At 44.3% G+C, this 61,667-nt stretch overlaps 1 protein-coding gene and 1 pseudogene across 1 annotated transcript; one reads left to right on the forward strand and one right to left on the reverse strand.

Moving 5' to 3' along the window:
- Positions 1 to 11,402: 11,402 nt before the first annotated feature.
- LOC111974831 (fibulin-7) lies at positions 11,403 to 24,828 on the reverse strand. The gene is made up of 8 exons (XM_024002860.2): positions 24,537 to 24,828; positions 20,565 to 20,724; positions 19,867 to 20,037; positions 18,952 to 19,077; positions 12,674 to 12,856; positions 12,421 to 12,558; positions 11,894 to 12,029; positions 11,403 to 11,791 (listed from the first exon to the last, which is right to left on the reverse strand). Exons 1-8 carry the CDS (start codon positions 24,600 to 24,602, stop codon positions 11,428 to 11,430), a joined length of 1,344 nt encoding a protein of 447 aa, XP_023858628.1. The 5' UTR covers positions 24,603 to 24,828; the 3' UTR covers positions 11,403 to 11,427.
- Positions 24,829 to 28,663: 3,835 nt separating this feature from the next.
- LOC111973721 (C-type lectin domain family 18 member A-like) lies at positions 28,664 to 60,147 on the forward strand (annotated as a pseudogene).
- The last annotated feature ends 1,520 nt before the right edge of the window (positions 60,148 to 61,667 follow it).

Here is a 61,667-nt window from a genome sequence, read left to right on the forward strand (position 1 = left end):
ATGCCCATGGAGTTGACCTGGTTTTAATGAGTATGCCCATGATTTACCTGTTCTCTATATGAGTTGCCCATGGATTTACCTGGTTATATGAGTATGCCCATGGATTTACCTGGTTTTATATGAGTATGCCCATGATTTGCCTGGTTTATATGAGTATGCCCATGGATTACCTGGTTTATATGAGTATGCCCATGGATGACCTGTTTATATGAGTATGCCCATGGATTTGCCTGGTTTATATGAGTATGCCCATGGATTACCTGGTTTATATGAGTATGCCCATGGATTTAGCCTGGTTTAATGGAGTATGCCCATGGATTTACCTGTTCTATATGAGTATGCCCATGGATTTACCTGGTTTATATGAGTATGCCCATGGATTTACCTGGTTATATGGAGTTATATGCCCATGGATTGACCTGGTTTATATGAGTATGCCCATGGATTTGCCTGGTTTATATGAGTATGCCCATGGATTGACCTGGTTTATATAAGTAATGGGGTGTAGGGATACACAAGGCTAGTAGGTTACTGTTGGAGACTTGGGTAATACAGGCCAAAGGAAAGTGGGTAACAGGGAGTATGTGTATTGGCAAAGGAACTGGGTCTTTGAGTAACAAATAGGGCATTTAGGGCTAGGAAATGGGTGTATCTGTACTTGATTGTATCACAATTAGGGTATTGACATGTGGGTGTTAAGGTTAGGACATGGGCTGGGGTGTGTGGATAATTAGGTTTAGGTGTGTGGGTAAGTGGGCTGAGGAATATAGATATTGGGGATGAGGAATATGGGTAAATGTCTGTTCATCTTATTATAGGCAGAGCACTGTATGTTCCCATTGGTCAAGATTGTGATCGAGAATGAAACATAARWTTTTTTATATATATATACATACACTACCGTTCAAAAGTTTGGGGTCACTTGTTTTTGAAAGAAAAGCWATTTTTTTGTCCATTAAAATAACATAAAATTMATCAGAAATACAGGGTAGACATTGTTAATGTTGTAAATGACTATTGTAACTGGAAACGTCAGATTTTTTTATGGAATATCTACATAGACGTACAGAGGCCCATTATCAGCAACCATCACTCCTGTGTTCCAATGGCACGTTGTGTTAACTAATCCAAGTTTATCATTTTAAAAGGCTAATTGATCATTAGAAAAACATTTTGTAATTATGTTAGCACAGCTGAAAACTGTTGTACTGATTAAAGAAGCAACAAAACTGGCCTTCTTTAGACTAGTTGAGTATCTGGAACTTCAGCATTTGTGGGTTCGATTACAGGCTCAAAATGGCCAGAAACAAAGACCTTTCTTCTGAAACTCGTCAGTCTATTCTTGTTCTGAGAAATGAAGGCTATTCCATGCGAGAAATTGCCAAGAAACTGAAGATCTCATACAACGCTGTGTACTACTCCCTTCATAGAACAGAGCAAACTGGCTCTAACCAGAATATAAAGAGGAGTGGGAGGCCCCGGGGCACAACTGAGCAAGAGGACAAGTACATTAGAGTGTCTAGTTTGAGAACCAGACGCCTCACAAGTCCTAAACTGGCAGCTTCATTAAATAGTACCCGCAAAACATCAGTCTCAACGTCAACATTGAAGAGGCGACTCCGGAATGCTGGCCTTCTAGGCAGAGTTGCAAAGAAAAAGCCATATCTCAGACTGGCCAATAAAAAGAAAAGATTAAGATGGGCAAAAGAACACAGACACTGGACAGAGGAACTCCACCTAGAAGGCCAGCATCCCGGAGTCACCTCTTCACTGTTGACATTGAGACTGGTGTTTTTAATCAGCACAACAGTTTTCAGCTGTGCTAACATAATTGCAAAAGGGTTTTCTAATGATCAATTAGCCTTTTAAAATTATAAACTTGGATTAGCTAACACAACGTGCCATTGGAACACAGGAGTGATGGTTGCTGATAATGGGCTTCTGTACGCCTATGTAGATATTCCATAAAAAATCTGCCGTTTCCAGCTACATTAGTCATTTACAACATTAACAATGTCTACACTGTATTTCTGATCAATTTTATGTTATTTTTACGGACGAAAAATTGGCTTTTCTTTAAAAAACAAGGACATTTCTAAGTAACCCCAAACTTTTGAATGGTAGTGTATATACTTTTTAATATGTATAAAAAAGTCAATATGGCTTACATGTTAGGCTTACTAATTGCAAAATATTTGCATAGTGTCATGTCTGTGAAAAATGTGGGAACAAATGGGTTAAGTTATTTAAAGCCACCATACCTGCAGGTACAGTTACCCTGAGCATGATGTTCAGGAAGAAACAGGTGGCCTAACTCTGGAGCTGTAATTGGGAAAGCTTGTGTTATTTCTGTCACTGAGCCACAGTAATCACACAGACATGCTCTCTCCCACACAGTAAAGGTAGAAAGATATGAACAACCACCTGTTTGTGAGCTTGACTGTCTAATAAGTGATGGAGGTAGTACGAGAGGGATGAGGAAGAATAACAAACTAGAAGATGAAACATACTGCAAGCTCTATTTGCTGATGAACAACAGCTAATAGATGGAAACAACCTGAGTCTCTAATGCTGCAGTCACAGGAAACAACATCAACCTCTCTGAAACCATTGATTAACCTGATATCAACATTTAGGATCAATAACAGGAGAGAATTTTGTGTTACGAGTACTTTATTGATTCATTTGATGAGATGATTGTGAGATGTGAGTCCTTTTAAAAGTGATATTGAATTGACAGCAAGGGAAACAGGAGCTGTGGAGAAGTAGTGGCAGCTCAGTTCACCTTTTACCATAATAGTGAATCAATGTTAGCTGGTGCTGCCACCTTGTGGTATAACACCATTATTGACCAATCTGACACACCCTGTAATTAATAATTTGACATCAATTAAACAAAGTGGGGGGGAGGATCTATAGGGGAGGCATGTTTGGTGAGCAGTATCGTGCTGTTCCATTAAGATGATGCCTCCACATAAACCCATGCCTCCCCTCAGGCTGGTAAAGTGCCTTGTTATTGACACTAGGGAGCAGTGCAGCRCCATGTGACGGACTGGTAAACCGATCTTCAAATCAAATCAAATCAAATTGTATTTGTCACATGCACCGAATACAACCAGTGTAGACCATGCAGTGAAATGCTTACTTACAAGCCCTTAACCAACAATAAAGTTTTAAGAAAATATTGAAAAACATAAGAAATAAAAGTAACAAATAGTTAAAGAACAGCAGTAAAATAACAATAGCGATGCAAATAGTCTGGGTAGCCATTTGACTAGATGTTCAGGAGTCTTATGGCTTGGGGGTAGAAGCTGTTTAGAAGCCTCTTGGACCTAGACTTGAGGCTCCGGTACCGCTTGCTGTGCGGTAACAGAGAGAACAGTCRATGACTAGGTTGGCTGGAGTCTTTGACAATTGTTAGGGGCTTCCTCTGACACCGCCTGGTACAGAGGTCCTGGATGGCAGGAAGTTTGGCCCCAGTGATGTACTAGGCCGTACACACTACCCTCTGTAGTTGTTGTTACACACAACTGCAGTGTTCCCCAAATGCCCCATAATAACCACACACATACTTTGGAATCTATGCTACTAATCAGAGCGAGGAATGAATTTCCATCAAAGACTAAAGTGGTACTGTAGCCTGAAAGAGAGCGACTCTCCGTTTGGGCTGATCTGTAACCTGGTAGCACCTCCACTGCTGAATGAGGCAGCCTCAGAGTTACACACAAGGGAACTTTAATGCTGTACACATATACAACAGACAGGGAATAGTTGTGGGAAGGATGTGGTTTTCTGCACTCCAATCCACAAGTCCACTCAGACAAGTGAGGAGATAGTGGCCTGCACAGTCTGAAGTGCTGCCGGGTGTCCTGGCCCCTAACAACGTGCCCCTTAGCAACCATCAATCAGGGCCAGGTCACACAGTTCAGGGAGAGTTTGAGAGGATGGTCTAAGGTGCCCCTACACCCTCAGGCTCCGGTCGTGGGGGATTGGGAGTGGAGTGAGCAGCTTGGAAGGGCTGTGAGGTGCTGATAACAGTCACCAGCAGGGAATTCATAACACCTCCATAACACCTTCAATAGAGAAAAGAGGAAGGGGGAGAGAGAGGGTGGGACAGCGAGGAATAGAGGAATAGAGAATGACACAGTATCAGAACAGAGTCCCGGGGAAAGGAATAACGGACAGTTAGAGGTCAGATCAGACAACTTCCGGAACAGTTCCTCCCCTTCCCCTTCCCCCACTCCACACCCACCTTCCTTACACCCCCACATCATGTTTGCCATACCTGGCTGCATATGTTACCTGCTCCTGGCTCTAGGACTGGGGGACTGACGTGGGCACAGTCAGGGCTTTGTTGGCCCTGGCCGTACTTCTCACAGACCTCCCATTGTAACAGCTGGGCACTGCTYCCATGCATACCAACCCCCCTCACCTGCCCAGTGCGCCCACCCAGGTRGGGCCTCTGCCAGCCAAACTCTGGCTCTAGATCTAGGCCATGTCTCAGTTTGCCTGGGCCCAGTCAACAGACAAGGGTCTGGGCCCCAACTCTCCTTCCTTCCCTTAAACCRACGACAGGGACGGAGTGTCCCCTTTCACATACAATCCTGATGTCTGACTGAGAGGGGCTTCAAAGAGYACTAGGTAAAGGCTTATAGGAGTATAAGCTCTTATTGTGTGGGGAGGCCGGACTGGAATGAGGATATTGATTTCAGAGAGTTGGCACCGCTGGCACTCAGAGGTTTATCTGCTCAGAGGGTGACTCATCCACCACATCAGACAGAGAGAGAGAGAGAGAGATAACGATGGAAGATCTAGGGAAAGAGAGAGGAGAGAGAGAGATAGGCAAAGAGAGATGGGGGGAAGGAGAGACACTCTAGACCTGACACATGGGCACCCACAGACAGGCCGTGATAGATGAAATCATCAGAGCACCCTATTGGCTGTACTGTGTGTGTGTGTGTGTGTGTGTGTGTGTGTGTGTGTGTGTGTGTGTGTGTGTGTGTGTGTGTGTGTGTGTGTGTGTGTGTGTGTGTGTGTGTGTGTGTGTGTGTGTGTGTGTGTGGGGGGGATACAGAGGAAGAGAGCTTGGATCTCTTTGATGTTGTTGGAATGGAATGGTGGTCTAAGGTTACAAATAGATAAAGAGTACTGGAACGCTCGCTACTGTTTCCAACTCTGTTTTCACCCAGGGTGTGTTTGTGTGTGTGTGTGTGCATGCGCCTGGGTGCTCATGAATGTGTGTCCATGCTTGTGTTTTAATCAGTGCAGCTGATGAAACTAACACTGTAAAAATGTGAAAACATTTATCAGTATTATCTCTCTTGGGGCGGCAAGTAGCCTAGTGGTTAGAGTGTTGGACTAGTAACCGAAAGGTTGCTGGATCGAATCCCTGAGCTGACAAGGTAAAAATCTGTTGTTCGGCCCCTGAACAAGGCAGTTAATTAACCCACTGTTCCCTGGTAGGCTGTCATTTGTTCTTAACTGACTTGCCTAGTTACATTTTTTWAAATGTTGCTGGATTAAAATACAGTCTTCCACACAGGTTTGTATGGGCYGGAGTTTTGGCTTTCCATGGTGACATCACCATGCGGTAAATTGGTTAATAGACYAATTAAATTCTAGCTTGAGAAATAGTTTAGAATTTTTGCCCATTTGAATGGAAATCTCTTCACCACATCAGCTTTGTTCCTCCCCCGGGGACAGACAGCATTGGGACAGGATGCCATTCAACTATACATCTCCTTTCTTCCTTTCTCTTTCTGTCCCTTCCTTTCATCAAGACAGAAAGGGAGAGAGATACAGACAGAGTGAAGAACAACGAGGGGTCTCTTTCAGAGCAGAAAGAGAGACACTGGTCTCTTAATTCACAACAGCCTTCAGCCGATGACTGACTATCTGCTWTGATTTGCTTGCTATTCAGACCACTCTATTCAGCCATCACTCTCTCCCTCTGTCTCTCTTTATCATTCCCCCCCGTCCCTCAGTGTGCAATCTTATTTTGGGATCCTCACCCCCCCTGTGGTCCCCTAGTGGGTCTCAGCCAGGCCAGGGGAGCCCCCTCCTCGTCTCTCTCTCAGCCCAACAGGGTGACTCCGAGGTGGGGCTGGGTTCAGCGTGTTAGTGCCTGTTTGTCTCCACTGATGCACACTGCCTGGCTCTGTGTGGCTGCACTGGGCTGGTTAACCCCTCACACTCTACACCTACATCAGTGCCTATATATGCGACTGTGTGATCACGCTCTCCGTAGCTGACGTGAGTAAGACCTTTAAACAGGTCAACATACCCAAGGCTGCGGGGCCAGACGGATTACCAGGACGTGTGCTTCGGGCATGTGCTTTCCAACTGGCAGGTGTCTTCACTGACATTTTTGACATGTCCTTGATTTAAGTCTGTAATACCAACATGTTTCAAGCAGACCACCACAGTCCCGGTGCCCAAGAACACAAAGGCAACCTGCCTAAATGACTACAGACCCGTAGCACCCACATCTGTAGCCATGAAGTGCTTTGAAAGGTTGGTGGCTCACATCAACACCATTATCCCAGAAACTCTAGACCCACTCCAATTTGCATACCGCCCAAACAGATCCACAGATGATGCAATCTCTATTGCACTCCACACTGCCCTTTCCCACCTGGACAAAAGGAACACTTACGTGAGAATGCTATTCATTGACTACAGCTCAGCGTTCAACACCATAGTACCCTCAAAGCTCATCACTAAGCTAAGGATCCTGGGACTGAACACCTCCCTCTGCAACTGGATCCTGGACTTCCTGACGGGCCGCCCCCAGGTGGTGAGGGTAGGTAGCAACACATCTGCCACGCTGATCCTCAACACTAGAGCTCCCCAGGGGTGCGTGCTCAGTCCCCTCCTGTACTCCCTGTTCACCCAAGACTGCATGGRCAGGCACYACTCCAACACCATCATTAAGTTTGCAGACGACACAACAGTGGTAGGCCTGATCACCGACAACGACGAGACAGCCTATTGGGAGGAAGTCAGAGACCTGGCCGGGTGGTGCCAGAATAACAACCTATCCCTCAACGTAATCAAGACTGAGGAGATTATTGTGGACTACAGGAAAAGGAGGACCGAGCACTCCCCCATTCTCATTGACGGGGCTGTAGTGGAGCAGGTTGAGAGCTTCAAGTTCCTTGGTGTCCACACAACAACAAACTAGAATGGTCCAAACACACCAAGACAGTCGTGAAGAGAGCACGACAAAGCCTATTCCCCCTCAGGAAACTAAAAGATTTGGCATGGTCCTGAGATCCTCAAAAGGTTCTACAGCTACACATCGAGAGCATCCTGACTGGTTGCATCACTGCCTGGTACGGCAATTGCTCGGCCTCTGACCGCAAGGCACTACAGAGGGTAGTGCGTACGGCCAGTACATCACTGGGGCTAAGCTGCCTGCCATCCAGGACCACTACACCAGGCGGTGTCAGAGGAAGGGCCTAAAAATTGTCAAAGACCCCAGCCACCCCAGTCATAGACTGTTCTCTCTACTACTGCATGCCAAGCGTACCGGAGTGCCAAGTCTAGGACAAAAAGGCTTCTCAACAGTTTTACCCCAAGCCATACGACTCCTGAACAGGTAATCAAATGGCTACCCGGACTATTTGCATTGTGTCCCCCCCCCCAACCCCTCTTTTTACGCTGCTGCTACACTCTGTTTATCATATATGCATAGTCACTTAAACTATTACATCATGACAATACTACCTCAATTGGGCCGACCAACCAGTGCTCCCGCACAGTGGCTAACCGGGCTATCTGCATTGTGTCCCACCCACCACATGTACATACTACCTCAATCAGCCTGACTAAACGGTGTCTGTATGTAGCCTTGCTACTTTTATAGCCTCGCTACTGTTTATAGCCTGTCTTTTTACTGTTTTATTTCTTTACCTACCTATTGTTCACTTAATACATTTTTTGCACTATTGGTTAGAGCCTGTAAGTAAGCATTTCACTGTAAGGCCTACACCTGTTGTATTCAGCGCATGTGACAAATAAACTTTGATTTGATATAGAGTACACTCACTGTGCTGAGGTCGTTGCAGGGTCCTCCATGTTGAGGGAGCTGTGATGTGGGATATCTTATACACTACTGGTCATTTATTGTGTAAGAGTTTGTGTGTATGCGTTCTCACACCACTGCTCACTTGGGTCTTGTTCGTGTGTGTCCGTGGCATTGGCCCTATGTGTGGCGTGGTGTTAACCAGGGGTTTCACGTACGTCCAGATGATAGAGTGCAGAGTGGGGAAGGTTTGTGGGCAGCCTGGCACAGGGGTGAAACATTTCATCAGCCTCCTCTACAACCCAAACCACAACAACACCAGCCGAATCTACAGTACATCTCACAATCACAATCACACACACACAAACACACAGGCATGTACTCCTAAGCCCCCAAACACCCAGTGCTAAAAAYGTGGAAAAGAGCATTTCAATTTGTCATATCTCATTAAGAAACAATATACACAGTGTGTGTGGTTTAGCTCATTCATATACTGTAAGGATCTAGTAGCTCTTTGAGCAGAGTGTCTTTGGCTGTCTGTCTGCTGGACAGTGTAGCTCTGTACTGCCATGCCTGATGTCTTCCCCAGACCTGCACTACTCATACTGTACATCATACTCCTGTTTAATCCTTTATGACGGACAGATCATCTACAGGTCACAGTTCAAGGCAAGCCCCTTATTCAGTCCTGTGCAGAGATATACATATATAGGAAAAGTAAATAATTAAACCCTAGAAATCATACAGTAGTGTTTTGATTAACTGTTTAATAGTGCTTTCTCAGATGAATAAAAAGCAGATCACAAAGGGTTTACAACACCTTCAAAATAAATACAGTTGAAGTCGGAAGTTAACATACACCTCAGCCAAATACATTTAAACTCAGTTTTTCACAATTCCTGACATTTAATCCCAGTAAAAATTCCCTGTCTTAGGTCAGTTAGGATCACCACCTTATTTTAAGAATGTGAAATGTCAGAATAAGAAAGAATGATTTATTTCAGCTTTTCATTTTTTCATCACATTCCAGTGGGTCAGAAGTTACAAATTAGTATTTGGTAGCATTGCATTTAAATGGTTTAACTTGGGTCAAACGTTTTAGGTAGCCTTCCACAAGCTTCCCACAATAAGTTGGGTGATTTTGGCCATTCTTCCTGACAGAGATGGTGTAACTGAGTCAGGTTTGTAGGTCCTTGCTCACACACGTTTTTTCAGGTCTCCCACAAATTTCTATAGGATTGAGGTCAGGGCTTTGATGGCTTCTCCAATACCTTTACTTTGTTGTCCTTAAGCCATTCTGCACAACTTTGGAAGTATGCTTGGTGTCATTGTCCATTTGGAAGACCCATTTGTGACCAAGCTTTAACTTCCTGACTGGTCTTGAGATGTTGCTTCAATATATCACAATACTTTTCCTGCCTCATGATGCCAACTATTTTGTGAAGTGCACCAGTCCCTCCTGCAGCAAAGACCCCCAAAACATGATGCTGCCACCCCCGTCCTTCATGGTTGGGATGGTGTTCTTCGGATTGCAAGCTTCCCCTTTTTCTCAAAATACGATGGTCATTATGGCAAACAGCTCTATTTTTTGTTTCATCAGACCAAAGGATATTTCTCCAAAAAGAATGATCTTTGTCCCATGTGCAGTTGCAAACCGTAGTCTGGCTTTTTTATGGCTGTTTTGGAGCAGTGGCTTTCCTTGCTGAGCGGCCTTTCAGGTTCTGTCAATATAGGACTCGTTTTACTGTGGATATAGATACTTTTGTACCCGTTTCCTCCAGCATCTTCACAAGGTCCTTTGCTGTTGTTCTGGGATTGATTTGCACTTTTCGCACCAAAGTACGTTCCTCTCAGGAGACAGAACGCGTCTCCTTCCTTATTGGTAAAAGGCTGCGTGTCCCATGATGTTTGTACAGATGAAGGTGGTACCTTCAGGCGTTTGGAAATTGTTCCCGAGGATGAACCAGACTTGTGGAGGTCTTGGCTGATTTTATTGATTTTCCCATGATGTCAAGCAGAGGCACTGCGTTTGAAGGTAGGCCTTGAAATACATCCACAGGTACACCTATAATTGACTCAAATTATGTCAATTAGCCTATCAGAAACTTCTAAAGCCATGACATCATTTTCTGGAATTTTCCAAGCTGTTTAATGGCACAGTCAACTTAGTAAACCTTCTGACCCACTGGAATTGTGATACAGTGAATTAATCTGTCTGTAAACAATTGTTGGAAATATTACTTGTGTCATGCACAAAGTAGATGTCCTACCCGACTTGCCAAAACTATAGTTTGTTTACAAGAAATTTGTGGAGTGGTTGAAAAATGGTTAATGACTCCTACCTAAGTGTATGTAAACTTTGACTTCAACTGTGTATCAAAAAAGTTTAACACAAGACCAGGAAATAAAGGATTGTCAATGTGTAGTTCATGTCTTCTCATCTTACAGATATTGATTGTCACTTTGTCATATGTTGGATTTTTATTTTTTTTATTTTTTATTTTCCGTTATTTTCAGGTAAATTGACTGAGAAACATTCTCATTTGCAGCAACGACCTGGGGAATAGTTACAGGGGAGGGGGATGAATGAGCCAATTATAAACTGGGGATTATTAGGTGACCATGATGGTTTGAGGGCCAGATTGGGAATTTAGCCAGGACACCGGGGTTAACACCCTACTCTTACGATAAGTGCCATGGGATCTTTAATGACCTCAGAGAGTCAGGACACCCGTTTAACGTCCCATCCGAAAGACAGCACCCTACACAGGGCAGTGTCCCAATCACTGCCTGGGGCATTGGGATATTTTTTTAGACAGAGGAAAGAGTGCCTCCTACTGGCCTCCAAACACACTTCCAGCAGCATCTGGTCTCCCATCTAGGGACTGACAGGACCGCCTGCTTAGCTTCAGAAGCAAGCCAACAGTGGTATGCAGGGTGGTATGCTGCTGGATGTAAAACAATAAAACCAGTCAAGGACTTCAGCTTGTATTTACATGCCCAGCTTTCTCTCACTCTCTCTGCTACAGTGAGGAAACATTCAATCTCCACCACAAGTGGCCATTTTCTAATTTTCATGTCTTTGACCCCTTTTTCCCATCCTTAATTTCTCACGCCCCTAAACCTTAACCCTTCCCTTTCTGTCACTAGAATTGATACAACTCTACCAAATGCATCCGTTCCTGCATACCTGTATGTCTCGACTCAACTTAGACTCCTCTTCCCCTCCTTTTAGTCCCTCTTTGCTCCTTAGGACTTGTGCCTCACCCCTCTCTACCGCCCTCCTAGCCTAGCCACTGCCCCACTAAAACTTACACAGTACCCTTTCACGCAACCTCTGCAACCCTCATTCTCATCAACTCCAGTGGCTCCTCTACATCCCTCCCTTCCTCTCTCCCTCTCTAGAACTCGTACTGGGAGATGAACATGGTGATCTTGGTGATGTACTGCCCCAGCTGGACCCCTTCCTCCAGCTCGGTCATCTCCACCTCTGCCTCCAGTGTAGCAGGGCCTTGCACCGGGCTCCCGAGCACCAGCTGGCCTGTCTGGCGGTCCGACCGCTGCACCGTGAACTGCCGTCGGGCCTGCCCGCGGCCCAGCAGGGAGAAACGCAGCGTGTCGCCGATGAGGCGGAGGGCCGACACACGGAACATGGTGCGTGGTGCCGACAGGTTGGATACGACAGACAGGTAGTGGTGGGAGATGGAGTTAGGGGCCTGAGAGCACACCTTGTTGTCCACAGAGCAGGGGTTACGCTCACAACYCCTGGGGAACGGGGAAGGATATAGGCATTAAGAGGGATTATTGCAAGAGACTGATAAGAGTTATCAAATCTTTTCTTGATTAACTATAAGAGGAGGTATTCACAGGGGTGAGGTTTTGCTGTAGGTGGCGTTTCGTATGCGGGGGCAGTCCACACGTACACACTGGGACCCTCCGTAGGTGTTTATACACATCTGGTCCCGGGTGCAGTTATTCAGTCTGGTGGCACACTCATCTATGTCTACAGGCCGGGGAGAGAGAGGGAGAATAATGTGTGTAAAAGTGAGGGAGGGACAGATAAAGAGACAGCGAAATAACTGATTTATTGTAATTGTCTACAAAAACAAACATTTATTCAGACCAGATGTATGGTTTGTTTAATTATTCAGCCAGTGGATAACAGAATTGCATGGAATTACAGATACAACAGATAGGAAATAATAGGAAACATTCATTATCCTTCAGCCAAATGATCTTCTTTCTCTTTGTGGTAGACTATTCAAATGTTTAGTATTCATCTGGCATAACTGGCATGTTTTGAGCCAGAGGATTTGATGGTGTGTGTGAGTGTGTGTGTTCAGCGCTGCGGGAGCATTTGAGACTTTGGTACAGTGTGTGTGGTCTCCTTTCACCTTTGCAGTTGCGTCCATCACGGGTGACATTGTATCCAGCGGGACAGGTACAGCGGTAGCCTCCAGGGGTGTTAACACAGGCATGTAAACACAGCCGGCCAGCCTGACCCATGTGGAACAACTCACACTCATCAATGTCTGAAAGACACACAGTTAAAATTGCCATTGATGTCAGTTACAGTATATAACATTATGCGGTCAGACTATGTGTCTTTTGATGTTACCATAGCAATGGTAGCTGTTTGCAGTATACCTTTGCAAGTGGTGCTGTCACGCCCAGAGATGGTGTATCCGGGGTCACAGGTGCAGTGGGTGGTGCCCTGGACKTGCGTACAGTGAGATGAACGGAAAAACYGACCAACAGTCACAYCCGGGGGAGAGATGGCAGCAGCCGCAGAGGAGGTGGCAGACGAGGTGTTCGTCATGGTGACAAAGACTGGAGAAAATAGAAAGAGGGAGAAAAAGAAAGAGAGGAATGAGGAGAAGAGTGATACTAAGGATGATTCTCATTGATATGGAGGTTTCTGACTGCAGTCTGAGGGCATGGCCATCTAAACATCTCCATCTTCAAATCAGTACAGTGCAGCTTCTTTCTTTATAAAACACTATGGATACCKTGMGAACAAAGAGTTACAAATTAACTATTGGTTCACAGGGTAACCAGTGTTTGGACCAGTGTTGTGTTTGAGACCACCTAAAGCGAGACCAATTCATGACCAAGATCGGAGCAAATCTCGTCCGAGTCAAGACCAAGACCGGAGGGGGACAAGGGGTACGAGACCGAGTCCAGAAAAATGTGATTCCAATTCAAGACCCTGATTGTAATTTTGTCAATCGCCACCATAATAACAGTTGAAAATGTCCAGTATTTCTGTGTTCATATTTCAGAACAACATATGGATTCTTTAGACATTCAGAATAGTGAAAAAATGCATGCTGAGGGAAAACAAAGCCACTCTACAAACAATTACTAACCCAAACACAGTGGGGAAGAATGGACCTTATACAGCTTCAGAGAAGGGCTAATGGATTTAAAAAATAACTATTATAACAATAATAATTAAAATTACATTATTATTTTCAATGGCGTTCTGATTTAAATCACTTCAGTTTTGTTGGAAAGGAAAGGGTTAATACTGAAGAGAAAAAAAGATCCAATCAGGATTTTTCTTTGTTGGTCTCTGGGGAGATAAATCTAGCTAGCAAAGTCAGCCATTGGCTCGGCCATCAGAAGCTAGATAGGAAAACTACTATTGTGTAGCTAGCTATCTTTTGTTTTTATCAAGTTTGTAGCGGCTGCAGCAGGTGTTATAGAAGAGGATGTTGTTGCTAATTTGTTAGCTTCTCCCTTTTCAAGAATAACTTCTTGAATAAGTTTAAATTTATCCTCATCTATTGAGTGGAACTGTGTTTATTTTATTTCAGCTCGCTTGCCGTTGTTAGCCATCTCTTTGAAAATAACTTGTGTGTGAAACATTGTTGCATTTAAACTTTAGGTCACCGGTTACTTTGTGTGCTAAACGTGAAATGTTTTTATCAATGGAAAGTAATAGTTAGTACATTTCGATTAGTACATTTGATTAAGAAATGCTTAGCCTAATGGTTGTGTTTTAGTATTCTTATGATTGGAACCCACTGGCTTACTATGTCAGAGTGATTGGATTGCTTATTCTTTAACATCATGCTGTGTGTGACTGCTGTCTTTCCATTGGCCCTATGCAGTGGTGCAGTTGAGACTGGAGAAGTGGGTATACTCACATTTTGCCCAAAAATTCTCAAATGGTCTGCCCAGCAAAGGTAAATCTTATGTTTTTCTGTTTTTTAGATTTGCACTCTAAAATCACACCTTTTTTTTTTTAAGTAGAAAAACAAAAAGGTGACACTCAATCTGATTGGGTGGTTCTGGCTCCCCAGTGGGTAGGCCTGTGTCCACCCAGGCCCACCTATGCCTACGCCACTGATGCAAACAGGGTATGATGACTGAATTCCCTACTGACTTTGGACCAAACCTTTTCAATACCTTGTTTGCATAACCATTGTTGCCTTAGTTAGCATTTACTGGTAGATATCATACATTGAAAAGTATTTCCTACCTACCCTACTGGCTACCAATGTCATTTTTCTGCGAGCTGCTCTATGCCAAAAAAAACAGTTGAGAGCTGTGCACTTTTGCTGCCTGCAGATGACATTCCGCTGAAACTAGGCTGTGTGTGCTGTGCACATGTGAATATACAGCTCTGGAAAAAATTAAGAGACCACTGCAAAATGATCAGTTTCTCTGGTTTTACTATTTATAGGTATGTATTTGGGTAAAAGTAACATTTGTTTTAATTCTATAAATTTACAACATTTCTCCCAAATTCCAAATAAAAATAGTCATTTAAGAGCATTTATTTGCAGAAAATGACAACTGGTCAAAATAACAAAAAAGATGTGGTGTTGTCAGACCTCGAATAATGCAAAGAAAATAAGTTCATATTCATTTTTAAACAACACAATACTAATGTGTTAACTTAGGAAGAGTATATATATATATATATTTGGAATAACCCTGATTTTCAAATCACAGCTTTCATGCGGCTTGGCATGCTCTCCACCAGTCTTTCACATTGATGTTGGGTGACTTTATGCCATTCCTGGCGTAAGTATTCAAGCAGCTCGGCTTTGTTTGATGGCTTGTGACCATCCATCCTTTTGATCACATTTCAGAGGTTTTCAATGGTGTTCAGGTCTGGAGATTGGCCCTGGCCATGACAGGGTCTTGATCTGGTGATCCTCTATCTACACCTTGATTGACCTGGCTGTGTGGCATGAAAGCTGTGAGGTGGGCGGACGGTCTCGAGTACTACAACACTGGTTTAGACTGACTTGCAACTTATGTTAGGTTACATTAAACTTTTTGCTATCTCTGCAATCTACTGCAGAGATAGCCTGCAAAGTTCTGTCATACTTTCCAGGTCTATGCCCAAACAGTTCGAACTTCTAATTTTAAAAATTAATCTCTCCAGAAATAAGTCTCTCACTGTTGCCGCCTGCTACCGACCCCCCTCACTGCCCAGCTGTGCCCTGGACACCATCTGTGAATTGATCGCTCCCCATCTAGCTTCAGAGTTTGTTTCTGTTAGGTGACCTAAACTGGATATGCTTAACACCCCGGCAGTCCTACAATCCAAAGCTTGATGCCCTCAACTCACACAAATCATCAAGGAACCCACCAGGTACAACCCTAAATCCGTAAACATGGGCACCCTAATAGACATTATCCTGACCAACCTGCCCTCCAAATACACCTCTGCTGTCTTCTCAATCAAGATCTCAGCGATCATGCCTCATTGCCTGTATCCGCACGGGTCCGCGGTCAACGACCACCCTCATCACTGTCAAACGCTCCCTAAAACACTTCTGCGAGCAGGCCTTTCTAATCGACCTGGCCCGGGTACCCTGGAAGGATATTGACCTCATCCCGTCAGTTGATGATCCTGGTCATTCTTTAAAAGTTACTTCCTCACCATATTAGACAAGCATGCTTCGTTCAAAAAATGCAGAACCAAGAACAGATATAGCCCTTGGTTCACTCCAGACTGACTGCCCTCGACCAGCACAAAAACATCCTGTGGCGAACTGCAATAGCATCGAAGAGCCCCCGCGATATGCAACTGTTCAGGGAAGTCAGGAACAATACACGCAGTCAGTCAGGAAGCAAAGGCCCAGCTTTTCAAGAGAAATTGCTCCTGTAGCTCTAACTCCAAAAAGTTTCTGGGATACTGTAAAGTCCATGGAAAACAGAGCACCTCCTCCCAGCTGCAACTGCACTGAGGCTAGGTAACACGGTCACCACTGATAAGTCCGTGATAATCGAAAACTTCAACAAACATTTCTCAATGGCTGGCCATGCCTTCTCCTGGCGACTCCAACCTTGGCCAACAGCCCGCCCCCCCCGCTGCTTACTCGCCCAAGCCTCCCCAGCTTCTCCTTTACCCATATCCAGATAGCAGATGTTTCTGAAAGAGCTGGAAAACCTGGACCCTACAAATCAGCTGGGCTTGACAATCTGGACCCCCTATTTCTGAAACTGTCCGCCGCCATTGTCGCACCCCTATTACCGCCTGTTCAACCTCTCCTTCGTATCATCTGAGAATCCCCCAAGGATTGGAAAGCTGCCGCGGTCATCCCCTCTTCAAAGGGGGAGACACCCTGACCAAACTGTTACAGCACCTATATCCATCCTGCCCTGCCTATCTAAGGTCTTCGAAAGCCAAGTCAACAAACAGATCACTGACCATCTCGAATCCACCGTACCTTCTCCGCTGTGCAATCCGGTTTCCGAGCCGGTCACGGGTGCACCTCAGCCACGCTCAAGGTACTAAACGATATCATAACCGCCATCGATAAAAAGACATTACTGTGCAGCCGTCTTCATCGACCTGGCCAAGGCTTTTCGACTCTGTCAATCACCATATTCTTATCGGCAGACTCAGTAGCCTCGGTTTTTCTAATGACTGCCTTGCCTGGTTCACCAACTACTTTGCAGACAGAGTTCAGTGTGTCAAATCGGAGGGCATGTTGTCCGGTCCTCTGGCAGTCTCTATGGGGTACCACAGGGTTCAATTCTCAGGCCGACTCTTTTCTCTGTATACATCAATGATGTTGCTCTTGCTGCGTGCGATTCCCTGATCCACCTCTACGCAGACGACACCATTCTATATACTTCCGGCCTTCCTTGGACACTGTGCTATCTAACCTCCAAACGAGCTTCAATGCCATACAACACTCCTTCCGTGGCCTCCAACTGCTCTTAAACGCTAGTAAAACCAAATGCATGCTTTTCAACCGTTCGCTGCTGCACCCGCACGCCCGACTAGCATCACCACCCTGGACGGTTCCGACCTAGAATATGTGACATCTATAAGTACCTAGTGTCTGGCTAGACTGCAAACTCTCCTTCCAGACTCATATCAAACATCTCCAATCCAAATCAAATCAAGAATCGGCTTTCATTCCGCAACAAAGCCTCCTTACTCACGCTCAGCGCAAACTTACCCTAGTAAAACTGACTATCCTACCGATCCTCGACTTCGGCGATGTCATCTACAAATAGCTTCCAATACTCTACTCAGCAAACTGGATGCAGTTTATCACAGTGCCATTCGTTTTGTTACTAAAGCACCTTATACGACCACCACTGCGACCTGTATGCCCTAGTCGGCTGGCCTCGCTACATGTTCGTCGTCAGACCCACTGGCTCCAGGTCACTCTACAAGGCTATGCTAGGTAAAGTGCCGCCTTATCTCAGTTCCACTGGTCACGATGGCTACACCCACCCGCAGCACGCGCTCCAGCAGGTGTATCTCACTGATCATCCCTAAAGCCAAAACCTCATTTGGACGCCTTTCCTTCCAGTTCTCTGCTGCCTGCGACTGGAACGAATTGCAAAAATCTCTGAAGTGGAGACTTTTATCTCCCTAACAACTTTAAAAATCTGCTATCCGAGCAGCTAACCGATCGCTGCAGCTGTACATAGTCCATCTGTAAACTACCCACCCAATTTACCTACCTCACCCCCATACTGCTTTTATTTATTTACTTTTCTGCTCTTTTGCACACCAGTATCTCTTCTTGCACATGATCATCTGATGATTTTCCACTCCAGTGTTAATCTGCTAATTGTAATTATTCGATTTATTGCTACCTCATGCCTTTTGCACACATTGTATATAGATTCTCTTTTTTTTCTACCATGTTATTGACTTGTTTATTGTTTACTCCATGTGTAACTCTGTGTTGTTGTTCAACACTGCTATGCTTTACCTTGGCCAGGTCGCAGTTGCAAATGAGAACTTGTTCTCAACTAGCCTACCTGGTTAAATAAAGGTGAAATAAAAAATAAAAAAAACATTACACTTTTAAAAAATTAAATCAAACCTTCATGCAACACTGTAGTTTCCCAACATTTCCTGACCTCAGTGTTCACATCCATTGCACCATGCAGCCCTCTATCAGTGGGCTGTGTGTGAGTGGGATGATAGACTTATAGAAGGCTCCCACACAGTGCAAGCAGTGTTAGTCATGGTCAAAGTCCATCCAAATCCCCATTAGTCTGTATGTGGCTCTCACCTACAGCAGTGTACTGTACACATGGGGGAGAAATGAAACAAACAGACAGAAACAAAACCAAACTGGGCCGTATTGAGCCGCTGGCTCTGCCTGGAGCCCTGAGTGTGTATGATAGCCCAGCCACCCAGAACCAGCGAGAGGGAGTGGACCTGGGTCTGCCTCGGTGTCTGGCCCTTGTGTGTTGTTGTTACTAGTTAGCCATAGCATAGAGATATATAGGACTGTAAATTCTGGTTCCAGTTTATAATAGCAATAAGGCACCTCAAGGGTTTTGTTTTATATGGCCAATATACCACTGCTAAGGGCTGAGTCCAGGCACTTCACTTTGCGTTGTGCATAAGAACAGCCCTTAACCATGGTATACTGGCCAATATACCACACCCCTTTGGGCTTTATTGCTTAAGCATCTCTACCTACATGTTGGCACAGGGCTCTGGCAGGTGGCTCCGGCCCAGCCTTTGGTACACGTGCAGGAGAACTGGTTCACCTCGTTCACACACGTCCCCCCGTTCAGACAGGGAGACGAGGCACACTCATTTATGTCTGAGGAAAGACAGGAGGAGTAAGGGATTAGTCAAGAGAGGAGAATTAAGTAATATTAGCCCTGATGTAAATGTTGGCTAGGTAACTCACTGACAAGCACAGGTGGAACCTTATAGCTCTGATGCACGAACCAAAAGAGAAAAGCTCCTTCTCTCTCTATGTGTGTGTGTGCATGAGCATGAATGTGCGTGTGCATCCATGTGTGTGAGTACTCAACCTAACTGGAGCGAAAGGGATGGCCTGACTTTTAGTCTCACAGAACATCTTTGAAGTGTTATCTAAATGTTAGCGAGCTGTCAAGACAGAGGGCTGCTATCACTATGTGTCACAGTCACTGGATTCAATAACCCATTTTGGATGGCCATGAAAATACATAAAAAGGAAATTTGATAATGAAACGCATATGGATGCAAGCCATCTTATCTAGATAAATGTTAGTAATATGCATGAAGTTTAAAATGGGGGAAAGAGAGATACAGAAAAGAGTGGGGCACAAAGAGGATGGTGACAAGGACATGAGAGAGATGCTAGAGCAGATAAAGAGATGGGCACAAAGAGGATGGTGACAAGGACATGAGAGAGATGGTAGAGCAGATAAAGAGATGAGTGACGGGACAGAGAAGAGGAAAGGAGAAGATAAAGGGGGGGAGACACCTGACAGGAGCCAGAAAAGAGAAGTAGATGGTAGTTGACAAAAGATAGTGATTTCACGTCAGATGTGTGTCTCCCTAATGGTTAAGGTTTGGATTAGGGGTAGGGTGATCTGTAGCAGATGGTAGGGTCACTCACTGCGGCAGGTGGGCTGCTGGCCGCTCCAGGTGAGGCTCTCCTGACACATCCTGCTCTCTGCTCCCACCAACTCATAACCCYCATCACACAGGAAGTGAACCTCGTGACCTGGGGTCTGCGCCTTTCCCAACTTCCTGCTGTTGGCAGGCGTGTCCAGCTTTAGACAGGTATCTGTAAAGTGGTGGGGGGTGGTTGGTAGGGGGACATAAGCCAAGACTTAACTCTCCAGCCGTAGCTCCATAGGAGCTCAATGTAACATTTCTACCTACCGCTAACCACCAAATGTTAAATGACATACCAGTAGTAGCAAAGGAATAATAATCCACCACAGTAAACATTTTTAGAACGCAGCGTGACACTGCTATTAGCATTTTTACAGCTAATTAGCATTTTTACCAGGACTAGTCGGTCCGGCTGGGGCTGTGTGTAGGCCTACACAACTTACTGAATCACGATTGGTTTTCGTTCATGAGGTTGACAACAATAGCAAAAACATTAGTAATACAAAACTTCTTCACATTCTTGCAACTGGTGTTTTTTGGATTCTAAAATAAAAAGCAGCAGGCCTACTGAAAGCCATTTTAGGCATTTCAGTGTACTTTTAAAAAAACGTGAAGAAATCGAATTTAAGCCTATGGCTAAAATGATAGGCTACATGTTGCTTCTTCAACCGATGTTTGGGCTGTGTGCAGACTTACCATTGTTTGCTTTGCCAGTCTGTTTGGTGGCTGTGTTTTGTAGCAAGTTGAGTTTCTTCCTCAGGGTGCGGAGGCTCTGAAGATATGCAGCCTCGTGGGTCGACAGCAGCTTCTGGACCTGCTTTAGGGAGCTCTGCATGTCCTGCCTGCTGGGACAGTCCTACAGGGACAGGGCATGGTAAGCAGGTGAACACTTTTTTGTCCAACAAAAACGGGAAGCCAGTGGCAGTCGAACAGTTAAAAAGTGCTATACAGGGATAACTTGACAAGAGAGTCATCCCAAAAGGCAATTCTTTTGCAGAGTTACTGTATTTTAAAAAGCCATAATACAGGAAGATCTTAACTGCATTTTAGCAAAGGAGCAGGTTACAAACATGGGTTTGTAAGATCCATTAAAACATTGAGGAGCATGCAAGCTTATTTTTCCTATACTGACATAGGCAATGAATGTGCTCTGTGTAGCCTAATGAAATGCAGTTCCAGTTGATAGACGACTGCCTAATTTAAACTCGTCAGGGACCGTGAGACACAGGTGACTTGGTCAGAYGATGGAGGCAGAACTAACTCTTACATTAGCTTCCTAGAATTTGACATCACTCAGTTATACAGACCACATTCTGCAACGTCTGCTTCCAACTCCTACTCTCAAACACGTAGATCCCCTGAACGCAGCTCACTTTCCAGCTCACACTCTCAAACACATAGATCCCCTGAATGCAGCTCATGCTCCAGATGCCAATCACCTAAATTCTGATCACCTGTTCACACACCTGTATGTCATTATCACACACTATTTAGTTCTTTGCACCCCATCATTGTGAGGTATTGTTTGTTTTGTGACACACTTCTATTCGGAGCTCTGGTTTTCCCGAAATGTAATCCTCCCGTGTATGATCGTTTTTGCCTGCCTCACTAAGGATGCCTATTCCCCGCCTGTACTTTAGCCTATCAGATTTCCTGTTATCTACTTTTGCCTGATCTCCCGGACAACGTTACTAGCCTTTTCCCTGCCTGTACTGTTGCCTTTTGGATCCCCTATGTATGACCACCTGCCTGCCCCTGGACCCAGCTACCTGCCTCCTCCTGTGGTCCTTTACAATTAAACACCTGCTGCGCCCTGCGCTTGAAACCAGCTCTTTGTCTTCCATCGTGTTCATTACACATACACTGCCAAGGAAAATGTCCTCGCAACTTAATCACTGGACAGAACAGAGAAATTACCTCACCAACAAGTTAATGTTGGAATAACAGGACAGAAGTACAGCAGCTACTGTACATTGGCTTGAGTTATGAATGATAAAACTAGCACTGGTGACCACATGAAGTGATTTGTTACTGCATTTAGAAAGATTTGAGGGTTTCCTAAGATAGCACTGAAAGGTAAAGAATGTAGTGTACAGTACATAAAGTTTCTAAAAAGGCATATGGTCACTGGTCTGGGTTTCTAGGGAGACCAGAGGAGAGACATCAGAGTAGATTACCTGCCTCAATACTAACACAGCACTCAGAGGGTCATGTTTTTAATCTCACTGTCCACAGTAGGCAGCCTAGTCAATGTATGGTGAATGAATTAATTGAGCGGCGACATCATCCCCCTGGTTGTCTGCCCTACACGTGAACCAAGAGTTCTGGGCACGCATGGGCATCTCAACAACCCCTACACCACGGGAACTTGAAGTCAGAGGTGGCTGTAGTGTTGGTAGGCTGTTGCCTTTGTGCAAAGTGAGTTGTTCTCTAGTGTAGTAGTTTTATGTTTTGAGTTGTGTGCTTATGCCCCTGGTGGGGTTACTTGATGGTGCCAGAGAGAAGTCCTAGGCCTCCTGTATGGTCTAAGGGGTTGCTGTGAAACACTGAAGACACTCCATGAGAAAAAGAGTGGCTCCAATCCATATCTGACTCATTCTCACAACAGATTCCCATCACACTAAAGCCCTCCCAGTCTGTCTTCTCTCATATCCCAGCCTATCTCTGTGCTTTCTATCTTTTCAGCCCAGAAGTGTGTGAAGTTCTGACAGTCAGTGGAATGATCTCCTTGGAGGCAGAAAAATATTGTTGCTTGCTCATAGCGTTCATTGTTTGATTGCAGGTGGGTGTTACTGTAGGTTGGAGGAGGCTGTTTTGGGTCAGATGTGTGCATAAACACCCAGAGGGTAAACATCACCTGTGTATGAGGCACAGCTCTCCTCCCATTGGCTGAGAAAATCAGGGAGTGTTAGTAGTATATTTTCCTGAACTTCAACCTCTCTCCCTCCTCCTCTCTGTCCGCTCATGAATGTTTTCAGAAAGCCAATTAGTGTTTCATCTGGCAGAAGTTATGTAAGAAAAGTAAATATTTGGTCATCCTGTGAAAACACCTGGCTGATTGAAACTGGAGCAGGAGCTATGCTGCTGGAGCGACATCAGTCAGGACGGGAGGGAGGGAGGGAGGGAGGGAGGGAGGGAGGGAGGGAGGAGGGAGGAAGGCTGCTGTTTGTGTGCCCCACGATAATGTCCTTTTCTGCCTCCGCTGCAAAACATTTCATGCATTTGCATTCATGTGTCTGTGACATTATCTTGTGTGCCTAGGTAACATACCTATAGTCTCCTTCAGTAATTCTGAGCTGCTCTTTGAATCGAAGGTGTGCAGTGCAATGATGAAGGCCAAAGTAGCATGTGATCTAATCCAAGGATTCTAGATTGTTCTAAGTGAATTCTGTGATGCAGAAAGTTTTGCATAAAAGGAAAAGTGTCCTGTAGCTAATAATACTCTGGCTGACATTGTTCAATTATGTAATCCCTGCATGGCTTCATTCTGCAGTGTGAGTTGTGCCATGACAAGAACAAGCCAAAGATCACTAATGAGACCTACAGACTCCTCATACACACAGCTCTTACCACACAGTACGTTATTATCTTAACCAAACGTGGACAAAAACTAAATGGAGTCCCACATTAATTTCTAAACACAACAAGAAAGCGTACAGCATAGCATACACACCACACACACACACACACACACACACACACACACAACACACACACACCACACACACACACCACACACACACACACACACACCACACACACCACACACACACCACACACACACACACACACACACACACACCACACCACACACACACACACACACCACACACACACCACACCCACCAGCCTGCTGTAATATAGACCCTTGCCCTTTGACAAAGTAGAAGGTTCTCAGTTTGTTTGAAACACGTCAGAGGTGTTGGGTCTATTCATAGTGATGGGCCTCTCGGTGTCTGGACATGCATGCAAGGGGCCTTAGTAATTGTTTGTGCAGCTTGCCTGGGAATTGAGGTCGACCAAACACCAGTTCTATCAATGGGTATCTGTCCATGTCATGATGCATGGATAATGATCTTATAGCTGGACTTGCAGGTTCCTGACTTTGACAAGAGATTGACACTTCAGCTTGATGCGTTTTGACCTTCAACAACACCCAGACATCAATGCTGCATCCATCAGTGTTAGATGTTGAACTAAAGCCTGTCCACGAAAAGGGCATTCAGACAACCTTTCTCTCAGGTCTATTTTCTCAGTTGTAAATCTTGTGTGATATTTACCCACTGTCTTTTCAGGTCATTACAGATAATGGCAAGAATTTTAACTATGYCCTGAGGCTATATGTGATAGTTAATTGGTCTGGAAATGTTTTCTGAGTTTATTAAGTTAATGGACTACCTAAACACGTCAGAAACCACAATAGCCTACATTAAATCGTAACACACTCATAGAGATTATAATGGTAACCCATGATCATATCAAATACAGTAATTTACTTCGATTTTACGTATTACTCTGTGATATGTAGTGTGATACGTGCTTTTAAATCAGTTACATTTTTGATTGGACCAAGCAGCTGTGCAAAATAAATCCAAGAAACACCATATGTTGTCTCTTAATAGTGCCCAGGGTACCCTCATGACACTGACAAGCTCAGGAAACACTCACCTGCCCAAARGCAGCGTGGATTGGACAAAGACACAGGAACACAATGACAGCGTGCATGCAAATCATTTTCAGTTAATCCTGTACTGCGAATACACTCAGTCCCGAAGCGTGCTAGGTTGGGTATCTTCCGGGTACAGTGAATTTCCAGTGTGTAAAATGCGCTTATAAGCACCTCAGTGGTATTTGTGAGAAATGCTATTAATTCCTTCACATGTCAGACAATATGCCAAAGCAAAACTTTATGGAATATAGGGTTTACTCTTCGAGAACCAATCAGGTTATGGGACTAGAAGACCTGTTGACCACATTTMACAAAATAACCATTGCGTAGGCATGTATTTTTTTTTCAAACTCTTTTCCTTTTTTTGGAAGGCACATGGCAAATTTCCTCCCTCATGAAAGCCTCTCAGATGTGGAATTTGTAAACTGGAGAGAAAAATAAATTTAGCAGGAAGTTTGGATGTATTGATGCAAGCTCCACTGGGCAGTGGGCACTGTGGGAAGGTGACAAGCAGGGTAATGTGAGACACAACTCATACAGYTTGCATCTTCTCATGATTTATGAGGAAATGTAGACCCATCTTTCATTAGGGAAATAACTATGTAACACAGGGATACATATAACCTACTTGAGCAGAACACACATTTTGTTGAATTAACTCAGCCTTGTGCTTATTACCAGGTAATTACAGTAGCCTAATGGACAATGAGTCTGTGTTCCAATGTGTTTTTCTGTTATCTTGAATGGCAGATATCCTGAGAGTAAAAGCGTACTGTTGAATGAGCATAGAAAGTGGGGAAGGTGTGCCCTCTGCAGGGACTAAGTGTCCATCACCTTGCCATCAGCTAATTCAATGGTTATGTTCTCATCTCCCCAGCAGAACACACCTAACACCATCACTACCATGGAAGTATAGCTAAGGTTAGTTGTTCTGTCATACCCCCAGCCTGGTGAACATTCTCATACCATAAAAACATTCTCATGCCATAATCAGCTCCAGATAGTAAATCACCAACTGCTGAAGCATCAGGAGTCCTGTTTCATCACAGACCTGTCAGTGAGTTAGATCTGATTCCACCTGTAGCTGATTCAACCACCCACCCACGTAGTATAGACCCACTGTGACTGCACTGAACTGTACTGCATTTACTGGCCTCTACTTTACTGCTCCTTGCTTCTCTGCTTGCTCAGCTATAGTTCTCTCCCACTGTCCATTATGATACACATTTATCCCTTCTGCATTCCATTCTATTCCAGGGCTTGTGGTTCTGCATCACTCTACACAGGGACCTCCGCACCCGTCCTCTTGGGTTAAGGCTCTGTCTCTTTCACGACTCATTGACATGATGGTCTCAAATCCCCCAGGACAGCACTGAAGACAACAGTCACACAACAGTAACTTCCCCACTACCACCCACCCACCTACTCACCCATGTGCAGTACCCCATCCTACTGAAAGCCCTTCACTAGGCCCAGGATGTGATGTAAGCATCACCCCCATGTCTGAATCTCTATACTACTCACTGAGGTGACTCGGCGCTACTACAGTACCTTCCCTAATCCTAGTAGGTGATGTCACTATGGGAGGATAATGGGAAGAGAGCCGCATGTAGAATCGATAGCCCATGACCAGTGAGTGGTTTGTGACTGATTTGCGCCTCACTGCATGGGGGTCTCTCTCCACAATGTCTGTTCTTTTATATCTTTGAGAATTTAATACAGAAACACGAGATGGCTCTCAATCCTGTGAGATCCTCCTGTAACGAGAAGCAGAACAGTACAGCTAGTTGAGGTTCTGTTGAAACTGGTTACCCAATACCTACCCCCTGTCCTACCCCCTGTCCTTCAGTTTCTGTGGGGAACACACACATACAGTATGAACCCTCAAATTAAATCACAGAGTCTTGAGAAGACACAAGTTTGGAGGGATTTATTGTGAAATGTCATTTTTGATTACATTTACGCATATTATTTGCTACTAATGGTCAAGACATATGATGTTTTGTGTGTCGTGCGGCGGGGGTGTAGTTGGAAAAGTTGGGGTTTTGATGTGATGATGGAGAATGATTGGGTATCAGAACTCTTCTGTTCAGCAGACGTTTCATAGTTTCACTGTGGTGATTATATTGTCTTGCTGACTTTGTGGGGATCTACTGCTGTAGTAGACCACTACGTAACAAAGGATTCCTGAAAAGATAGGTGAGATTTCTCGTCATGGTGTGTGAGCATCCCTGATTATTGAAACTTCTCTCGTTCTATAGTTGTACTGTTTGCAGAGATTAGCCGTATAGAGCTGGCATAGGAAAACCTCTGATTATTTGGTCTCTCTCACAGTGTTGCCCACTATTGCATAAAGGCAGACTGAGCTATTTCTTTCAGCGCTACACCCTGCAATCACTGTAGTTACCTATCCTGAGGAAATAGGACAAGCGGTGCAGATTTCTCCAAAGAATGCCATAGTTAGGACTGTAATGCCAGTCATTTGTAGCCCAGTCTCATCAAATGCACACACACAACACACACACACACAACACACACACACCACACACACACACACACCACACACACACACACACACACACAACACACCACACACACACACACCACACAACACACACACACACACAACACACCACCACACACACACACACACAAAAATATATGTTATTTGGAAAACCTTAATTAAAAGAAATGCCACGTCAGATATTTGTTATGTCTGTGGCCTTCAGTGAAACATAAATATTTTTATTGTGACTCTGAAGAAGTTTGAGATGTTATTCTCATGGATCAGCGACACTGATGTCTGCTTGGTTTGGGCTCCTTGTCTATCTCTCAAGTACGGTATCTGTTGTTTATAAAGAGTTTAGGCTTGTGCTAACACGGATGTAGCCTACTGTTGTATATAGCTTGCCCTACACCACACCTGGGATCACTCAGATAGGCCTACTGACAGTCACCTTTGGTTTTTTAATTGATGTTTTCTTGATTGTTTTACATAGGGTATACATTGGCCTTAGGGATGGTCCAGACTAAAAAAAACTATTGGTCGATCAAAAGTCAAGCCAATCGATCGGTGGYCATTTTTTAAGGTGTATTTTTCCATATAGACACACCCTATGTGTTTTATAGTGTCGACTTGTCATTCAGGGCAGATGGGGCTCTGTTTAGCTAATATACATATATACTGTATATATATAGTACCGGTCAAATGTTTTAGAACACCTACTCATTCAAGGGGTTTTCTTTATTTTTACTATTTTCTACATTGTAGAATAATAGTGAATACATCAAAACTATGAAATAGCACATATGGAATCACGTAATAACCCAAAAAGTTTTTAACAAATCAAAACATATTTTAGATTTTAGATTTTTCAAGTAGCCAACCTTTGCCTTGATGACAGCTTTGTACACTCTTGGCATTCTCTCAACCAGCTTCACCTGAAATGTTTTCCAACAGTCTTGAAGGAGTCCCACAAATGCTGAGCACTTGTTGGCTGCTTTTCCTTCACTCTGCGGTCCAACTCATCCCAAACCATCTCAATTGGGTTGAGATCAGGTGATTGTGGAGGCCAGGTCATCTGATGCAGCACTCCATCACTCTCCTTCTTGGTCAAACATCCCTTACACAGCCGTGAGGTGTGTTGGGTCATTGACCTGTTGAAAAACAAATGATAGTCCCACTAAGCGTGGGATGGCTTATCGCCGCAGAATGCTGTGGTAGCCATGCTGGTTAAGTGTGCATTACTACATGATTCCATATGTGTTATTTCATAGTTTTGATGTCTTCACTATTATTCTACAATGTAGAAAATAGTAAAAATAAAGAAAACCCCTTGAATGAGTAGGTGTGTCCAAACTTTTGACTGGTGCTGTATATATATATTTTTTAGCTAAACAGCCTAAACAGCCCCACCGGGTCACCACTGCATGATACTTAATACTGTGTGGTTGAAAGGTCAGTCAAGCTTTTATAAGTTTGGTTGTCCATGTGGGTTTATCGTAGATCGCGTATCATTCATTCAACTAAAGTTTGAGTAGCGGCCAACTTTGTGCGCGTGAGTGGATAAGAACAGTTGCAAAATGTTGACAACTCGTGGGAAGGGGAGAGAGAGAGTGAGTGGGAGTGAACGAGAGGGAGAGAAGAGCAGGGTAAAAGAGGGAGCCACTTGTTCACAAGGAGTTTAGAGTACTTGGCACTATTTACCTCAGTAGCCATGGGGTCTCTAACTGGACCCTCGTGTCTGCTTCTGTTTTTCATGGTGACCCTCCAGACCCCGTACCTCACCCACGCGAATAGGATAATCACAGAGAAAACAGGCCGCGCTGATTCATCTGAGAGCGGTAAGAGCGAGCGTCGACAGTTCTGTGTACGGCTCAGCACCAGTCAGAGGAAAACAGCAGGGTGGCCGATGCACGCGATACAGTATATGTAAAGAAAAGTGTGGTTGTTTTTATTAACTTCTCTTGCAAAGAATCCTCAAACTATTCTAATTAATGCAGGATGTTATTTAATTTACAGTGGATATAGGCTAACATTTTAGCAGACCCTCTCATCCAGAGCGATTTATCTTAATGAGTGATTACATTTTCATACTGGGCCCCCATGGGAATCGAACCCACAACCCTTGCGCCATGCTCTATCAACTGAGCCATACTGGACTAACCAACTAATTTGAAGCAGATACAACTTGTAAGTTGTCATCTGTTTCCTACATTCCATCTTAACTTTTGTAAATTGCTAAAATGTAATTTGCAAATAGGCTAAACATTGGACATTCATTAGTAAATTATGCTACGTTTAATCCCCCAGTCAAAATGACCTATGGGATTTTTCTTCTTTCCCAATAAAATAAAGAATGCTATAGGATTGTGAAAACAGTAAGATTTTGTTATATTTCTGTCAGAATCCTATTTGGGGAAAATATCCTCAGTAAGGCTACAAGGCCTATATATTGAATAGAGATATTAGTTCTCCAATGATAGGCAATACACATTTCAGTTCTCCAATGACAGGCCATACACATTTTTGTTCTCCAAATGATAGGCCATACACCTTTGTTTAGCCTATCACATGTACAGGCTGTGGATATACACTGTCCCAATGTTGTGGAGTGCTACTGTATCAACAGACCTTTCAGCCAACCCTCTTGCCCCCCTTACAGACACTTGCATTCCATTGCCATGGCGACCAGTCCTAAATATTTGTGTGCTTTTCTTTATTCCAGGGCTTGGGTTGAAGGAGCATTTTCTGATTGTTACACAGCACAATAGGCTGCGCAGCTGGGTCACCCCCATGGCCGCTAACATGCAAAAAATGGTTAGTTGCCTTGCCTGCCTTTCCTTATATTTATGTTGTGTGTGTGTGTGTGTGTGTGTGTCAGTTTGTCTGTCTGTTTGTCTGTCTGCCCCTCTGATTGGGGAGTATAGGCTGGTCCTAGCTCTATGATGGCAACTTCTACCCGGAGCTGTAAGCAAATGTAACTATGCCAACTGCCGTGCTGCCATGCAGGCTGGCCCATTTGAAACACATCACTGAGTTACATGGCTGCTGCTGCCTGCTGGACACCAAGGTCACCTGAAATYGAGCCCTGCCAGAAACCCTCCCCTGTGCTCTTTCCCATYCTCCCAATTACKGTTTGTCACAGAGTCTGTCTCTTGGTTAACCGAGCCCTCGGTAAAGGCCCTCCATTTGATCCATGATTTATAACACAGCTATATATTAWATCCAAAGGTACTGTACAGATKAGTTGAAATCGTATCCTCATAAGTAGTCACAGTTCRTCCCTCTGAGGGTATCCCCATTTCCCCATCTCTAACAACTAAACAAAGGCAGCGACACCAGAGATTTCTCACAGGGTATCTTCTGTTGAAACYTTGATATTCCCAACAGTGAGAGACAGTGAATATCAGTGTGTTAACGAAGACAGTGCATGTTGCAGTCACAGGGGCACTGACACCACAGCTGTTCTGTATGGTGCTGTCTCTGGCAGGGTGTTAATGCTGAAGGCCATAAACACTGTGTGGGGTGGATCTGGGATCTGTCCCTGGGGCTCTGCGATAGATATATCTGTTAGGGACCAGGAGGATTACATACGGTGTCTCTCTGTCTCTACTCAAACTAACAGTTTACATACACTAAGTTGACTGTGCCTTTAAACAGCTTGGAAAATTCCAGAAAATTATGTCATGGCTTTAGAAGCTTCTGATAGGCTAATTGACATAATTTGAGTCAACTGGAGGTGTACCTGTGAATGTATTTCAAGGCCTACCTTCAAACTCAGTGTCTCTTTGCTTGACATCATGGGAAAATCAAAAGAAATCAGAAAAACCACAGAAACCTCCACAACCCTCACGCCCTGGCCATAGAGAGGCTTTTATTCTCTATTTTGGTTAGGCCAGGGTGTGACTAGGGTGGGCATTCTAGTTTCTTTATTTCTATGTTTTCTATTTCTTTGTGTTTGGCCGGGTGTGGTTCTCAATCAGAGGCAGCTGTCTATCGTTGTCTCTGATTGAGAATCATACTTAGGCATCTTTTTCCCACCTGTGTTTTGTGGGTAGTTGTTTTCTGTTTTGTGTTTGCACCAGACAGAACTGTTTCGTTTTGTTCCACTTTGTTATTTTGTTTCAGTGTTCAGTTTGAATAAATAATCATGAACACGTACAACGCTGCGCTTTGGTCCACTCCTTCTTTATCAGACGAGCGTGACAGAACTACCCACCACCAAAGGACCAAGCAGCGTGGTAAGAAGGATGACTGGACATGTGAGGACATTTTAAATGGCAAGGGATCCTGGACGTGGGAGGAGATCCTGGCTGGGAAGGATCGCCTGCCCTGGGAGCAGGTAGAAGCAGAGAGGAAGGCGAAGGCAGCAGCTAAAGCGGAGCGGCAATGTTATAAGGGAACACGGCTGGCAAGGAAGCCCGAGAGGCACGTTGGGGAGCACGGGGAGTGTGGCAGAGTCAGGTTGGAGACCTGAGCCAATTCCCCGTGCTTACCGTGGCGAGCATGTGACTGGTCAGGCCCCGTGCTATGGGGTGATGCGCACTGTGTCTCGGCCGAGCATTCACAGGCCGGTGTGCTCGGTCTCAGCATCCCGCATTTGCCGGGTGGAAGTGGGCATCCAGCCAGAATGGGTGGTGCCAGCTCTGCGGTCGAGACCGCCAGTGTGCCTTCACGGCCCAGTGTATCCGGTGCCTCGGCCAAGGAAGAGGCCTCCTGTATGTCTCCCCAGCCTGGTGAGTCCTGTGCCTGCTCCCAGTCAGGTCTCCTGTGTGTCTCCCCAGCCTGGTGAGTCCTGTGCCTGCGTCGAGCCCGGAGCCTCCAGCGACGGCCTCCAGTCCGGAGCATCCAGCAACGTTCTCCAGTCCGGAGCCTCCAGCGACGAAGGTCTCCAGTCCGGAGCCTCCAGCGACGACGGTCTCCAGTCCGGAGCCACCAGCGACGACGGTCTCCAGTCCGGAGCCTCCAGCGACGACGGTCTCCAGTCCGGAGCCTCCAGCGACGACGGTCTCCAGTCCGGAGCCTCCAGCGACGACGGTCTCCAGTCTGGGGCCCGCAACGAGGGTCCCCAGTCCGGGGCCCGCTACGAGGATCCCCGAACCGGGGTCGGCAGCGAGGGTCCCCGCACCAAAGGTGCCACCAAGTGGGGTGAGCCAGCGGTGGAGCGGGGTCTGCGTCCCGCACCTGAGCCGCCGCAGCGGATAGATGCCGACCCAGACCCTCCTCTATAGGTTTAGGTTTTTTGGCCGGAGTCCGCACCTTTGGGGGGGGGGGTACTGTCACGCCCTGACCTTATAGATCCTTTTTATGTCTCTATTTTGGTTTGGTCAGGGCGTGAGTTGGGGTGGGCATTCTATGTTTTGTGTTTCTATGATTTTCTATTTCTATGTTTTGGCCAGGTATGGTTCTCAATCAGGGACAGCTGTCTATCGTTGTCTCTGATTGGGAACCATACTTAGGTAGCTTTTTCCCCCACCGTTCTTTGTAGGAAGTTGACTTTGTTTTGGGCACATAGCCTTTGAGCTTCACGGTTTGGTTTTGTAGTGTTTATTGTTTTGTTTTAAATCCTTTTGACTTAATAAAGAAAATGTACGCTCACCATGCTGCACCTTGGTCCTCATCCTTCAACAGCCATGACAGGTTCATCCTTGGGAGCAATTTCCAAACGCCTGAAGGTACCACGTTCATCTGTTCTAACAATAGTACGCAAGTATAAACATCATGGGACCACGCAGCCATCATACCAATAAGTAAGGGAATACCCCCCTGAAATGGACAAAAATGAATGGGAACTTATTGGCACCGTACGAAACATATATACAATGTACAATACCACTCAAATGGACGTTGTTTCAATTAAAACTTATTGCAAATGCCATATGGCAAATGCCAAGTGTCACACAGCAAAAATCCAATAGATGGCGAGCGCGCTCCACGGTAAATGTTCATATTGCAAATGCACATCGTCAAGACCCAAGGGTAAAATTTAGAAAATGTGAACTTTTTTTCAAAAACGTATCACCTTCTTAAAAAAGTGCCTTCTGGACTGTTTTTCGAAAATTTTGCGTTTAAATATTTATTTATTTATTTTTTTTTTTTGGTCAATTGTACAAGTATAAGAACTGTATGAACATACTTTTGTCATATTTTATTGTCATATTTTTTAAAAATTGTCCATAAGGCATATGTTTTGTCCATTTGCAATATGATTTCATATGGAGTCAAAAGTCGAAGTCAAAAGTCAGTGAACCATTGCCAAATGCCACAAGAAATGTCCAAATGCAATATGAAAGTATTGAAAGTGCCAAATCAGGATGTTTTGTCCATTTGCAATATGATTTCATATGGAGTCAAAAGTCGAAGTCAAAAGTCAGTGAACCATTGCCAAATGCCATAAGAAATGTCCAAATGCAATATGAAAGTATTGAAAGTGCCAAATCAGGGTGTTATGTTCATTTGCCATGTACGATCATAGGAAGTCGGTTTCCAAACCCAAAAGTAAGTGAACCATGTCCAAATGTCATTTATACTGCCCAAATGATATATAGCACTATGTTAAGCCATGAATCAACCTAGATGGTCTAATTGTCATGTATGATGAGGGAGAAGTGGGACTCTGTTGTTTTTTAACGATTAAAAAAATAAAATAAAAATGACCCTATTGGACGGGTGGGGGGGTGCTCCCTACCCGTAGACCCCTTGCACCCCCTTAAAGGCATTACATCTTCTTTTTTTTTTTTTTTTTTTTTTTTAAATGTGCTCCTGGTAACCCATTCCAATCACCAGGCGCACAGCTGTCCATTTGCAATATGTTTCAATGGGCATTTACCATCACAAATTTGACATGCTCAAAAATCCTGCAGGAATGCGAAATTGACTGGCCCGATGAACTCGGGATGGCCGGGCAGTGATTCTGGTTCCTCTCCATCTCTCGTTGTGTTGATTTCATAATGTCCATTTGGTGATGTTTTTTCACTGTTGAATCTTATTGCAAATGTACTGTTCATTTTCAATATGTTTCAATGGGCATTTACCATCACGAATTTGACATGCTCAAAAATACTGCGGAAATGCAAATTGACTGGCCCGATGAACTCGGGATGGCCGGGCAGTGATAGTGGTTCCTCTCCATCGCTCGATGGTGACATGAGAGAAATGGGACTCTGTTGTTTTTTATAGATTTTTTGAAAAACATCCAAAATGACCAGGGACTATTGGATGGGCACGGGTGGGGGGGTGCTAACTACCCAACCGTGAACCCCTTGCACCCCCCTAAAGGCAAAAAAAAACATTTTAAAAATGTGCTCCTGGTAACCCATTCCAATCACCAGGCGCACGGCTGTCCATTTGCAATATGTTTCAATGAGCATTTACCATCACGAAGTTGACATGCTCAGAAATCCTGCAGGAATGCGAAATTGACTGGCCCGATGAACTCGGGTTTGGCCGGGCAGTGATTCTGGTTCCTCTCCATCGCTCATTGGTGTTGATTTCAGAATGTCAATTTGGTGATGGTCTATCAATGTTTAAACATATTGCAAATGGACAAAAGTCAGCAATAATGTTTCAACCGGACAATTCCTTTGTCTTTAGAAAGGAAAAGGAATGCAGCTACCTCTCACGGGCGCACGCCTGACTGAGCTCATGGCATTCTGCCAGACACCTGATTGAAACAGCTCTTATTCTCTCCCCCTTCACAGTAGAAGCCTGAAACAAGGTTCTAAAGACTGTTGACATCTAGTGGAAGCCTTAGGATGTGCAATCGGACCAAATTTTACACTGTATATTGGATAGACAAAGACTTGAAAACCTACAAACCTTAGATTTCCCACTTCCTGGTTGGATTTTTTCTCAGGTTTTTGCCTGCCATATGAGTTCTGTTATAATCACAGACATCATTCAAACCGTTTTAGAAACTTCAGAGTGTTTTCTATTCTAATCTACTAATAATATGCTTATCTTAGCTTCTGGGCCTGAGTAGCAGGCAGTTTACTCTGGGCACCATATTCATCCAAGCTACTCAATACTGCCCCCAGCCATAAGAAGTTAAACCATAATAAAAACATAAAACATGTAGTTACGTTCTAGTTGCGGGTCCAGTTCTGACATTATGTGTAGGCCTAGCTGAGGCGACCCCGGAACTCAAGTTTTGGCTCGATAGGTCATTTGGAGCCCGAGCAGCGAACTTAATTGGTACCCGTTGCTACGGGGCGGTTTCCAAGCACCTAAACTTGCGATTTTTCAAAATGTCATCATTTTCGTGATGGTCACAATGAATTGAAGTTATTGCAAATGTATGAGGCTGTTTCTCGGTCTGAGACCCTTCTAGAGCCACATAACTCACTGTGCACTATCGACTTGAGCTCTAGAACAGGTTTCTAAAGTTTCAGAGCTCTAGGTCTGACGGTTCTTTGATAGTTCGAACAAAGGTAACTATTGCAGGCTCTGTGTGTCTCTAAGCCCCACACTGTGTCACTCCGTCCTTGCTGTGTGTGTGTGTGAGCTTTTCTTGGAAATCTGATGGGAGAAATGATTGATTTACAGTTCATGAGTGTTTCCTAATCACACGTATGAAGTTTTGGAAAGATCTGACTTTTTTAACCCTTCGAAACAGCCCCTATGACCCCAATTTATGGGGAGAGAAGTCATTGCAAACTGTTTGATGTAAACACCCTGTTTTCACTGTTAAGGGTTAATGTCACACGGCCTTTGTTAGGCTTCCACCGTTCGGGAGGACCTCAGGAACGTTCCATTGGTTGAATTGTCCTTCTAACCCTAACGGTTCCGCTGCTGTCCCCTATAAGCACCCAAAAGTTAGGGCCCGGCTTCATTATGGGCCTACTTTTTTTCATGGTTGCTGCGCTCAGACCGTGCAAGCTACGGTCAAGCGGGGCATCTCGTTGAACTCGGCACAGCCTAGAGATTATGGTAATGCCATTGTAAGCTCTGTGTGTCTTTAAGCCCCGCACTGTGTCACTCCATCCTTGCTGTTTGTGTGTGTGTGTGAGAGAGCTTTTCTTTGACATCTGTTGGGAGAAATGACTGATTTACAGTTCATGAGGGTTGCCTAATCACACATATGAAGTTTTGAAAAGATCTGACCTTTATAATGCTTCGAAACAGCCCCTATGACCCCAATTTAAGACACTTCCGGTTGACACAGGAAGCTGAAAGTGAACACATATCCTCTTTGGGGTAGGCTCTTACAGAATTTTGAGTTTTAAGTCTTTACGTTAACTTCTCTAGGATAGGGGGCAGCATTTTCACTTTTGGATAAATAGCGTGCCCAATTTCAACTGCCTTCTACTCATCCCCAGAATATAAGATATGCATATTATTAGTAGATTTGGATAGAAAACACTCTGAAGTTTGTCTGTGAGTATCACAGAACTTATGTAGCAGGCAAAACCCCGAGGACTAACCATTCAGATTGTTTTCTTTTGAGGTCATCGTCTGTTCAATGAGTTTTCATTGGGATACTAGATTTCTAATCAACCTGTTTGCAGTTCCTACCGCTTCCACTGGATGTCACCAGTCTTTGGAAATAGGTTGAGGTTATTCCTTTGTGCAATGAAGAAGAACGGCCATCTGGAATCAGTGTAACGTTATGTGTACTGTTTGAGAGTTGCGCAAGACTAGAAAAGTATCGTTAGTTTGTTGTCATCCTGTATTGAAAACAGATAGACCCGTCTTCAATTTGATCGATTATTAACGTTTACAAATACCTTAAGTTGTATTACAAAAGTAGTTTGAAATGTTTTGGCAAAGTTTAGAGGAAATTTTTTAGATATTTTGTATTGACGTTGCGCAAATTGGAAGCAGTTTTTTTCTGGATCAAACGCGCCAAATAAATTGACATTTTGGACATATATGGACGGAATTAATCGAACAAAAGGACCATTTGTGATGTTTATGGGACATATTGGAGTGCCAACAAAAGAAATTRGTCAAAGGTAAGGCATGATTTATATTTTATTTCTGCGTTTTGTGTTGCGCCTGCAGGGTTGAAATATGCTACACTCTCTTTGTTTACTGTTGTGCTATCATCAGATAATAGCATCTTATGCTTTCACCGAAAAGCCTTTTTGAAATCTGACATGTTGGCTGGATTCACAACGAGTGTAGCTTTAATTTGGTATCTTATATGTGTGATTTAATGAAAGTTTGATTTTATATAATTTTTTTGAATTTGGCGCTCTACATTTTCCCTGGCTATTGGCCAAGTGGGACGCAAGCGTCCCACATATCCCAGAGAGGTTAACTTCACTAGGGTAGGGGGCAGCATTCGGAATTTTGGATGAAAAGCGTGCCCAAATTAAACTGCCTGCTACTCAAGCCCAGAAGATAGGATATGCATATAATTAGTTGATTTGGATAGAAAACACTCTAAAGTTTCCAAAACTGTTAAAATAATGTCTGTGAGTATCACAGAACTGATATGGCAGGCGAACACCCGAGGAAAATCCAACCAGGAAGTACTATTATTTTGAAAGGCTGTTTTTCCATTGAAAGCCTATCCACCATACAAAGACTTAGGATCCAGTTCACGAGCTCTTTTGCTTCCTCTAGGTGTGGCCAGTCTTTAGTCATTGTTTCAGGCTTTTACTCTGAAAAATGAGGGAGATACAGCACTTTTAATCAGTGGCCAGTGGACATTTCCATTCATCAGCCATGCACCTGATCGGGAACGCACCTTTCTTGTTTCTCCTTTCCTATTGACGAAGCTTTTGTCCGGTTGAAATATTATTGATTATTTATGACAAAAACAACCGGAGGATTGATTTTAAACATCGTTTGGCATGTTTCTACTAACTTTTATTGTACTTTTTGTTTTACTTTTCGTCTGGACTTAAGCATTCGGATTACTGGACAAAACGCGTGAACAAAAATGAGCTTTTTGGTCATAAAGAGGTACATTATCGAACAAAACGAACATTTATTGTCTAACATGAAGACCTGGGAGTGCCACCAGATGAAGATCATCAAAGGTAAGTGATTCATTTTAATGCTATTTCTGACTTTTGTGATACTCTCCTTGGCTGGAAAATGGCTGTATGGGTTTCTGTGGCTAGGTGCTGACCTAACATAATCGCAAAGTGCGCTTTCTCCGTAAAGCCTTTTTGAAATCTGACACAGCGGTTGCATTAAGGAGAAGTTTATCTTTATCGTATGTTCAACACTTGTATCGTTTATCAATGTTTATGATGAGTATTTCTGTAATTTGATGTGGCTCTCTGCACTTTCACCGGATGTTTGTTTGAGACAATGCATTTCTGACCATAACGTGCCAATGTAAACTGAGATTTTTGGATATAAATATGAACTTTATCGAACAAAACATACATGTATTGTGTAACATGAAGTCCTATGAGTGCCATCTGATGAAGATCATCAAAGTTCAGTGATTCATTTTATTTATATTTCTGCTTTTTGTGACTCCTCTGTTTGGCTGGGAAAATGGCTGTATGGTTTTCTGTGACTAGGTGCTGACCTAACATAATTGCATGGTGTGCTTTCGCAGTAAAGCCTTTTTGAAATCGGACACTGTGGTTGGATTTACAAAAAGTTTATCTTTAAAATGGTGGATAATACTTGTATGTTTGAGGGGTTTTAATTATGGAATTTCTGTTGTTTTGAATTTGGCGCCCTGCAATTTCACTGGCTGTTGTCGAGGTGGGACACTAGCGTCCCACTTGTACCAGAGAGGTTAACTCAAAAAGCAGCCCATTAGTCCAAACCTATGCTCACCAAGTTTCGTCTTCAAAGTCTTTTCCGTTTAGGAGAAATGGCCATGTCGTGATTGGTGATGTTTTGTACATTTGCAATAAGATTCCATTCGCCATCTGGTGGAATTTACCAGGACAGCGGAAAAAGAAGAAGCCACTGCTCCAAAACCGCCATAAAGAGCCAGTCTACGGTTTGCAACTGCACATGGGGAGAAGAAGAAGAAATGTCCTCTGGTCTGATGAAACAAAAATAGAACTGTTTGGCCATAATGACCATCGTTATGTTTAAAGGAAATAGGGGTAGTCTTGCAAGCCTAAGAACACCATCCCAACTGTGAAGCACGGGGGTGGCAGCATCATGTTGTGGGGYTGCTTTGCTGCAGGAGGGACTGGTGCACTTCACAAAATAGTTGGCATAATGAGGGATGGAAAATTATGTYGATATATTGAAGCAACATCTCAAGACATCAGTCAGGAAGTTAAAGCTTGGTCGCAAATGGGTCTTCCAAATGGACAATGACCRCAAGCATACTTCCAAAGTTGTGGCAAAATGGCTTAAGGACAACAAAGTCAAGGTATTGGAGTTGCCATCACAAAGCCCTGACCTCAACCCTATAGACAATGTGTGGGCAGAACTGAAAAAGCGTGTGCGAGCAAGGAGGCCTACAATCCTGACTCAGTTACATCAGCTCTATTAGGAGGAATGGGTCAAAATTCACCCAACTTATTGTGGGAAGCTTGTGGAAGGCTACCCGAAACGTTTGACCGAAGTTAAACAATTTAAAGGCAATGCTATCAAATACTAATTGAGTGTATGTAAACTTCTGACCCACTGGGAATGTGATGAAAGAAATAAAAGCTGAAATAAATCATTCTGTCTGTTATTATTCTGATATTTCACATTCTTAAAATAAAGTGGGGATCCTAACTGACCTAAGACAGGGAATTTTTACTAGGATTAAATGTCAGGAATAGTGAAAACTGAGTTTAAATGTATTTAAATGTATTTGGCTAAGGTGTATGTAAACTGCCGACTTCAACTGTATTCATACTCCTTGACTTATTCCACATTTTGTTGTGTTACGGCCTGAATTCAAAATGGATTACATACATTTTTTTCCTCTTACCCATCTACACACAATACCCCATAATGGCAAAGTAAAAACGTGTTTTTAGAAATGTTTGCGAATTTACTGAAAATTAAATACATACATATCTCATTTACATAAGTATTCACACCCCTGATTTAATAGTTTGTAGAAGCACCTTTGGCAGCAATTACAGCAGTGGGTATTTCTGGGTAAGTCTCTAAGAGCTCTCCACACCRGGATTGTGCAACCTTTGCCCATGATTCATTTCAAAATTATTCAATCTCTGTCAAATTGGTTGTTAATTATAGCTCAACAGCCATTTTCAGGCCATAGATTTTCAAGTATATTTAAGTTATACAAATACAAAAAGGCACTCGCACATCTGAGCAATCTTATTTGCAGGTGCATGGCATCAATTGAACAAGATGAAGGAAAAGGAAAAAAGTAGTTTTCAGTTAAAACTGTACAGTTTTAGTTAAAACTGGACACTCAGGAACATTCACGGTTTCCTTCCTCTCCGGCATCTGAGTTAGGAAGGACGCCTGTATCTTTGTAGTGACTGGGTGTATTGATACACCATCCAAAGTGTAATTAATAACTTCACCACGCTCAAAGGGATATTCAATGTCTGCTTTTTTAATTTTTACCCATCTACCAATAGGTGCCGTCCTTTACGAGGCAATGGAAAACCTCTKTGATCTTTGTGGTTGAATCTGCATTTGAAATTCGCTGCTCGATTGAGGGACTAGTCATTCAAAAATCATGTTATACACTATTATTGAACACAGAGTGAATCCATGCAACTTATTATGTGACTTGTTAAGCACATTTTTACTCCAGGAACTTATTTAGGCTTGGCATAACAAAGGGGTTGAATAATTATTGACTCAAGACATTTCAGCTTTTCATTTTTAATTCTTAATATTTTTTTAATTATGGGGTATTGTGTGTAGGCCAGTGACAAAAGAATCTCAATGTAATCCATTTTAAATTCAGGCTGTAACACAACAAAATGTGGAAAACGTCAAGGAGTGTGAATACTTTCTGAAGGCACTGTAAATTAATCTTAACTGAACTTAATTGAAGAAGTTGTAGTTTTCATCACTGAGGTAATGCAAACTAACAGTCTCAGGTATAGTCTAATGATTTTCACTTAAACACTCAGATAAAGTGAGAGAAAACAAGCATGTTACCCAAGGACTGAGTGAATAGTGTGGGTGGGCACTGTGCAGCCTGAAACAACACGAATGTGTGACAAGCCTCCAATGATAATCCACTGGGCATTTTCTCTATATCTGATTCCATCTATTACTGTGCCAGTCTTATCTCCCTTTGCTTACATTGCATGAGGACAGACGAAGACAGAGGACAATCAGTGGATAATGAAACACACAACAGTGGGGTTGAATAGTGTAGGTCCTGGAGGCCTAATGGCCGTTTTGTCCAAAACCGTCACTTATCATAGATTGCGTTCTCAAAGCCCATGTATACAGATAGAGCAGAGTTCCTAGACTGCTGCTAAGCATCGGCAAACTGCACATAGCTGATAACACGTAATGAGAAAAAGAGGATGAGGATATTATCATGCTTCATTCAGGACTGTGGTATTACAGGTAATTTGCTTGCGAAGGCCGATGGAGGAATCCCGGGCGAGCTGAAGAAGCATATTAAGGAGCTTTACTGATAAACGCTTAAAAGGCTCAGGGCTTTAGCTGCGTTTGTGATTCTCTTTGAGGAATTTCCACCCAGGCAGGGCAGCAGGCGTGGGTAAGCGCTGACTGATTGTGTCGGTAAAGAGATTATAGTGTGGCCCTGCAGCAGCCTCCCTCTTCTCCCTCTTCTTCTTCTCTTCAGGAGATAAAAGAGCAGCGCTTCACACAGTTTCACAAATGAGGCTCTTCTCTCTCTGTACTCAGTCCATGCCCTCTGGAGGTTCACAGAGGGCTGGGGAAGCCTGTCTGACAATAGGAGGTACTTTGCTTCAAATACAGAAATGGAAATTAGGTATTTTCTTTTGGTGTAAGACAGGAGAGGGAGGCGTTTGTTTTGCGTCTACTCATTGCAGAAACTCGTTTTCTCGTTGTAATGACATCATTTCATGTTTTGCCTGCTGGGTATGTGTGAGAGAAAGTGTATAGGCTATGTGTGCGTCTGGAGCTAAGTAATTTACAGTACATTAGGTCAAAGTTCAACCCACTTAATGTCTCCACTTAGCTGAGGACTCCCACGGCTAAAAGACAGTTTTGAGTGGGCATGAAAACATCGACTGGGAAACAGTTTTCCTGCTGAATGTCACTTTGCTATTAAAAGCTCTGCTGTCTTGGCTTATTTTATGGACTACACTCCTTGCCAACATCAATTCCTCAGCTATAAGTTGTTGAATTTACGGACCATAACAGAGTAAGACTCAACATACTCCTATGTCTGGTCTTTGCTTCACTCCTGTAGTTACTTAATTCCTTGCGCTGATGCATTGTGACGTGAAATGGAACATTCAAGAAGGGGACTTGCCCGGTGACCCTGCTCCCCTCTGGCGGCATCAAAGCGTGCACTGATGATTTTGACCAGAGGACATCAGGGGGAACAATGTGCTCAAAGGGGCTTAGCACACTCTTAATTAGCTGTCACTCCCCTGACATCTGGACATGCCTCCATTCATCAAACAACAAATGTCCTATGATGAGGAAGTAGTGCTAATGATGAAGTTAGTCCTACAGGAAGCAATATCATCCTTTCCAAGCTCTTTATAGTATGGCATGTATACTCCCATACACTGGGCCTGTTGTATTCTCTCCAATGTTTTCATGTGTCAGTCATAAGACCTTCATCTGAGTTTTAGTAGGTATTTTCCTTAATAAATTGAAACACATGTCTCCAGTTAGTGTTTCTGCGTATTGAGGATCTCTTACTTCACTGCAAATTGACAAACGGGTCAGTGTTCCCTTTTAGAAGGCCCTTAAATATTAACACAGATGTGCCAGAGGAAGATTAACTTAAAAGATGACAAGATGAAAACTCCCCTCTTTTCACCTGTCAGTGGACCCAGTCAAAGCCACTGTGGAGGAAATGACACTGATTTGTTTGGCTGTCTCATTCTGGCCCCCCTCTAAGGGGCTAGTTTTTATATAACACACATTCAGGTGAAAACACCAGCTGTGAGCTCTGCTGAGTACACACAGGCAGGCTGTGAGATGTGGCTATCAGTAGGACAGGAGTGGCCTGGAGAGTCTGTTTGTGTTGGGGCCCTCTCAAGGTGATGGAAGGCTGGCAGAATCTCTGAGGAGCAACGTTGAGAAGGTGTGGAAAGATGCGACTGTTGGGGGCTGTAGTAATGGTGAAGGAGAAGAGACGGGGGTCAGTGAAATGGAGAGATGGTTGGATGTTGACGGCCTGGCTAACTTTTAGATCTCTCTGAAGAGCGAGTGGGAGTCGGATAGCTTTGCATGACATCCCACTGATGTGTGCCAGGATACCCTCTCCCTCCCCTTTCCTCCCCCTCTGTCCCCTCTCCCCATCTCTGAAACAGGACCCCTTCGTTGGGAGCCAGTCGTGAAAAGGCATATGTGGAAACACGCCCCTTTTCACGCTCGGGTCCTGAGTGCTGACAAGATAACTGGCTGCGGTTGCCGGGGCAGCTAACGCTGAGGGGAGAAATTCTGCTACCACTCGACACGCACAAGACGAGACGGGTCAAACGGCTTAGCCAATGAGTGACAGCCACTGTCCGTCTCCCTGTCCTAACAGAGGCAGAGGCTGCCTCATCAGTTCCTCATAAGCAAAACAGAAGAATCCACACTGTTTATATGCTGCTTATACAGTGCATTCAGAAAATATTCAGACTTTTCCCACATTTTGTTACGTTACAGCCTTATTCTAAAATTGATTTTTTTTAAAATCCTCATCAATCTACACACAATACCCAATAATGACAAAAACAGGTTTTCATAAAATGTTTGCAAATGTATTACAAATAAAAAACAGAAATACCTTATTTACATAAGTATTCAGACTCTTTGCTATGAGAGTCGAAATTGAGCTCAGGTGCATCCTGTTTCCATTGATCATCCTTGAGATGTTTCAACAACATGATTGGAGTCCACCTGTGGTAAATTCAATTTATTGGACATGATTTGGAAAGGAACACACTTCTCTATATAAGGTCCCACAGTTTACAGTGCATGTCAGAGCAAAAAACCAAGCCATGAGGTCGAGGGAATTGTCTGTAGAGCTCCGAGACAGGATTGTGTCAAGGCACAGATCTGGGGAAGGGTACCAAAACAATTTCTGAAGCATTGAAGGTCCCCAAGAAAACAGTGATATATCCTCACGCCAATATTTTATACATTTGCAAACATTTCTAAAAACCTATTTTTGCTTTGTCATTATGGGATATTGTGTGTAGATTGATGAGGGGAAAAAAACAATATAATCTATTTTAGAATAAGGCTGTAAAGTAACAAAATCTGTAAAATGTCAAGGGGTCTGAGTACTTTCCGAATGCACTGTATGCTTATAAATGTGTCTACTGGGACACTGTTTAGACACTCAGTTCTTCATCTGCCTCAGTGCCTTGTGTCTCTTTAGTGGGCGGATATCCCAACTCAGTACTTGATACTGACAGGACCATCATGTCTCTGACTGTACTGTATCTTTAAGCATAACCCTGTGAGTCTGTCTATGTTGTAGCAGGCTCTGTGCCAGGAGAGGAGAGAATGTTAATAGGTGTGTGACGTTGGGATTTAATTTGATCCCTCCACTTTAGAGACACACACCTCTCACCAGACCAGGGCATGACTAAAGGACACTAACCCGTCCAGACTGTCCCGCCTCTGGCACCCTACTCCCCACCCCCGATTTACCCCTACACTCCATGACCCCTTCTCCAACTCCCCTTACTTCTCTCTCCCCCTACATCCCAGTCCACCAGTGTCTATGTCTATGTCTCATGGTGAGAGGAGAGACATAGAGAAGCTCAATGGGTGTAACTTTTGTTGACAATTTCAATACCCTTTGGAAACAAAACATGTTTTATAAGGAGGATGGGATACACCCAAATCATTTGGGTTCCTGGATCCTTTCACAGGCTGCGTTGAGACAATTACTTATTAATGACCCAAAGCCCAGCTCAGTTAATCCCTACCATTGTGACACTGAGTCGTCATAATGTCAAATGTATATTATACCAGGGGCATTGGAAGACACAATGTAAGTAACCTAATTGATGTCCCTCTAACTGCCTCTGCTGATCCTACAGCTATTGTATGCAGTAATCATGTGCCTATGAACCAGATTTATACTGTTAGCACTGAGCCGGTGTGCCCTAGTAGGAAGTCCACTGTGTGCATCTCACCCTGCACTAACATAAATAACAAGAGCATATCTACTTCTGCTAAGTAAAGCAATGAAAACAAGTAAGCATCCCAGAAAAGTGCTCAAAATAGCCCACATTAATATATGTAGCTTAAGTAACAAGGTTCTTGACAATACCTTTGATACAGTGGCAGCAATACAAGGTTATAACATTTACAGAAATGCCAATGGTGTTGCTGTTAATATTCAGAACCACATTCCTGTAAAGCTTAGAGGATCTCATGTTAAATTCAGGTCTCTTCACAGTCCCCAAGTCCAGAACAGACAATGGGAGGCGCACAGTATTACATAGAGCCATGACTACATGGAACTCTATTCCATATCAGGTAACTGATGCAAGCAGTAAAATTAGATGAAAAAAACCAGATAAAAATACACCTTATGGAACAGTGAGGACTGTAAAGAAACACAAACATAGGCACAGACACATGCATACACACACACACGAAAACATACGCACTATACACACAAGTACACATGGATTTTGTATTGTAGATATGTGGTAGTGGTGGAGTAGGGGCCTGAGGGGGCACAGTGTGTTGTGAATGTATTGTTTTTAAAATTGTATAACTGCCTTAATTTTGCTGCATCCCAGGAAGAGTAGCTGCTGCCTTGGCATAATAAATACAAATACAAGGTGTCATAGGACACCTTGCTTAGCCGGAATCCTGCCCTAAGTGCACCAGCTTTGAAAGCAGAGATCACCTTTCAGCCTCCCAGGGTGTTTGCTGTTCACCATCCTGACTGTGTAATTTCTTTAGGACTGTCTTGTTTAAGATCAGGTACCATCACATGGCCTGTGCTGGCCTTTAGCGATGGATAGCACTCTTGCTGTTGTTGATCTATTTAAGGTCTATGAGGATGAGATAGTATACTCAGTGACCTAATGGTCAGCTGGCCGAACAGCAGAGTCACTATGCCATGGTCTGTGCTCATACAACCAACTTTATTTATTTATTTCCCTCCCATACTCCCACACAGTCTGTCTTTTTATCGATCTCCCCATCAGTCCCTGCCCAAATACCGTATCCATTTTAGGCTATAGATTTCCAGAGCTCTGTGACTAAGTCTTCAGAAGAAACCTTGTCAGTGAACATTAACAATGGGAGGCCAAATGGAGAGCCTGGCATGGGGAGTGTCCCAAAAGCAAAATGTGTCCCTGAAAAAGAGCCCTTCAGGTCACAAAGAGAGGAAGTCGGTCTGTCACCCTCAGTCATTGGAAGGTTGTTCCCCATTGTATTAGTTTAAACGTGTGTGTGTGTGCGTGTGTGTGTGTGTGTGTGTGTGTGTGTGTGTGTGTGTGTGCGTGTGCGTGTGCTTGCGTGCGTGTGTGTGTGTGTGTGTGTTGTCTTCTCCCCCTTCCCCATATCTGTAGGACTGGAGTGAGAAGCTGGTTCTACTTGCCCAGGAGAGGGCGGAGTCTTGCCACACAGACCCCTCTCCTCAGGACCAACAGCTCCGCCACATTGGCTGGAACACCCATCACTCAGCCCATGCCACAACTTCATTTGCTGAGGTCATTGACTCATGGTTCGAGGAAGGGAGGGACTTCATGTACTTGAGTGGGCAATGCAGAGAGAATGCTACCTGCCAACACTACACACAGGTAATGGTTAACAGTWCTGGATCTGTCAACTGTGCAGCAACCCTAAGTAACTTTGTGACAAAACAAGAAGTCTCAATTCAACTCTTAATTCAGTTTGAGTAATTGGCGTGACTGAGTTTGTGTTGCCCACTTGCCAATACATTGTGTTGCCAATATACTCCCTTTCCCACTCTGTTTTTCTCTAACTCTGTCTGTGTGTCTGTCCTGTCTGTCAATCTCTCTCTGTCGATCTCTCTGTTGCTCTCTCTCTCTGCTGTAGTTGGTGTGGGCCACCTCCAGTAATGTGGGCTGTGCCAGACAGTTGTGTCTGAGGGGTGATGCTCTCTGAGCTATTGTCTGTGCATACTCCCTGGGTAAGAACACTACTAATATACCTAATGTGTGGTGTTGTGCTGTGTGTTGTGTGTGTGTGTGTGTGTGTGTGTGTGTGTGTGTGTGTGTGTGTGTGTGTGTGTGGTGTGTGGTGTGTGTGTGTGTGTGTGTGTGTGTGTGTGTGTGTGTGTGTGTGTGTGTGTGTGTGTGTGTACATATACATGTGTGTACATATACATGTGTGTGTGATATATGTCTCTCTGCAGGGGTACGGGAGGTCAATGGGAGGTTGGTGGTGCCCTATGTGGCTGGTTTCTCCTGTTCTCTCTGCACCTCTTCCATGTCAGGCTGCTTCAGACTTGGGACCATGTGGGAGGACTGTGTGGTGAGACCCCTATAGACAACGCTCTCATTCATTAAAGGTAGACTCAGTGATATTATGTTGCCACGAGCAGCACGCAGATTTGTGATGAGTGAGAGTATCTGCGCATGGTCATGGGTTTGCTTCACACTGTTACAGTGGTGAAGTTTAGCCTCGCACTTCAACGCTCTTACAGTCTGACCAGACCGGACACATCGCGTGCGCGCAGCGTCGCAAAATACATTGACCATGTTATTCAATTATTGCACTCATACTGCTCGCGCGCGCCAACGAGCATCTGCGTTGCCAAGGGCTAAAATAGAACTTCTTTCTATTTCTGACGCAGATCGCGCTGCAAGTCCTGCCTCTCCCATCTCCTCATTGGTTTATAGAAGGAGGTACCCACGTGCTATCTCCTCATTGGTTATACCACGTGGGTGATTGAAAGACAAACTGTTTTGCGGGTTGTCGTGGTAATACTATGAAAGTGTAGATGCCAATCACCATATAAGTTCAAAGATGAAAAGACCTGGAAGGAGGAGAGATGACTAGAAATGATTCGGTTGACCATTTTATGTGTGGATTAATTGTCGGAGTAGAGGACCTTGTGCATTTCAGGTAAAATAACAACTCAATGTTTATATCCCAGGACAATTAGCTAGCAACAGCAAGCTAGCTAAATAGGACAAATTAGCTAGCAACAGCAAGCTAGCTAAATAGGACAAATTAGCTAGCAAGTGCAAGCTAACTAGCTAAATTGCCATACATGTTTAATGCTTTTCGACCTGTCCTCAAATGAATGTCATTGGTTCAGAGTTTGTTTTGATATTTTACCTGCATGTCGTGATCGCGTTTGGTGTAGGGCGACAAAATAAATGTATGCACGATAGCGCACGTGGCGCACACGCGCAGCCGGTTTTGGTTCCGTGTTAGTTGTTGCGGAAATTGACCCACTATGCTGTTAATTTTGTGAACCTATGTCATATAAATGAGTCTATCTTTAAATTAGTGAAAATGTTAGCATTTTAATCATATTAGCTGTTCTTTACTCAAAGTAGTATCTATTTCAACCAACTCTGTTCTCTACAGATTTTTTTCTTAGAATCTCTTTAGTGCACTAAAAGCGACGTATCACCTCTTTTGAGGATGACAGTTCATTATCTATTTTGAGCCAAAACGTTAAGTGTATTTTTTTCCTACTTAAAGTATTGTCATGTGAAGGGGTTTTCACCTAATCCGGTTTAACAGTATAGCCAACACTTAACCACTTACCATGCAATGATGGCCTTGTCAGAGAACAAGCACCAACTGGAGGCTAAATGTATTCATGGAAAAATTAAGACTTTTAAGCAAAGGTATTTAGAAAATTGTATCTGTGTTCCAGAGACCCCCAGGAACCCATGTCGTATGAGCAGCAATGGTCGTTGAACATCTCCCCTCTGCCAGTGTCATTGTGGACCTGGGTTCACCGGACGATTCTGTCAGGGTATCAGTCTATGTGCTGTGTTACCAGTCTGACAGTCTACTACAGTCATTATTACTCTTGTGTGTCTGACTAGCCATGCTCTGCAGTGTGTGTGTGTTCAGGTATCTCTGTAGGTGCATCATGGTCGATATACTGTATGTGACTGTGTGTGTGACGTGTGTGTGTGTTTCAGTGCGCTGCAGTGTGAAGTGTGTGCACGGCCGCTACAAGGAAGAGGAGTGCTCCTGCAAGTGTGATGTTGGTTATGGGGGTGCTGAGTGTGCAGGTGAGTGTGATGTTGGTTATGGGGGTGCTGAGTGTGCAGGTGAGTGTGATGTTGACTATGGGGGTGCTGAGTGTGCAGGTGAGTGTGATGTTGACTATGGGGTGCTGAGTTGTGCAGGTGAGTGTGTGATGTTGATGATGGGGTGCTGAGTGTGATGTTGGTTATGGGGTGCTGAGTGTGCAGGTGAGTGTGATGTTGACTATGGGGGGTGCTGAAGTGTTGCAGGTGAGTGTGATGTTTGGTTATGGGGGTGCTGAGCGTGCAGGTAGTGTGATGTTGGTTATGGGGGTGCTGAGTGTGCAGGTGAGTGTGATGTTGACTATGGGGGTGGCTGAGTGTGCAGGGAGTGTGTGATGTTGGTTATGGGGGTGCTGAGTGTGCAGGTGAGTGGTGATGTTGGTTATGGGGTGCTGAGTGTGCAGGTGAGTGTGGATGTTGATTATGGGGTGCTGAGTGTGATGTTGGTTATGTGGGTGCTGAGTGTGCAAGGTGAGTGTGATGTTGGTTATGGGGGTGCTGAGTGTGCAGGTGAGTGTGATGTTGGTTATGGGGGTGCTGAGTGTGCAGGTGAGTGTGTATGTGTGTGGGAATCAGGGTTGGGGTCAATTCCATTTCAATTCCAGTCAATTCAGGAAGTACATTGAAATTCCAATTCCAATTCTTTACTGTTTTAATTTAAATGGAATTGACCACAACCCTGGTGGGAATACGTTTAGGTAGCCAATGTGCTACTGTTACACCATTACTTTAAACCAGAATGAACCAGACTCCTATCATCATTGTATCTAAGCCAATGCACCCTCTTTTCTATTAAGCTTCAGCCTGATTATATTCAAGTTGTATCTGCTAGTTTGAGCCAGTATGGATTCCAATGTTTACTGTGTTATCAAGCCATATGCATCTCAGGGGTTTTTCTTGTTTGGGCAAAAGACCGTGCTCCGTCCTCTCTCCTCCATCCTCTCTCCTCCGTCCTCTCTCCTCCTAGAACTGGAATCCGATAAGTGGTCATATTGTCGAGCAGTGTGTCAATTTGTCAGTAGGAAGCGTGTCCTCCCCTCCTCGATAGCCACCTTTCATCGAGGATACTCATGTATCCTACCATGGAAGAGTTTTGAAATCTGTCACACCCCCATTTGAATCAGTTTTTGTTTTGTCAGAGACTAAGAACATGCACACATTTAAAAACAATATGCTACTTATTGTTTTATCTATAAAATGTCTTGCACAACTAACTTCATTAATTTTGATCATTTTACACATTTATTTTGGGATCCACCTCTGTAAACGTAATTTGCCTATTGACGCGCGATTGCAGAAGGACCATCTCATTTCAAGCAAGCACATTTTCATCCACGTTCACTCTGCTCGCCGACTCTCCTCGATTAACTTTGATGTTTTCAAAAGGAGGCGAGTGAGGACGGAGGAGAGAGGACGCAGGAGGTGGGCAAATCAAAATGATAAAAGGTCATAGTGTTTATTGTGACCAGAATGGACTGCGGTCTGTACATTGAGTTTGAGCCAAGATGGATGGTCAGTGCCNGCAAATCAAAATGATAAAAGGTCATAGTGTTTATTGTGACCAGAATGGACTGCGGTCTGTACATTGAGTTTGAGCCAAGATGGATGGTCAGTGCCTGGTGTCTCTTTACTGAGGTCTAATGTGTGTTGCTTATGTTTCTGTAGAGAAGCAGCAGTTTCCCTTCCACAGCTGTGACGTGAGGATAGATGGAGAGTGCTTCATGGTGTCTCCAGAGGTCGACACCTACTATGGAGCCAAGACCCGCTGTCAGGTTAGAGAGAGTGAGAGACAGAGAGTGTGAGAGTGTGAGATTGTGTGAGTGTGTGAGTGTGAGAGTGTGAGAGTGTGAGATTGTGAGAGTGTGTGAGTGAGTGTAACCCATGTTGTGGTTTCTGTTTGGACCCCAGGAGCGAGGGGGGATTCTGGCCCAGATCCACAACCAGAAGGTTCAGGACATCCTCACATTTTACCTCAGCCAGCTGGAGACCAGCAACGAGGTCACAGACCCCGACTTTGAGACACGCAACTTCTGGATCGGTACGTCACTTTCKCTGTCCTTCTKTACYTACAGCCAAATAGCMTTGACAGGCTGACTTTGMGAGTTTGTGTGAGCAGCATTGAGATGTGTCAAGGTGAGATYAGGATAKGRGTCCTGTAAGGCTGTGTGTATTGTGTCCAGGGCTGACATATAAACCTCTGAAGGACTCTTTCCGCTGGGACTCAGGAGAAATCCCCACATACAGCAGCTTCGCATTTGGACAGCCTGACAACCAGGGGTGAGAGAGTCATAACTTTTGACAACTTAATGATAATAGTAACAACAATTAGAACTTTGTATTATCATGGCATCTTGTTCAATGGATAATCATAAAATAATATTATTGTAGTCAGAATCTACAGTAAGCAGGTGGAATGAGGCACTGCAGATGCGACTCCACTATATTTTTTACTGGAATGAACATATTGATACCATCATGGTTATTCTATACTGTGTGGAACACAGGTATAGTCTCACGTAGTCTAACATTATCACCTCACCCTCTGTGTCAGGAGGAGAGAAGCCTGGGCCCATACCCACAAAGCATCTCAGAGTAGGAGTGCTGATTTAGGATCAGTTTTTCCATTTAGATCTAAATGAAAATGATTATATGGACAGATCCTAGATCAGCACACCTTATCTGAGATGCTTTGTTGATACGGGCCCTGGACATTGAGGCTACTGTGTTTGAAAGCAGAACTGTCATTTTCTGTCTGACCACCAGATGTCTCTGTGTTCCCTCTCTCCTCTCTCTCGTTTCTCTCTCCCTGCAGCTTTGGGAACTGTGTGGAGCTGCAGGCATCCAGCGCCTTTAACTGGAATGACCAGCGCTGTAAAACACGCAACCGATACATCTGCCAGTACGGTGAGAGAACACAACTCTATGACAGACAGAAAGAGACAGAGGTGAAAAGAGAGGGAGGGAGAGAGAGGTGGAGAGAAACAGAGATGCTGAGATATTCTAATCAAGGAAATCTGTCCTCACACTGCATCCAGACTCATTACAATTAGATGTAGCATTCACTGATATATCTTAAAACTCTCTAAACCTGCAGGTGGTTTAAAACACCTGTTGGACATTGACATCACCGTGACAACATATTAAGAGAGACTGACAGCAGCTCGTAAAAAATCCTGACAGACAGAGCGGAGTTCAAACACTATCGGTAGAAGTTACCAGTACACACAAATCTAGGATCAGCTTACTATCCCCAAATTCTGACCTTAGATCAGCATGCAAGGGAAAGACATCAGGACCCTAAATCTTTACCTGGTCTCTCTTGCTGAGGGATGCTGGAGTCAAAGTGAGTGTTCGGTATAAAACCCAAGCAGAGAACACATAAACACATCACAGCTCTAACTCCTGATCTGGGTGCAGTGTTTACCGTCTGTGTTTATGAGGGAGAGGCTGTGTGACACGGCCCACACATTTTAATGATACACTCAGCTGGAATCAATGGCACTCAGGGCTCCTCATAAAGAGCCTTCTAGAGATCGATATACGTCAGGCCTACAATGGAACCAAACACACACACACATTTCTCCCCTCTATAATTCACCAGTGTGATGGAGTCAGAATTGGAGGGTGGTATTGTTTGTTTGGTTTTGGTTAATTGTGTGTGTTCTAGGCAGGTGGCGAGCTCTGCAATCTCATATTGATCATCCAGGGCCGTCCTAATCCAGTCAGTGTTGCTGGACATTTTTAACAGCTCACCGTTTAAAAGCTCTTAATCTTGATGGAAAAAACCACGGCTTCTTAGAGCGAGAGGCCTTTGTGTAGAGAGAAGGTCAGTAAAGAGGATGGAGAGAGTTGTGTGTTGTGTGATGTGTGTGTGTGTGTTGATGTGTGTGTGGTGTGTGTGTGTGTTGTGTGTGTGTGTTGTGTGTGATGTGTGTGTGTGTGTGTGTGTTGTGTGTGTCTGTGTGTGTGTTGTGTGTGTGTGTGTGTGTGTGTTGTGTGGAAATGGGACCTGACCAGAGCTCATAGTGGAGTGGTAAGGCTTGTGAAAACCGAACACTTGAGAACACAGCTGGACTAGAGGGGAGCATGTTTTTACTCAACCCCCTCCTCTACACAAGCACTCTAACTAAAACAAAAGATTCATTGGAGCAACAAAGAGTGAAATGAATGGATTTGACTGTGATTTAATAGCTCCCCTACACACACACCACACACTCTCTCCCCTCTATCTCGGACCCCCTGAAGGTATAATGTGTAAAGCTGCATTGATGTGTTCTGTTAATTGGCAATAAAATTATAAGCTGAAAGCACAGGGAGCCTGAGGGGTCCACACAATTACCCAGATACAGTGTGTGTGTGTGTGTGTGTGTGTGTTGTGTGTGTGTGTGTGTGTGTGTGTGTGTGTGTGTGTGGTGTGGTGTGTGTGTGTGTGTGTGTGTGTGTGTGTGTACATCCACAGCTCCAGAGCACATTGCCTGGGAGGTGGCCGTGATGAATTCGGCACACTCGAGGGTGGAGAGCACAGCATTGGAAGGGTTGGGGAGGTGGGTCGTTTGGGCCGTTCGTTGGACCCCGGTCTGGGTGTGTGTCAAGCAGAAGCTGCTCTTATTGGTCTTATTCATCCAGTGTTTTTCACTCCAACCCTTGTTGCACATATCCCCTGTTGCCGGTCAGGACTGGGCCTGTCTAACCAGTGCAGGACAAAGCACACAATGGGAGAACTTCCAAAGCAACATAGAGTTTGAGCTCAACTGTAAATGGTCCATGGCAGCACAAATCTGTGTTTTGTACTATTACTGTTTTTTGTATTGATATTTCTTTTCTCAGAGCTGAATTATGATTCAATTTGTGATGTTTGCCTAACTGCCTCCCTGCATTGTCAGTTTGAATGTTACAATTCTCCCCATGCACTGAATGTACAGTGTCCATGACAACCACTATTTTTGCTTTCTCAGTCATCTCCAGTAAGTGGAATTAAAACGGTTTGCTACAATGTGCTGTGGGGGTATTTTTCCAGACTGGGTAATTCTATGGTCTCTGTGTTTGTGAGAGTGTTGTGATGGTCTTTAGTGAACTTTTGTGTTTCTAGTATGTGAGTGTTTGTTGGAATAGTTTGTGAACGTGGCACTGTGTGTCCTTCTACACTAGTTTGGGAAGAGGCCAGTTTTTCTCCTGTGTGTGGGAGCATCTCTGAGGTCTCTGAGGTGACATCACAGACAGTGTCCAGGAATCCCTATGGACCAGGGATGAGTGTGTTCAGCTGTCTGGCAGGCAGCGCTAGGAGGGGAGAGGGGAATGAGGGTGGGAGGATGAGGGGAGGAGTCGGCTGCAGAGAGAGGGATTAACCAACCTGCAGTGCTGCAGTGGAATCATGCAAATGAACAAAGCAGGGAGAAGGTCACCAGGTTGAACAGGTGGGCAGTGGAGGAGGAAGACGAGCAATAACGGTGTGTGTATGTGTGTGTGTGTGTTTACCATACCTGCATTAATCAGTGGTGTTAATGCCAAGCCCACTGCGTAGCCGCACTGCCACTCAACAGCTGATTGTACAAAAGACAAAACTACTGAAATAGTTGTTTTTTAAAATGGAATTACAATCACCCATATTCACCACACAGCAATCAGACTTGAGAAATCACTATGAATTTACAGTAAAGTCAAGAATACAGGGAGCTATTTTGACTTACAGTAGGTCATATTCAGAGTTGTTCTGCTCTACATTGAACAAACTGATAACGTGGTATTGATTGTAGATGCAGAGAGAAATGTAGATACTGTGTTCATGTCTTTGTGTGATAGACGAGCCTGCCATAATGCAGATGAAACTGGTTTTAGAGCTCCTAACTGTTTGTATGACAATGCGTGTGCTGCGACTAAGTCTTCATTTACATGTATGCATGTAGAGTGTGTGGGTGCACTAGGGCTGGCTGATATGGCCTAAAAATCATATCTCCATTTTTTTCACTTATGGGCGATTGTAACGGCAGCCTTCCCTCTCTTCACTAGAAGAGGGGGTGAAACAGGGATCAGACCAACACGCAGCGTAGCCAGTGCTCAACATGTTTAATATGACAAAATAAACAGTGAACACGATACAAAACAAAATAACAAAAAAGTGGCAAACCGATACAGTCCTAGCTGGTGCAGACAAAACACAAAGACAGGAAACAACCACCCACAATCCCCAACACAAAACAAGCCACCTATATATGATTCTCAATCAGGGACAACGATTGACAGCTGCCTCTGATTGAGAACCATATTAGGCTGGACACAGAAACAGACGAACTAGACACAAAACATAGAATTCCCACCCAGCTCACGTCCTGACCAACACTAAACAAGCAAAACACATAAGAACTCTGGTCAGGACGTTACAGCGATTCATGGTATACAGTATCTAGATTATTTTAAGGTTTTTCTAGCTAAGCTATGTTGTACAATTAAAGGTAAAATCCACTGCATTTCAAACAGTCAGCAATAATCTAATGAATTGTGAAATTATGGCTAGGCTAAATATAATTATTTGATCTAAATAGTTTAACTGGCTTTTTTTTCTCAATAATCACTGATCTGGCTTATTGTAGCAGGCATTATATAAAATTAACACAGGTCTCAAACTAATCTTTATATTTCAAGTTTAGCCAACTTGGATCTTCAGTATTTGCTAGCTTACAAGGCAAAACCGTTAAATTGTTATGAACACATCCTTCTGTCCGTCTCCAACTGTTTGAACTGCATGTTAGCCTGTCCACTGTCATTCTGTGCAGAGCATTGCATTTCCAGAATCAATGTTCATTGAGACTCCAGTTTAAGAGAAGTTGAGACATAAAAAGAGTATCAATACCTTTTACTCTATTACAGTAAAATAATGTCTCAATGTGTTTCGGTGTCCATATGACCCATTCTGTTGGACCACCAAACCTCAAATGCAAATAGCGTGTTGAAACCGCTTATCAGAGAGGAAGAAGTGATCTCATCTTTGTTTTGAGAGGCGGGGGGAGGTGCTTGGTGTGTGTGTAAATGGGAAGGTGCACACCGCCAGAGATGTGTATATAATGATGAGATACTCATGTCTCCGCCCTAACAATGGGAGTCATTGTCCCATAGGCGGGAACGACGGCGACAAGCTTAGGTTCAAAATAAGCCCATAGAAACGCATTGGGTTTATTTTGGACAGATTCTGGAGCAAGTCAAACCTCTAGCTTCGCCTCTTCCTCTCTGACACAGCACAGAACGAGTCAAGGAGACGAGACCAAACAACATGAGAACAAGAGGACATAACGCTCATTAAAATGAAAATGTAATACAGACATTTGGAATATCGCGCAAAAACGTAAATTTGAATTAACCAAATGAATGTGATCGCCCAGCCATAGCGTGCACTGGATATACAACTGTATGTGTGTATCATGCATGTTACAGAAAGAGTGTGTTTGCCCATGTCTTAACCTCGATGAACTCTATGATTATTGTATGGGGGCCTGCCGGTGATCGTGGGCGGTGAAATGGTACTTGTGTGAGTGGTGTCTTGCTTGTGGCGAAGTGTTGTGTGGTTGTGTTGTGTGTGTGTGTGTGTGTGTGTGTGTGTGTGTGTGTGGTGTGTGGTGTGTGTGTGTGTGGTGTGGGGTGTGGGGTGTGTTATGGGTGTGTGTGGGTTACTGTGCCCCATGCTCCATGTGCAGAGACAGAGCCCCATCCCGAGCCAGTTTAGCGTGGCTGGCCGCCTGCAGCCCGCTGTGTCTATGGTTGCCCTCTATAAGTGCGCACGCTAGCTCGCCTCAGAATGAAGACAGTGCCACGTGGAAATAGCTCTCATTGTCATGGTAATAACAGTGATATTACTGCCCTAGTCCCCCTCGACCCACCATTGTAAGGAAACAGGAATGCAATTTCTCCCTGGCAGCGAGCGGAAGGAGGATGACAATTACTGTTGTTGTGTGTGAGGAGGAAAGTCTCTAAATGACTCTCCATCAAGGAGGCCAATGGGCCAGGAAGCCAATAAAGAGGAGCAGGGGAAGAGCAGCGATCCCCAACCCACAGCTCTTACACACACCACACACACACACACCACACAACACCCACACACACACACACACACACACACACACACACCACAACACCACACCACACAACACACACACACAGCACACCACACCGTACGACGGAGCCAGACTGAGAGCACTTCGTCGCTGCATTGTCAAACTCACAGCACACAGCAAAAGGAAGTTCTCATGCCACGATGCAGAACTCAGCGGAGTTTGATAACTTACGGGATTCGGATTATTCATGAACACGTGTAATATCTGGGTTTGTGGCACTTCAGATGCAGCGGGGGGGGTTGCGGTTCCGAGCGCATGGATCCCCTCCCACAGACACCATCCGTCATGATTAAACGCTCCTGTGTAGTGTTTATGGGATCAGACAGTCTCCTCTGATTCCTACAGATATTTATCTACACAACGAAGCACCGTGTGAATCACCATGGAGGATGCCAGGGGTAAAAATGGTGACGCCGTTCACTGCTCTCTTTCACAGAAGAAGAATAAAGTACCTGAATAGCAGCGTAGTGGTAGTGTAGCTGGCGGCATGTGGAGGAGATATGTGGGCCTTTCAGCAGGGAGGAGAGCTCCAGATTAGTCTGGTTAAACCAGCGGCTGATAATCAGCCACAACAATAGAGCCAATTACTCAGAGCCCACAGATAACTGAGCTCCCCTTCAGACCCAACCCTTCCTCTCCTCTCCTCCGCTATGGCTCATTTATTCTGGAGGTGTTTCTCTCTCTGTCCTTCTATTACTTTTTCTGTTATATTCACTCGCTCTGTTCCTCTATCTTGCCTCTCTCGCTCTCCCACCTTTTCCATCCCTCTCTCTTTCCCACCTTTTCCATCCCTCTCTCTCCCACCTTTTCCATCCCTTTCTCTCTCTCTCTCTCTCTCTCCCACCTTTTCCATCCCTTTCTCTCTCTCTCTCTCCCACCTTTTACATCCCTTTCTCTCTCTACCACCTTTTCCATCCCTCTCTCTCTCTCCCAGCTTTTCCATCTCTCTCTCTGGGTGTATAAGTATGTCAAAGCAGCAGGGCTACTGAAGGCTGCAATCAGTAGTCAATTAAAGCCTTTTACATTCCAATGGTAATGAGGGCTCCAATGCCCACCTGCAACGAGGGGGGGAGAGAGGGATGTCTGATTACGACTCTTATGGGGAGGTTGATGGTAGGGGATAGACATTTGCAGACAAGGCCTATAGAGTTATCATAAACCTATGTCCCTCCAGTTATTGGTGGATGCAGTCTGTTCTTGTTTTCATCCCTACCTTTTACTAACTGATTAAGACCTGAGACACCAGGTGAGTGGATTCTCCAACCAATCAATGGCCCTGATTGCCAAATTAAGGGCCAGCATCAGAGACTGTTTATTTGTTTATTTAACCTTTATTTAACCTTTATTTAAACTAGGCAAGTCACTTAAAAACAAATTCTTATTTAAAATGCCGTTCAGGGGCAGAACGACATATTTTTACCTTGTCAGCTCAGGGATTTGATCTAGCAACCTTTCGGTTACTGGTCCAACGCTCTAACCACTAGGCTACCTGCCGCCCCAGTGTTGCCCCCGAGAGCCACCCAGATGTGAACCCCTTGTCCCCTGTATAACCTCATTGTGTTTGGGAGAACTAGTTGAAGAGTAAATAGCACACCACTGCTCAGAGAAACACTCTATAGGATAGGTTGATYAGGTTGCATCTTTATTTCTCTCCAAGGWACTAATGCATTTCTCATTTATTTCCCAGACCTGCAAATCCATACACACAAAGCCAATTATATGGTTATGGGGAGAGAGAATTATRAGGGCCCACTGCCTAATAGGAACAMTAACTAATTTTAGCCCAAACCAATAACTGAATCTATTCAAAGGGAGCTTGTGAATACGCTACAGTTCCCCTCATCATTAAACCAATATCTTTTAGCCCTTTATCTACATTATGGGAACATGTTCTCTCTATTCTCTCTTCCCTCTGTCTTTGTCTACTCCTCTCTCCCTCTCTTTATTGCAGACCGAGCGCCCGGCACATTGCATTTGGATGCCAGATGAACTTTGATAAGAGTTAATGAGAAAGCAGCATTGTGCTGTGAGGACAGAATGGCCCTGGCTGCTCTTGAGAGCCCCCTCACCACAAGATGGAGAGAAAAGAACTGCCCACTCTACCTACTGTATGTCTGGCAATAGGAGGGGGGAGGATGGGGAGGAAGGGGAAGAGGTCGGATGATAACGGGGAGGAAGGGGAAGAGGTCGGATGATAACGGGGAGGGAGGAGGAACAGTACATTTTCAGTCAGTGACCATTTTGTCTTGTTATTAACCATTTAACCTACTCTCCCTCTGTTTACATGTTCTCCGTTACGGCTGCAGGTTTCATCTCAAAATGGCATCACCCGTCCGCAGAATCTACAGCAGCTAACCTGGATGGGACCTCTAACCACACTCTTTATAAAAGGGTCGTGTTCAGCTCAGGCCAAGACATTCAACAACACTGGAGTGGGACATGGGAAATAGAGTAGATTGGTTTGCTTTAGATGCATTAGTTCTGCCTGATGATATTAAGCCATGATAGACAGACTAGGCTCGTTGCAACTCATAGAACTCATAATTCTCATAAGRAAAGTYTAAKATCTATTTATTTTAATGAGCATCTATCATGACTTTRTGTTTTTCCAARGTTTAGTCCCAGTGTCTTTATGGAKATTYWGYACATTTCAGAATGTCCATGAGCCTCTACTGTGAAGATAATGGATTTGACCTGCTGTTTACTTCATCCCAATAAAATCTTCCTTTGCATTTGATTTATAAACACTTAATGGCCTCAAGGAGGATACGAAATCATCGTCAGCCTCCGATCAAATCAAAATAAAATAAAATCAGATGCAAGCATTCTTCTGTTAAATGTGGTCTAACTTGGAATGCTGTGTGTGTGTGTGTGTGTGTTTGTGTGTGTATGTGTGTTTGTGTGTGTGGAAAGAAAAGATGGCGAGGCGGGGAGAGACAGGACTCGTCACAGACATGCCAGAGAGGCTAATGTATCTCTTCAGCCCTCTGATTAGAACTATTTATCGGAGAGGAGGGAGGAGAGGGGAGGATGAAGAGATGAGGAGTGTTGGAGAGTGGGAGGAATACAGGGATAGACGAGGAGAGTAGAGTGAAAGTGGGATGTGGAGGAGAAGGATTGGAGAAACAAGGAGACGGGGAGAAGCAAGGAAAGAAGGAGTGAGATYGAGGAGTGAGGGAGGAAGCAAAAARATGGAGCGGAGAGTGAGGCAGAAACAGAGATGGGAGGGGAAAAGAGAAGCGATAAGAGGAGGGAGGAGTGTGGACTGGAGAGAGAGAGAGGAAGGGTGGAGAAGGGCATAGAGGAGAGAGAGGATGGTTCTCTACAGTGAAGAGGTGCGCCTGGTCAACTGATGAGACGGGTCTTTAGCTCTGGGGAAGAGGAGAGGTAGAGGGGAGCAGGGGATCTGGCAGAGGAGTAGAAAAGTGAGGGAGTGTGCCAATAAATGAATAAATAATGGAGGGAGAGATGAGAGGGCCACTCAAGGACCTCATATCTTAATTGAAAATGACAGCTTCAATTAAAAATGTAATCATTCTGTCCGTTTTCTAATTAAAATCGGTACGGCTGATAGTTTGTCTCATTAACTTCAAAGAGCAATGCAGTGCGACGGGAGGGAGGGGTTATCGTTAGTCGAACTGGGAGCAAAGGGAAGGAGAGGGGTGAGGATGAGGAGGGAAAGAGGATGAAAGGGTGTAACCCTGTGTAAAGGGATACCACCCACCCACCTACTCTGACCTATGAGTGAGAGGAGCAGACAAGAATGGAGCTGGATGACAGATACATCTTTTGAAACATTTATTTGTCTTTGATCCTCTTCATGAGTTGATTGTGAAAGAAGACTGACAGAGTTTGTTGTTGTTTGTTTGTGCAGGCGGTTGGACAGGAGGAGTGGCATGACTTTACACAGCTCTCTTACTCTACTCCCTGCAGCGAGGAACAGCATCAGTCACCACTCCAAGCACTCTCACTCAGTATGGGTCTCGGTCTCTCTCTCTCTCTCTCTCTCTCTCTCTCGGTCTCTCTATCTCGGTCTCTTTCTCTCTCTCTTCTCTTCCAAAGTGACCCCCTCCCTGTCTTTCACCAACTCATACCACAGAGTATTCATGCGTTGATAGAGTAGCTAAACACTGTAGTCTTGATCAAAGGTCCATTGGTATGAGGATAGAGCTCCACTCTGTGGTGAGATTCCTGCTCTTTTCTTTTCTGGGGCATTTATTCAGCTCTCTATTGTGTGGAGCTAGTCGTCTCTGTTGTATTTAGCGTCGTGCCATATTGATTTCCCCTCAG

This window comes from Salvelinus sp. IW2-2015, linkage group LG15, assembly GCF_002910315.2.
Source record: "Salvelinus sp. IW2-2015 linkage group LG15, ASM291031v2, whole genome shotgun sequence".
Lineage (NCBI taxonomy): Eukaryota > Metazoa > Chordata > Actinopteri > Salmoniformes > Salmonidae > Salvelinus > Salvelinus sp. IW2-2015.